The sequence below is a fragment of the Rhinolophus hipposideros genome (genome assembly GCF_964194185.1).
Source record: "Rhinolophus hipposideros genome assembly, chromosome: 14".
NCBI classification, from domain to species: domain Eukaryota; kingdom Metazoa; phylum Chordata; class Mammalia; order Chiroptera; family Rhinolophidae; genus Rhinolophus; species Rhinolophus hipposideros.
This window is the reverse complement of record NC_138060.1, coordinates 55,105,877-55,166,824: the sequence shown is the minus strand read 5'-3', so window position 1 is coordinate 55,166,824 and position 60,948 is coordinate 55,105,877. Positions and strand designations below refer to the sequence as shown.

At 43.7% G+C, this 60,948-nt stretch overlaps 4 protein-coding genes across 5 annotated transcripts; all 4 read right to left on the bottom strand.

Annotated features, from left to right (window-relative positions):
• Positions 1–5,586: 5,586 nt before the first annotated feature.
• RPSA (ribosomal protein SA) lies at positions 5,587–11,365 on the bottom strand. The gene is made up of 7 exons (XM_081071878.1): positions 11,316–11,365; positions 10,290–10,454; positions 9,296–9,414; positions 7,793–8,038; positions 6,856–6,984; positions 6,581–6,746; positions 5,587–6,341 (listed from the first exon to the last, which is right to left on the bottom strand). Exons 2-7 carry the CDS (start codon positions 10,420–10,422, stop codon positions 6,247–6,249), a joined length of 888 nt encoding a protein of 295 aa, XP_080928004.1. The 5' UTR covers positions 10,423–10,454; positions 11,316–11,365; the 3' UTR covers positions 5,587–6,246.
• A 2,469-nt stretch (positions 11,366–13,834) lies between these two features.
• LOC308507316 (caspase-14-like) lies at positions 13,835–33,747 on the bottom strand. Its single transcript, XM_081072176.1, has 7 exons — positions 33,196–33,747; positions 31,077–31,129; positions 29,607–29,756; positions 26,169–26,394; positions 25,585–25,701; positions 18,007–18,116; positions 13,835–15,851 (listed from the first exon to the last, which is right to left on the bottom strand). The coding sequence occupies exons 1-7, from the start codon at positions 33,473–33,475 to the stop codon at positions 15,750–15,752; spliced, it is 1,038 nt and encodes a 345-aa protein (XP_080928302.1). The 5' UTR covers positions 33,476–33,747; the 3' UTR covers positions 13,835–15,749.
• Positions 33,748–36,906: 3,159 nt separating this feature from the next.
• SLC25A38 (solute carrier family 25 member 38) lies at positions 36,907–49,954 on the bottom strand. 2 transcript variants are annotated; one of them, XM_081072460.1, is made up of 7 exons: positions 48,759–49,954; positions 42,663–42,784; positions 41,959–42,043; positions 41,071–41,250; positions 40,633–40,801; positions 39,008–39,174; positions 36,907–37,702 (listed from the first exon to the last, which is right to left on the bottom strand). In XM_081072460.1, the coding sequence occupies exons 1-7, from the start codon at positions 48,825–48,827 to the stop codon at positions 37,580–37,582; spliced, it is 915 nt and encodes a 304-aa protein (XP_080928586.1). In that variant the 5' UTR covers positions 48,828–49,954; the 3' UTR covers positions 36,907–37,579. The 2 variants fall into 2 exon arrangements, with proteins under 2 accessions (XP_080928586.1, XP_080928587.1); XM_081072461.1 differs by lacking the exon at positions 39,008–39,174 and having other exon boundaries at positions 37,482–37,702.
• Positions 49,955–58,937: 8,983 nt separating this feature from the next.
• CCR8 (C-C motif chemokine receptor 8) lies at positions 58,938–60,040 on the bottom strand (the record flags this gene model as incomplete). Its single annotated transcript, XM_081072365.1, is given in 2 exon segments — positions 58,938–60,016; positions 60,019–60,040. Coding segments are annotated over 2 exon segments (1,101 nt in total).
• Positions 60,041–60,948: the final 908 nt, after the last annotated feature.

Genomic DNA, 60,948 nt, shown 5'->3' with positions numbered 1-60,948 from the left:
TTTACCCATTGTGTTTTCAATTATGATGATCACACTTTTCATTTCTAAGTTGCAAGAGCACAGAGTATTGATAGACATTGTTTGGAAAAAAACAATTTACTTAACAGCATTATATCTAAATGAAATGATATACACTACTACCAAAAAAAAATCCTCTATCAAGGATTTTGAAACAGATGTCAAACCAGCCGATTCTTCCTTCAGACTCGACAGCCCGTGAGGCCCCTGTGCAGAGTCCTGTGCAGGCCATGATGACCTGGGGGAGTGTTTTCCCGGGATGAAGGCTGTAACTGTCTCTTGCAAATCCTACATGGAGGATACATACCCCTTGGGGTGGGATAGGGTAGTGGATGGACGGGAAGTAGAGGTCAGTAGCTGTGAATGGAGGACCTTCCAGGGAACGTGATGATGGACACATCTGGTACCACGGGGTGTCCTTTGCCTTCTGAACCAGCCACCCATGGAGAGGGGAGAGTGCTCCTTGGGCCACAGTCTTTCAGCAAGGGTACAGCAGGGGGCAGAACTGGGGTAAATATCTGTGTAGTTAGCTTTGTTTCTGGTCCCCAACTCATTTCCAGAAATATCTAAAGGAGAGGACATCAAAAACTGAGGTACGTTCAACAACAAACAAACAAACAAAAAAAAAAAACACAAAAACTGAGGTACGTTGGACAAAGAAGGTCTACACCTTTCACACAGACTGGGGTCCAAGAGACTCCATGGCTTCCGGTAAAGGCCCCCCACCCCACCCCCGCTCCCCACAAGGGCAGAACCTCTCTCAGCTCCACTTGGTGAGTCTGAGTTGAGAGTCCTCCTTCCAGAGGGGTTTCTTGGGCTCTCTTTTGAGTCTCCTCAATGACTCTCTCCATTTGTCTCTCTTTTCTACAGCGTGAGGGCTGTGATTCTTGTTTTAGACAAACGTTCATGTTTCCGTCATCCTCACTTCTGTTCCCATGGAAAACAGCTTGTTAATTTGTTAGTTGTCTGCCTCCCCATTCAAAATATAACTGCCACGAGGTCACAGCTTTGTCTTCACTCACTGCTGTATCTCCAGTGCTTAGAATGCGTCTGGTCCAGAGTAAGTGCTTAATAAGTATTTGTTGAATGCTGAATTGTTATTTCCCTTGAGATTCTTTGCAAAGGCAGAATGGGATAATTCTTGGGTTGTTCCTAAGTCAAACCCACTGACCTCAGCATAAGTAGAGGTACAGCAGGTTCTGCTCTGAGTACAGTGTTTGGCCTGTAGGTTTAGAATAGGTTTTTCTTGGATGGAATTTACTTCTGTCATTCCTGATTTGGGCAAAAGGCCTAGAATGCTCAGGCAGGATCAGAAATGCCATGGCAATAGTGACATTTACCACTGGATATCTGTGTTCTTTAGAATAAGGATTGAGCTATTCCAACAGGATCTCTAATAGTAGTTTCTTAGCAATTTAAATGTATTGTACAATTTAAAACATCTTGTGTATCTAGGAATAAACATCAAATAATATGCAAGACTTTTTTGGGAAAATTATAAAATTTAATTGAGGAAGGGACATAAAAATAAGAAACTGGCAAGACACATGGATTTTTTTCATTGACTGAATCAAACCATACTGCTTTAAATTATAAAATGGGGGCCGGCCCGGTGGCTCATGCGGTTAGAGCTCCATGCTCCTAACTCCAAAGGCTGCCGGTTCAATTCCCACATGGGCCAGTGAGCTCTCAACCACAAGGCTGCCAGTTCAATTCCTCGAGTCCCACAAGGGATGGTGGGCTCAGCCCCTGCACAACAAAGATTGAACTCGGCACCTTGAGCTGAGCTGCTGCTGAGCTCCCAGATGGCTCAGTTGGTTGGAGCGCGTCCTCTCAACCACAAGGTTGCTGGTTCGACTCCCACAAGGGATAGTGGGCTGTGCCCCCTGCAACTAGCAAGGCAACTGGACCTGGAGCTGAGCTGCGCCCTCCACAACTGAAACTGAAAGGACAACAACTTGAAGCTGAACAGCACCCTCCACAACTAAGATTGAAAGGACAACAACTTGACTAGGAAAAAAGTCCTGGAAGTACACACTGTTCCCCAATAAAATCCTGTTCCCCTTCCCCAATAAAATCTTTAAAAAAATAAATTTTAAAATGAACGCAATCTCAACTGGCCTTATAGTAGGACTCTACTAGTTGGTTAAAAATATATGAGACAACACAAAAGGTTCAATGCTAGCCAAGATTCTCTTGGAGAAGAGGAAGGCAGGAGAATTGGCCCATCCATTGTCATAGTAGAGTATACAATTCTAGTCAAGAGGAGGGATTGTGGCCTTGGCCCAGGGACAGACTCACAGAACAAGGGGCGTGGGAGGGGAATAGAGAGGCCAGGCTCAGGCCCGGCATGGATGGAACCTGGAATTTTGAGAAGCAGCAGTTTTGACCAGTGAAGAAAGGACTGTGCTTTTCAAAAGAAAGTGCTAAGAGCTGTGGCTGTGTCTTTGTAGGTTTCACATGATGGCGAAACCCTTTGACACTTTCTGGTGAGTCAGAGTGTAAAACCCACAGTTGGGAAATTTCTGTGCACCAGATCTATCAAAAATGTTCAATGTAGCTCTGTTGGTAATGGCCAGATCATGGAAACAACCCAAAGAGCCACTGCCGTACACTGTCGTCATGAATGACTACAGCAGCATGGTAACGGTATTAAAAGCACGAAAATAAGATTGAGGGGAAAAAGCTAGTCACACAAGATAGGATTCCATCTGTAGGAAGCTGGAAAACAAACAGAGAAACTAAACAATTGCTGATTGAAAAGAGCATACTTGCGTAAACCGATCGAGTCAACCAGGGGACTGCAGGAGACAGGCAGTGTGAGCTCACAGAGGGGCAGAGAGGCACAAACGGAGACTTTCTCAGGTCCTGGCACCTTTCTATTTCATAACCTGTGCAATGGTTACAGGGGCTTTAACTTGATTCTTCAAGAACATACGGCTATGCCTGTATGACTATCTGCATGATTGATACATTTACAATAAAATTTTTAAATTATACAGTAACTAAGGACAAAGTGATCTGTAGAATGAGTGTTTGCTATGTCCCCAGACCGAGGCAAATTGCATGGCAATCTCTGAATCACAACCTCATGATTGTCCCCATTTGATGCCGAGGGCACATGGAGACATGGTCTCTTGCCCCGAGACACACTAGGAATGGGCCGAGCAGCACTTTCGTCTAAGGCATTTCCAGTTCCAACACTCCTCTATCGCCCTCATTATTCAACACATGATGTCCCTGGCAATGCAATGGCCAGAGACCCCTCCCAGGCCACCAGGGTGTGAGGGTGTCCTTGGTGCCAGCCATGCCCAGCCCAGACCCAGTCTCACCCACCCACTCACCAGGAGACCACAACCTACCCGATCTGGGGGGAGTGCAGCTCATACTCAAAACACCAGTGGCCAACAGTAGGGGACTGGATTGTAACAGCCCAGTGAAGTTCAAAGCAGATGACACAGCCCCCCCCCCCCCCGTGAGGGGAGCTGTGTGCCCCTGGACACCACACGTCTCAGGCTTGCCAAATGGAATTTACCTCCAGCTCTTTCTCAAATGCTCTTTAAGTCTCTGAAATTTATTCATAACCACTTCCCCTGTTCACTCAGAAAGTACTTACTAACATCTACCAAGTGTCAAATTCTGTGATAGGCTGAACCCAATGGGATGATTCACCTTTGTATTTGGGACTTAATAGGAAAACGTGTCCTATGAAAGCAGCTTAGAAAAATGGGAAGGGAGAACTGAAAAGTTGTACAGTATGGGGATATAGTCAATAATGTTGGAAAGATTATATAGGGTGTCAAATGGGTACTGGACTTATGGGGGGATCACTTCTTAGATTATATAAATGCCTAACCACTGTGCTATACACCTGAAACTAATATAATAGTGAATATCAACTGTAATTAAACATATATAGTCACGGGATGTAAAGGACAGGATAGGGAATACAGTCAATGGTATTGTAATAGCTGTGTACGATGTCAGAGGGGTAATAGACTTATTGGGGTTATCACTTTGTGAGGGGGGTAAATGTCTAATCAGTATGTTGTTTTGTACACCTGAAACTAATTTCTAAAAAGTTCTGCGTGGAGTTCCGTTGCTATTAGCTTAGAAGACAAAGCCCCACGAAGTGTATCAAGAGCTGGAAGCTGTGATAGGAACTAAATCTTAAGCTAGAGGGTAAATCTCATGTTTCCACAAGAAAAGAAAAACACGTCAACTATGTGTTATCCCCCAAGCTGTTTCCAAGCTCAGGCAGGACAAGAAACTGAATGAGCTATTCCCAGGTAAACTGCTTCCCAGCAGACAGACGGAGGGAGGGGTGTTAGGGGAAGGTGGCTCCCTGGGGCCAAACCCAGTGCAGTGCGAGGGCTGGGCAGACGGTGTCCTCAGTGGGGGAGAGCTGCCAGGGGCAGGTTGCGGAGCCAACACCTGGTGATACAAGGGGGCCCCATCACTTAGATGCAGCAGTGCTTCTGGACTGCCCTTTAGGTAGGCACCAGGCTGAGAATACTAGGCTTGCACGGGTTAGTCTGTGCCAGCTCAAGGGCACTGCCTCCACAGCCGTGGGGCACCTATTGAGTCCCAGAGTGGGGTGACCTCAGGTCTGGGCCAGCTGTGGTCCTGGGTTGGGGCAGGGTCTGTAGCAGCTGTTGACATGAACAAGATTTCCTTCTCCAGGAGCCCGAGATGGTGAGGTCCTGGGCCAGCTAAACGCAGGTGAAGGGAGCGGATTAGTTTAGGATCTCAGGGCTTCAACTATGCTCCTCACCTTGCTAGAGGACATTTCACCCCTAAACGTGGATTTCCATGGGGGTGAAGGCTGTTCAGGAAACTCTTGTGGCAATGCCAGAAGGCAGGCACCCCAGCAAGAGGAATACAGCAAGGTCTATAGGTTGGATACTGGGCATTAAGATGCAAGACTCACGGTGGGCTGAGGTACACAACAGGGTGGGCTGGGTAGTCCTGGAGGGCCCAGCTGCACATAGGAGTCAACCTGTGGTGACAGGATGTTGACAGGATTTTCCACAATACAGATGAAAATGGCCAGGAAATACGTTTTCCTATTCCTTGTTACCCAAACAGCCTCCTCCACCCCAGGCCATGCTAACAAATGAGATTTGTATCCCTTCCTCTGTCCTCCTCAGGCTCAACCCCTCATGCCACCCAGCCTCCCCCAGTGCTTTCCTTCAGTACCCCCCACCCCCACCTTCAGCCATCCCAATTCCAGAAATTACTACAGGTGTTGCTGACCACTTGCAGCTGTGGAAGCCACCATGGGTTCAAGATCGATGCACTGGAGCTTCAATGATGGCGCAGATTTGTTTCAACTTGTTTGCATTTACAGAGCCAGGGGCAGATTTGCTGTGAAGGATTGGTGCTCCAGCTGCAGGGTTCCCTCACTGCCTCAGCACCAGTGGTAGGGGCCCTGGGAATGGAGTCACCCGGACACTTATTTTCCAAGGGTATAATGAATGAATCAATGTAAATAATTCAGGCTCCTCAAAACTTGGACCCACGCTATTTTCTTCCTTCTCATTCAAGACTGTTTTTCAATAGGCTTAGCACTGCTGATCAATCCAGTAGAGCCACTTTTAATGGAATTGAAATGCATGGGAAAAGGAAAATATGGAGCATAATGTAATATTACATACAATTTTTATACACTTGTATAATTAACCCTCTACCAGACCCTATAGGTAAGCTGACCAAGTGACAGGAAACAGATGTCTCTCAAAGCTGGGGAAGGCCATGACCCCTCCAGAGGTTCCAGAATTGGAGACTACATTCTACCTTTGCCCAAGGCGTGTCTTTTTAATACCAGATGTTATTCATACATTGGCCACACAGCTGGCAAATAGGGCCGTCAATGAAAACCGAATTACTTTAAAATCTGGACTCTAGAATTTACCAGTAGATGCTAGTAAGTCAAGATTATCAGGATCTTGGAAAAACATTTCTAGGGTTAACACTTATGTATTATTCACATCTCTTTTCAGAACACAGGTGTTCCTTACACAAGAAGGAAGCTGAGAAAAACTCCCAAGCGAAAAACAATATACTTTATCTACAGTGGGCTTTAGAAGTGAAAACGATATCAAGAGACCAAAAGTAATCCCAGCATCCTCATCTGGAATGAAAAACTGAAAGACAGAACTTTTTATAAACTGTTTATTTTCCATCAACCTTATTTCCATTTTGCGTAAGAGTTTGTGGAAGAACAGCTTAGGACCACTCAGTGGTCGTTCCCACCCATTCAGTGGCCTGAGCAGTGGGGGCTGCAGACCAGTCTTCAGTGGCAGGCTGGGCACTCCAGTCTTCTGTTAAGAAAATACCAAAACAGCTATGAGCTCTGTTCTCATGTCACCTCACCCCACCACCATCTGCCTTACATTCCATCAGACACACATTTCAAGCATAGACCAAATCCACACCACTTCAAATGAACCTGAATTCAACATGTCAAGTTATCAACTCTTAACAAAGCCACAGAGATCATCAGACTGAAAACTCGTATGTTCCAAACCACAGCTCGATGAACTTGTATCACGACACATACCAGTAGGAAACTGCTGAATGGGCACAGCGGGCACCTGCACGCCTTCAGACCAGTCTGCGACCTCAGGCTGAGCAGCAGTGAACTCGGGAGCTGGAGCCGTCCATTCGCCCTGAAACTCTTCCTTGGTCACAGCCTTCTCAGCAGCGGCCTGTTCTTCCTTTTCAATCTGGTTTAGAAAGAGAAAAGGCTTATAGGGACTGACAAATTTTACCTCCAAGCAGACCAAGGTGTCCAATTTGCTTATGTGACAGCCATAAGCCTTTGCAGAAACTTACCTCTTCAGGGTCTCTGTAGAAGTAGAGATCAGGCATGACCTCCCACGCATGCTCACGGGAGATGGTGCCACGCATGCGCAGGACTTCCCGGGCCAGCATCCACCACATCAGACCCACGGAGTGAGCTCCCTGCAAGAGTGTCACCTGGTCACAACAGCAAGCACCTCCCCATTCCACCTAACCTGGCTCCACGTCACCTAGGTCCTTGGTACCAGAACAGAGACGTGTCTTAGTTCAAAAGCATAACAAAGAAGATATTCAATAAATAAATCAGTTGGTTCTCAACCCTGATCGCCACTGGAATCATGCAGATTTTAAAAAGCACTATTGTCACGGCTCCACCCTAGGCAACAAAACATCCCCTGGGATCAGCGCCTGAACATTGGTTATTTAAAAAATCTTTGAAGGCTCATAATACCAGCCTGGGCCAGGGAGCTGCATCCTATACAACTAGACTGAGAAACAACGGCTTGAACCGGAGTTGGGGGTACGTGAAAGAAGGGGGAAATCTTTTTGAGCGACTCAACGTGGAATTGGGGTTTTGAGAACCTGAACAAACTTGAACCATATGCAACCCACCTTATAATCTTACAGCAGGATTCATCGGTTGGTCTGAAAACAGAAAGGCCAAGTAATGCCTGAGGCCCAAGACAACAAGAAATATAGAGAAAAACAGAAAACAGACTATTTTCCATCAAAATTCTAATACATCCAAATCACACTTGTAGCAAGGATTACTATCAAACTCCATTCATTGGGCCCGAGACCCTCGTGGTGTTAGCGAAAAACTTGACCTTCATGTAGCACATCACCTACACTTGGGAGTTCATCGGCCAGCCAGTGGCCTCAACTCCAAGCTCTAACAATGTGCAGAGGAATGCCCGACTGTTTCTAGGGTATTCATTCTCGAGCTCTAGTTTACACCAGTCATTATTACCTTGTTGTTGCAAGGGATGGCAATGTCCACATAGCGCAGAGGAGAGTCTGTGTTACACAGAGCGATGGTTGGCAGGTTAACGTAAGACGCCTCTGTGAGAGGCTGGTGATCAGCCCGGGGATCGGTCACCACCAGGAGTCTCGGCTCCCGGAAGGCTGCCTGGATCTGGTTAGTGAAGGTCCCAGGAGTGAAGCGGCCGGCGATAGGAGTGGCTCCGGTGGCAGCAGCAAACTTCAGCACAGCTCGCTTAAAGAATTAACACTAAGAGTTAGCAGTGCTCCAGATGGGTCGTAGCAAACCTCCGAGTGTAAATGTGCCGACAACCAGTTCTATCATCACATGAAGAAGCCTATCTAATCAGAACCCCCAAATAGCCCTTCCTCAAAAATGAAAGCATCAAATCACAGCAATTCTTCTGTCCTCCATGTTACCTGAGAAGTACTTACAAAACCGGAAGCGAGGAAACATGCTGAGCATGTCCCTGTCCCCAGTCCCCCTGCCTGGAATGCTCTCCCCAGTCCTACTCCCCTCAGGTGTCTGAGGCTCACTGGCTTCCTTGCTTCTGGAAGCTCCAGAGCCACACTGCCTGGTGGTATCAAGTCCCAAGCAGGCCGCTTGTTAGAGACTTGGGCAAGTTACTCATGTGCCTCCAAGTTCCTCATAGGGTAAAAATTAAATCAATACATACAACACAGAAGAGTGCCTGGTACCCAGGAAGCACTTCCAGTCTCTGGTACAACTTCCTCACAGCTACCCTACATTAAGCAGAAATACACCCAGCTTTCCTTACCCTGCCCTACTTTTTTCTCCCATAGAGTTTATTTCTTGCTTCCCTCCCCAAAGACAGACTAGCCATTTTCTGGCTATATCCCAAGCACCTAGCAACACTGCCTAGACGAGTCTAAGTGTGTGGTACATTTTTGCTAAGGAGAGCGTGAGTGCTCACTGGGTTTACTCTACAGCAGTAATTAAAGCTGGCTTCTACCATGCACCAAACTATAGGGGCCCAGTCACAAGCCAGCCTCTGGGGAATAAGCCCCTGCAAAATTCATCATAAGTTCATGGGAACTAGTTTTACTGTCAATCTAAACAACAGATACAAAATGATTCTTCCTACATAATTTAAAAAGTTCTGTCCAAATCCAAGTCAAGTATTTAAAAAATCAGAAATGGGGTGAATAAAATCCTTGTTGGAGCTCATATAAATCAATTCTTATAGAATCCATTAATTTTCAACAGAAAAACATCAAAGAATTGCCAGAACAGAAATAGAGCGGCTATTTTAATAAGGGAATTTCTTGATGTTTAGAGGCATAAGAAAATACATGTGATAAATGAAGCTCAACATACCTTCAGATATCGAGTGGTACATTGAAAATGTCCAATATTGGCAATTCAAGATTTGCAAACAGTGAAATTACAGGTTTTTTTATACTTTTATAAGCTAAAATGTCTATAAGCTTTATTTCATACGATAAAAACCAAGCATATTGTTCCACAAACCTGGCCAGTATTTCTGGACGATATGACACTGACATCAGCCGGGTTTTCAATGGCAACAATGGCACGAGCTGCCAGCAGAAGCTTCTCCCAGGTTCTCTTCAGATTTATGATGTAGATGCCTAGTTAACAGAAGGCTTTAAACACCTGAGCTCGTTTTGCAAATGGACAATCTTCTAAAAGTTGAATGTGGCAGAAAGTACTATCAAACTCCAGTCAGAGGCAAGCTCTACTGGTGTCAGCGAAAATCCTGCCATTAATATAGCACACTTCCGACACTCAGAAGTTCACTGGCCAAAACTGACCTCCACCCTGAGCTTTAATAGTGTGCAGCCTTGATTCGATAGACCAAGTACATCTCTCCCTGTAGTAATTCTCCACCAGGCCCCAGTTGGATTTCTACAGGGTTCTTGCCTACTTCCTGACTTACCATTCTTTCTTATCTGCCTTGATCTTAAATTCCACCTAAAGTTCATTTACAGTATACCACTCTCAGGCTTAAATTTTTCAGTGGTTCTATCTTGAAGCTTAGTAACTGCCTTACCCATCCTAATGTCTTCCATACTCATGTGGCAACCTACGTTCCCTTTGCTAATACCTCCCAAGCCAAAACGTTTATCCCCATCTCATGCTCTTTCCTCACAATTCAGTTGAACCTGTATCAGTACCTATGAAATATAAGGCACTATGTGAGAATTTATTAGGAACTCGGCTAATAAGGTTTCTCATCTTCACATCTCACACCTCCTTCATGACAAGTCCCATAACCTAGCATATGCCATACTCTTCCACTGGAGCCCAGAAACCTTTCTTTCTCAAAACAGCCAGGACACTTTGAATTTGAAAGCCCATTTCCAATGTAGGGATCTGATTTCATTTATCATTTAGTAGAGAGCCAAGGAAAATTCACAAATTATTTCACCGCACTACCGATCAGAAGAGCAGGGTCAAAATTTGTCTTAAAGCTGGAATAGCTAGAAAGTTGTTAACGACTGACCATCACTTTTCCGTTTGTAGATGTACTGTTCCATCTGGAAGTCGAGGTTGGTGCCACCTAAGTGGGTTCCTGCTGCAAGGAATTTGAGGACATCCTCCTCCTTCATTTGCAGGACATCAAGGGCTCCGGACATTGTGAAAGATTCCCTTTAAGTTACGCGGGAACCTGAAAAACAACAGGTTGAGAATCAAGTCCTTTTCATTCCAGTGACTTGAGTGGGGGGAGGGGGAATAGGTGAATGCAACTCCTTGAGTCAAGCAACTTCCTATTTAAATGCAACTAGTAACACAGCTAGTGTCAGGCGGAGCTCCGCCGGGTGGGACGAAACACAACAGGACAGACATGTTACAGGCAGAACTGCAGCAAATCTTGCCGAGGAAACCGCGGTGTGGCGATGGGCAAACTTGGTCCTTCAATGCAAAGAGCGAACTGAGACTTTTAACACTTCTCCAGGAACCCGGGAGCTAAGCAGGAGTTACAGAGGAGCAGGGAGAACCACCAGATGTAAGAAAAGCACCCATGTTGGGGAACAAGTTGAGCAACGCTAGTGGCGACGTGAACCGGTTTGTCTTCAAACAGATCGTGCACAGGTGGGCGCGCTGGAATTCCTCTTCCCTGCGGTCACAACCGACTTTCTCAAAACGCTGTCAAGGACCTTAACGCCGACAGGGAAACCCGACGCGCCCAAGCAGCTGCTGTACCGCGGCGCGCAGGCCTCTGGCTTCGCCGCCGAGCGTCGGGGTCGGGTCCCAGGCGCACGCTGCGCCGGACGCCGGACGGGCTTCCTGAACCCCCGCGCGCTGCCTGCGGCCCAGCGGCCTGACCTCTCCGGGGGCACCGTGGGACCCCGCGGGCCCAGCCCGGCCACGTGCGGGCCCGAGGCGGACTGCACCGGGCCGAGAGGCGCCCGTTCCGTCTCCTGGCTCTCATCTCCAGCCCTCGCACCCCTCATCGGAGCAGGACGGTCGCACTGGTGGCCCGCATTGACGCAGGGGACCTCGCAGGGGACCTCAGCGAGGAACTCACCGAGTACAACGCCGTGTGGATCCCTCTCTGGGTAGCGCGGAAAGGACAGGCGGGCGGAAATGACGTAGTTATATACTCCGCCTCCAGCCAATGGCAACGAAAGCCGGGCGGAAGGAGGGCGGAGCCGGAGGGGCGCTTGGGTGGGCGGGCCTTCTCTTTCCGGAAGGCGGCCTGGTCGCTCCGCCCCGGGTTCTGGATAAATGGCGGGTAGGGGTTCCCTGGGTCGAGCCCGACAGTGTGCGATTTTGGGGACCTACCCTCGGCGCGGCAGCCAGCCAGGATTCGAGCTCTTCCTCAGCCTTTTGTATCTGCCAAGAACTTGAGCGGGTCCCTCACCTAAACTGCAGTTTCCTAACGTGGGAAGAGGAGTGTTGACCCCAACAAGCCTAAGGCTTAGATGAACAAAAGCTGCAGAAATTATTTTCATTTTTTTGGAGGACAAGTTAGCAAGTTCCCTTACGGGACATTTTCCTGACAAAATAAAGAGGACAAGACTGCACAGATGCGTGCGAATTTTTATTAGTATAAGAAAAATTACAATATCCAATAGATTCGTTAGTAGGAATGGAGTCCATCGATACAATACTATACAGGTTATTAAAAAATAAAATTCTATGGTACAAAAAAGAGTTACAGGATGAGAGGGCGATTATTTTAAAAAAAGGAAGAAAAAGCCCTATGCGTTAAAGATGATTGCAAATAAGTAGCCAAATTATTCATGACTGGACAATAGGTTTCAACGCCAGCTGCACGTAGACTCGGTTGCAGAGCTTTCAAACACGCCCAATCGCAAACCAAGAAGATCTGAGTATTAACAAATAGCTCCCTAAAAGATGATATAGGAGCATTTGTGACAACATGGATGGATCTCGAGAGAATAATGCTAAGCAAAATAAGTCAGAAAAAGCAGAGAACCCTATGATTTCACTGATATGTGGTATATAAACCAAAAAGAACAAGACAAACAAATGAGAAACAAAAACTCATAGACACAGACAATAATTTAGTGGTTACCAGAGGGTAAGGGGGTGGGGGGAGGGAGATGAGGGTAAAGGGGATCAAATATATGGTGATGGAAGGAGAACTGACTCTGGGTGGTGAACACACAATGGGATTTATAGACGATGTAATACAGAATTGTACACCTGAAATCTATGTAACTTTACTAGCAATTGTCACCCCAATAAATTTAATTTAAAAAAAAAATAGCTCCCTAGATAGTTTTAATGTGCAGCCAGGATGAGAACCACTGTGACACACACGTACAGAAAACGGTGGGTTTTTCCCCTCATTTTTCAGTAGTTCTGAAATATCCTGTAAGGACCACAGGTTGTTTTTAAAAATTGACAAAACGAAGAGCTGACATGGAAAAAAAGTGAACTTAGTCCTGGCTTTCTGCATCTTTGCTGAAAATACCTGGATGCATTTTGGCTCTCAAAAAAAAAGGAAGACTTCAAAATAGCTAATATGGAGACTGAATGGCTGGCTTTTATGGACAGTTTTCTGTCACTGCAGGACTTCTCTGGAGGGCCTTCTAGAACAATACCAAACCATATCAGCAGCTTCCTCCCCTAGGCACCAGAGTTTCAAGAATATTTCCATTCGGACCATCAGGACATCCCCATAATTATGTTTAGATGTTTGTTTCTCCACAAGACCTTTTCCTACGAAATAACTTTGTCCTTAAGAACTGATCTGCATGATGAAAATTCCTGGTGAAGAAATGAGTTGAGAAAAGTCCAAAGATGAAAAACGTACCGTAGTGACAGTAAGCTACGGTGAGAGCCTTTGGCCTAACAGGTGCTTGTCAAAGAATGGCTGTAGCTCCCAGCCTGCTGTCCTCCTCCTCCCCATCTCGCAGCCTCCTGGTCTTCTGCACAATTTCTCCACCATTTTTTATTCATGCCCACTTTTGATGAACAAAAATCTCAGAGCCTTCCTTTTGGAAACTTTGGTTTCTGGGGTTTGTATTTAAAAACTGAGCTTAAAAATTTTTTTTCAAATATAAAATTGTGCTAGGGGCTCTAGTTTTTTTGGACTACACTTCACGTGGGTGGTTAAGAGAGCCCTGTTCTGATTTGAAGCTGAGAGTAGCCCCAGACATCGAGTTCATCTTGGGTATCTTCCCACCTCCCTATCTGACCAGACTTCTTGTTCCTCTTCACCTGTTTGCCTGGTATCCAGTTATTCCACAGTCCTCCGTAGTGGCCTAAGCAATGTTCCAAAATCACTTTTCCCTCCTTTGTCCCAAAGTTCTCATTTCTTCAGTTAAGTGGCATGGTCCCTTCTGTCCACTGAAAGCATTCTGTCTTACAACTTTCTCTGTCACTTGGTACTTTGTTCATATATTCGTTCATGCACTAGAATCCCAGCTAACTGTGACTGTGAACACGTCACTTCACCTCTCCCAGGAAATAAGAGCTGTTGATGTTTCAGCTGATGCCATCCCCCTGAAACGAGCCCTTGTACCTGGAAATCCTACAGATGCAAGTGAATGGAGAAGGCTCACCTGATATTTTATGAACAAAGGAGACATTTTAATGCTCTATAAAAAAAAAGTTACATATAAAATATCAGAACTTAAAGGCTTAAAAATTAAATCACATATACTTAAGAAATAACATTAACTAAAAAAAGGACACAATTATCCCTGAAATGGAGACAGGCCTGGAGATTCTGTGTTATTTCAGTCAATGTGGCCCTCAATCTTCAGAGTGTTCTCACCAAACACCTGTATCCTCACACAGGCCCAAGAGTCTTACGCAGCTGCTAGCTCGAATCCTGACGTTGAAGGAATAGCCACATCTGCAGAATGTCCATAAGAAGTCAGAGTTCACAGGTCCAGCGGGATGAGTTCTCAGTCAGCTGAGCCAAATCTCCTTTTAAACAGATGGGGAAACCGTGGTCCACATAGAGTCCAAAGTTACAGAAAAAGTTAGAGCATAATTATAATTACAATTAAAATTCATGCTCAGTCCACAGCTTGTTTCTCTAAAAACACTGGTCTACATACAGGTTTTCTTTATAGTGGGATGGAACCCAACTTGCATCTTGAAGAATTCAGGGTATAGAAGCACACAGTGAGAACAAAGGGCATTTCAGGCAGAGAGTGAACTATGACGTGATAACATATCCAAATATTCAGCCAACATTCATTAATCCACAAGCCCAATTCTGTGAGAGGGGATTCCAGACAGAAGGGCAAATCACCTGGTATGGCCAAGACCCAAACAGTACACAGGTACCTCAGATTAAAGCCTGACAGAGAAGGACTTGGAATATTCTCCTAAGGGAATCGAGAATATTCTGCAGGCAGTGGGAAGTCAAAGGATTATTAACAATGGTATGGGTTTTATACAGAGATTTAGGGGAAACAGGTTAACTTCCAACTTGTTCCATTAAAATGTCCATGGGACAGGCAAGCAGGTGGGGTTGACTCGCACGTGGCTCGATATGCACCGAGGTCATGAGGCGAGGTCCGAGGAATGGATGAAATAATGAAAAGACAGGGATTTGCTAAACATTTATGACAGGGCTTCTCTGTGTCTTAAGGCACGGGTGGAAGCTGGGATACACTAATAAATAACACACATGGCCGGTGCCTCTCGGAGCTTACAACTGAAGTGGAGAGAGATTAAACAGCCACTACATGGTCATTTAAGTACAGTAGTGCTAAATGCTACAGAAGATAAGTATAGGGTCTCTGAACACTTAGAAAGAGCTGACCTAGCATGAGGGGTTGGGGAAAGCTTTCCTGTGCAGGTGAAGCTTGAACCAAACTGTGAAGGATGGAAAGGACTTATCTACCTGGGGTGGAACAGAGTGTTCCAGACAGTGAAACCTGCAGTTCAAAGGTACTGAGGCAGCAAGGAGGAAGCTGGGGAATGGATGGGGGTGAAAACATGAAGGCATCACGGGCACAAAGTACAAGCAAAGACACCTAGATAAGACTTGAGGATGACATACAGAGTGGAAAAGGAGATCAGTCTGGCTGCAGAAAACAATACAGGGGAAGTAAGGCAACCTAGAGGACAAGACCACATGGAGATAGTTCTTGAATACTAAGCCAAGAAAATGAGGCTTCGCACCAGCACCAGATCGAGATGGGAATGGAAGGGGGGTAATAACAAGAGACGCACAGGATAAAAATAGTACACACAGAGAGCTGGACTTCCATGTTTTGATAACAGTTTAGGAAAAAAAAAATTTCAGTAAACAGTGATCTTTAAAAAAAAGTCAAATTATTTACAAATTCCAAACAAGTAGTTAAATCTTAGAAAGACATATGTATATATGTATATGAAACAAATTGGAGAAATATAACTCGTGACAGAAATAATGCAAAGTGATAAGCATTAGCACTATGCTACAAAGCCTCGCAGTTCTTTACAAAGTCTACTATGAAGCAGTCCTTATTTTTAAATCTTCCCGATATCAAAAGTACACGGATCTAGTTAGAGTCGATTCCATTACAAGTGACACTTTTATTGGTTCTTCATGTAGATAAAATTCAGTGTGCACCACTTTGTTATTCACCTGCAAGAGAAAAGCACAAACTGTCCAAAAGAATGTAACAGCCCTGAGCCAAAGCCTTTTAGTAAACCCCACAGGATGAGGCGGCAAAATTCTGACCCCACCAGGAAAACAACGCAAACATTATAATAAGGAGATATCCCAACATCACTGTGGGATGGAAAAGCAGTGTATTCAAGAGTCCACAGACATCTGGACTCAGTCTCAAGCTTGCCCTGGGTAATATTAAACCAGGTATTAACCCTTCCTGAGCCGTGGTAACTTGTGGTAAGATGAAAGGGTTGGATTATATTATATCCAAAGTATCCAACAGCTCTACAATTCCAGGATTAATTATAAGCACATGTCATCTGCTATCTTAGCGCGACTTGAATGCAAAGGCCACCTCATGCACATCTCCAGACTTTTTCTCACCAGTGTCTGCTCAACAAGTGCTTTAACACTGAAGAGTGTTCAATCAAGACTTAATGGACATTAGTCAGAACAATTTTTCAGTTAGCATTAACTGAATGGATTTCTATTTACAGTCGCTTAAATCTTTATTGTTGTTACACATTCCTGAGATGCTGACAAGAAATCTCCATTTTCTTAAAGAGAGAAATTGAGCAATATGAGACATTTGGGGAAATGGTTGGAATGACTGTCAAAATTGTCCCTTTAACATTTTTCCCAACAGCTTACCTAAATCATGTAAAAAAAGTTTTGAAAGCTGTTAAGCATCATATGTGAAGTATTAACATTAATTTTTTTTTAAGAAATAAAAATAGTTACCATCCATTGGAGAGAGGTGAGGAGTAATTACCATATTTTGCCGTGTATAATGCACACTTTTTTGCCCAAATTTGTGAGGGAAAAATAAGGATGAACATTATACATGGGTAGTACTAATTCCATATCTATATAAATGTTTTAAATTCTTTTATTTATGCTTATGAGTTAAAAGTGTAACTCTAGAAATCAATAACTATATCCTATACAAAATAATACCCTGGAATATGATAATTGCTTTTGCTGAATTTAGGACAAACTTGCAATGACAAAGAGTTCTTGGTTTTATATGATGCGTAAGTGTCATAAATTTGGTATCGGTACATAAAATTTCTTATACTTTGTATCTGTTCTTGTGTTTTGTAATTATTTGTTACATAAAATTTCTTGTACCATATGTTAAAAATAAATCCTAAAATTCCTTTATAATAATAGCTAAAATGCTAATAATTCCTTTACAAAAAACAAGTACCTAAATGTAAATAAATAAAAATTTGAATTAAAAAATTAAAACGAAAGATTTCTTTCTTCCTGAAAGTTTGAGCCAAAAACATGGGTGCACATTATACACGGCAGCACATGATACACGGCAAAATATGGTAATACTTAATTGTGATTAGGGCATGAACTCTAGTATTCTGTCTGGCCTGGAATGTTAACTCCTCCACTTACTAGCTCTCCATCGGTGATAGTGGATGTAAATCCCAGTACCTACCTGTGAGGTTGTTGGGGGGTGCTAAATGGATTAATATCTGTAAAGCAGAGAGAACAGGAACTGGCACAGTGAGCCATGCCACAGATGTTAGTATTGCTGTTACTGTGTTCATTTATAGCTTTTTCTAAGTAGCTCTCTTTGAGGGTAAAAATCCCAGATTAAGAAGTAAATTACTCTTCAATCCTGTTATAATAAACCACTATAATCAGGCCATTCTCCAAACTACAGGTTTGTGTATAAATCTGCTACAATTCCTGGCCACTCATTCATCCCGTGAACACTGACCACAGGCTACAAAGTGGGGAGACACATGCGAGCCAGTGTCAGCCCTTAAGGAAGCCCTCAGTCCTCCCCTCTCCCAGTTGAGTCAGGCCGAAGCCAACGGCAATGACAGAACTATAGAGCAGGTAGGAACTACAAAGCTCATCCAACAGGCCACTCACACATATTACCAACGAACAGAAAGCGTCACTGTCAGTTTTCCTCGGTATCTGGCTCAACTGTGTCTTCTGAACAATGCAGCCACAGTCCTCTAAACTCATGATCAGCCCACAGTTTTCAAGCAACTTTTCAGTATCTTTCATGTTTTCATGGCTAACGTCGGTCTCCTCAGGAAAATGCTGTCATCAAGTGCATTAGCTTCAGAGTGAACGTGGTCACTTGGAATTTACTTACTTTGGTGAAAAAGTCAACGATGTGCCACTTATTTCCATACTGTTTAAAGACTTCAGTCATTGCTGCTATCATCACAGAGCCACTGCGGGAGTGCCGTAAAGCAACATGATCTACAAAGAACAACAAGAACATCGCGTCCATTTTCCTCCTCTACTTGCAGCTCAATTGTTCTTTTCCCCACAGTTAAAATCTAGAAAATGGCTTTGAACTGAGAGTACAAAAATACTCTTGCATTAGCAGGAGTGTGTCTGGGGCCATAAGAGACACGGGCACAAACAGAGGAAGCACCCAAGTATCACAAGGGACTCGTGTGACAAAAACCTATCAATAGAACATTCTTTTTAACATGGATTTTTTAAACAAAAGTTTTCAAATATACACAAAAATAGAAAGCAAAATTTAACAAGCCCTCATACAGTCATCCTTCCGATTCAAGTTATCATTTTGCCATTTGCTTCATTGTAGCCTTCTATATTTTTATGCTTTTACCATAGTATTTTAAGCTAAATATTCCATATGGAATTTATTTTAGGGTCCTCAAAAGTTTAATTATTGAAATTACTTTATTATTAGAATAAAAAACATAAAACATGTCTGTTTAATGTGGAAATTCAATAGGAATATCGAAATTGCACCCCTCAATATAAATCTGGGTTGGAAATGAAAAAATATAGGACATCTTTGCAACTTCAGTGTAGACAAAGGTTTCTTAGAACACAAAAAACCATAACAAAAAATTTTGATAAATTGGACTTAATCAACATTTAGAACTTTTGATTTATGAAAGACATTGTTAAGAAAAATGGAAAACAAGCCACAGACTGGGAAAAAATATTTGTAACACATACCAGAGAAATGACTTGTATCCAGAATATGTAAAGAACTCTTACAACTTAACACACAAAAAATATAAAATTGGGGAAAAGAATGGCCAAAAGGCACATGAATCATCATCATTATTAGTCTTTCAGGAAATGCAAATTAAAACCACAAGGTGATACTATTATACACCCATTAGATTGTCTAAAAATTTAAAAAAACAGATCATATCAAGTGTGAATGAGGATATGGAGCAACTGAAACTCTCGGACACTGATGATGGGAGTATAAAATGGTGCAACCACTTTGGAAAATAATTTGGCAGTTTCTTTAAAAGTTAAACATGTACCTACTATGTGAACCAGCCATTCCACTTCTTGGTATTTACGTAAGGAAAACAAAAACATATGCCCCCAAGATTTGTACACGTTTGTTCATAGCAGCTTTATTTGTAATGACTGAAAACTAGAAACAACTCAAATGTTATACAAGTGAAAGGATAAACACATTGTTATATCCATACAACTGAATACTACTCAAGAATAAAAGGAATGAACTACTGATATATAAAACAACACGGGTGAATCACAAAACCATTATGCTGTGTGGAAGAAGACAGGCCAAAAACAAACAAACAAACCCAAACATACTGTGTAATTCTGGTTCTATAAAATTCCCAGAAAAAAAATGTAATCTGATCGGTGGTAAGAGAGCGGATATGTGGTGACCTAGAGATGGGAATGGACTAGAACACGAGGAAATATTTGCTTATCTTGGGGGTGATGGAAATATTTGCTTGTTTTGATCATCATGATGATGTCACGAGGGTATATTTATTTCTCTTCAAATTGTTTACCTGAAATATATACAACTTATATTTTAATTATACCTCTGTAGTGTTGTAAAAGAATCCACAGAATATATCTGTGTATGGAAATTTCAGTATTACCCCTCTTAGAGTAAATCTGAGTTAAAAACACCGTATCACAAAACTTGACCCTCCATCTACGCATATAACTGCAGTTTCAACCTCTCCCAGTCTGGAATTTTAATCAACCAGTCTGGAATTTTCTGGTCAAGCACCAATGAGGTAATCTGTCACGTGGGCCCTCTCCATCCCCTTGGAAAGAAGCAATCTGCATGATAAAAATCCCTTCCCATTCTCTTCCCCTCTCCCACAAAAGATATCCCAGCCCCAAAGTAATCTTTTTTTAAATTTGTTAATAACTCCCTTGCCCCACCCTTCTTCCTATAAAAAATCTTCCATTTTGTACAAACCCTCAGACTGCCCTTCTAGTCACTAGATAGGTTGCTGCCCAATTCATGACTCACATAATAAAGCCAATTAGATCTTCAAATTTACTTAGTTGAATTTTGTTCCTTAGTATTACATTTAAAACTTCCCCATGATGATTCTTTCCAACTGCTGCACGGTTCTACTGTATGAATAGTCATGTGCCACATAACAAGTTTCAGTCAACGACAGGCCACATATACAACGGTGGTCCCATAAGATTATAATGGAGCTGAAAAGGTCCTATTGCCTAGTGACATCATAGCCATCGTAAGGTCCTGGTACAACATATTACACAAATACTTACCACTGTGTTACAATTGCCTACAGTATTCAATACAATAACATGCTCTACAGTCTAGGAGCTGTGTGGGAACAGAATATGTCTGTTTGGCATAGGATTATTTTAGGCTGGTTAGTTTTAAGAAGCAGCAGAAACATGGGAGAAGCTCTGAAAACCAAGCAGAAGTTACCCTTTGTAAGACATTCACATTTGTAAGGGAAATCTCCATTTATAAGGGTGTCTCCCTCTTTGTAGTAGAAAGAGAAGAATGACCCTAAATCTCTAGAAACTCTTATCAGAGGAGAAGGCAATGACTTGAATCTGCATAACAGTTTTACCCTTGTTTACTGTGCTTTTCCTCGCAACCTCCCATCACTGACTCCCCCCAGCACCAACATCTTCTGTCTTCAGCTGAAAATGGTATTTAAGGTGGTGGCTTCAGCCATTTTGGTGAATTATTCAGTTTTCCTGGGTCTCTCCCATGCATACAAAAGGTATACATGCTATGAAACTTTTGTTTTTCCTTGTTAATCTGTGTTTGATTAGAGGGCTGTCTCAACCAAGAATCCAGAAGGGTCAAGGGAAATTATTTTTCTTTCCCAACAGAGCAATAGGCTGTAGCTACCATATAGCTTACGTGTGTAGTAGGTTATATCACCTATGTTTGTGCACTCTATGATGGTCAACGTCATCGCCTAGTGATGCATGTCACAGAAAGTGTGCCCGGTCCTTAAGCAGCCCGTAACTGTATACCATTCCCAGTGACTGTTAGCTCCTCCTCCACTTCAGTTCTCCCTCCTGTAAACTTTCAAAGGAGCACCCACGTTAGAGTGACCAACTCGTCCAGCTTTGCCCACTCGCTCAGTTTTAGCATTGAAAAGTTCAGTATCCCAGGAAACCCCTCAATCTCTGGCAAACTGGGACAGTTGGTCACCCTATCCCAGGTATACACGTACTGAAAGGCGGAGGTTCCAAGACTTTCTCAGTTCACGGTAGCCTTAGCGTCTCAGTAACTTTTGCACAGTGCTCCTAGGCCAAGAAAAAGAGTTCCATTTAAAAAAGTAGTTAGGATATAAATGCTAAGTTTAAAGCTAATAATCTATTGGCTACTTGGGTACAAAAATAAAATAACTGTGCATGAAATGTTGAAAGATGGAATCACAAGAAGGAACAAGCAAAGATATTGTCAAATAGCCAGATTTGGGTATAAAATGAATTTACCACCTATAAATCTTCCTTAAATTACTAAAGGATATACTTCAGGAAAAAAGAAAACAACCCCAGAAAAATGGTCTGAGATTCAGGAAGTAATAGAGAACAACAACAAAAAAAAGGTAAACACAAATACAGACGGCGTTAAATATTACAATAATGTTCTAATTTGTGAAGTTTTAAAATAGGAATAGGCATTACCTAGAATAGTGCTTGCCACCCTAGTGTATGCCAACATATTTGATAAAAATGTGTTAATGTTTTAATTCAGAAGAAAATCAGGGGGAAGGAGAATTAAGTAAATCCACCATGATAATGTGACATATTAATTAAAACACAACCTCAATTACTGGCAGGTCAAGCAGACAAATTTAGTAGAGACATAAAACATTTGAACAACAAACACAATTAAGCTTAACAGAAATGCATACACCCTGCACTCAATAAGCAGAGACCACATATTCTTAAACTTACATAGAATATTTATAGCACACATAAATTAGATATCAATAACAAGAGGATTAATTTTAAAATTGCAACACCAGAAATTTAGAGGCATATTTCTAAATAACTAATTAATAGGTAAAAAAAAATATTGGAAAGTTAAGAATTCTTAGAATTGAAAGATAAAAATGTTACACCTTAAAATGCAAGTAATATAGTAAAAGCACTACTTAGAGCAGAATTGTAGCTTTAAAATTTCTTGTATTTTTGAAAAGATATAAAATAATGAGTCAAATACCTAAGTGAAATAGTTGGAAAGAATAGAATAAACCCCCCCAAAAAATGGAGAAAAAATGGAAATATGAGCCAAAAATTAATGAAATAAAAAACAAACATAACACTAGAGAGGATTAACAAAACAAAAGTGGGATATTAAATAAATAAATAAACCACTGGTAAAACTCATCAAGAATTAAAGAAGCCACAAATATTAGAAATAAAAAAGGCAAAATAACTATAGATTAGAGCTTTCACATGATTAAAGATACAATGAACTGTGCCAAAACAAATTTGCAAATAAATTTTTTTGCCCCCATTGAGAAGCAAACCTCCCCACCCCCCGCCCTGAACAATTTATTGAATGGTCCATTCTTTTACTATTGATTAGTAATGGCTTCCTTGTTGTGTATCTACCTTTCCTGTACATTTGGTTCTACCTCTCAGTTCTCTATTCCATCCCAATGGTCTATTTGTCTGTACCTAGGCTGGTAGAATTTTTGTTATTCCTTTATACCTAGTACTCATATTTTACAAGACACATTCTCTCAAATATCTGCACAGCTCACTCTCATGTCTTTCAAGTTTCTATACAAGAATCAACTTCTTGTATAGATACTTTTCATTTGATTCTTCTCAGGAACCTCTCTATACATCTCATTTTAAAACTGCAATCTCCACTCCTACCCCTCAACACTCTCTATCCCATTCCTGCATTATTTTTCTCTGTAGCACTTACCAACATCTAACATATTTTATTTTATTTTTGGTAAACTTTTCACTGAAGGGTACCCATCATACAGAAAAGTGTGCAAAGCCTAAGAGCATATAATAGCTGAATACATTTTCATAAAGCAGACACACCCACATAACTGGCACTCTCATCAGTAAACAAGATGGTACCAGCACTCCAGAAGTCCCCACTTGCCCGCTCTGATCATTACCACTCCAAACACTCTGCAATATGCTGACTTCCAACACCACAGATTAGTTTTGCTTATTTCTGAACTGCATACAAATGGAATCATAAAGGAACACAATATCTATTTTCTCTATGTGTTTATTGTCTGCCTCCCCCCCACCTAGAACATAAAACTCAGTGGAGACAGAGATTTTTTTTAATCTTTCAATCATTACTGAATCTCTAGCCCTCAAACATATATAGGCTAAGATGTAGTTGTAAAATTCATTCATTCAGCAATATTGGAGCACGAGATTCTTTGTCTTCACTCTTAATTATTCCATAATAATTTTTGATTAGTTTGTCACCTTCCATGAAAAAAGAAAAAAACACTTTGGAATTCAATTTATAAATTAATTTGGAAAAACTGACATTTCTATGATATTGAAGTTTCCCATCCATGAGCATGGTATTTCTCATCATTTATTCAGGTATTGTTATTTTCTCTAATAAAGTTCTTGCTCATCTTTTATCAGTCATTCCTAGGCATGATTCACTAAAGCAAGAGAAATAATGTGGTATCTTTTTCTTTTCTATTATATGTTCTAATTTATCATTGCTACTGTATACAAATTATTAATTTCTAGAATACTGATCCTTAACACCTCTTTCTCTTACGTTAATGCATTAGCTAGGGCCACCCATGCCATGCTAGATAGGAGTGGTGACAGTGGGCATGCTTGTCTCACACCTAACTTTTAAAAAAATCTTACAGCTTTTTTAAAGTATAATTGATAACTGGCAATCATCTATATGTATACTTTAAGTGTACAATTTAATAAGTTTTGACATGTGTCAACTTCCGTGAAACTATCACCACAGTAAAGATAAGGAACTTTCTAATCAGCTTCCCAGTATCCTTTGTCCTTTTGTAATCCTTTCCTCCCACTCCATCCTCCATCCCTTATACCACTGATTTGCTTGTCACTATGTATAGATTGGTTTGCATTTTCTATTATTTTATATACATAGAATCCCACAGTACGTACTTTATCTGGTTTCTTTCAGTCAGCAAACTATTCTGAGCTTCCTCTATGTTGTCGCTTAAAGCAAGAGCTCATTTCTTATTACCGAGTATGATATACCATGATTTGCTTATTCATACACCTGTTGATTTGGGTTGTTTCGAATTTTTGACTATTTCAGATAAAGCAATGTGCAAGCATCTACGAGGATGATGCTTTCATCTCTCTTGGGTAAATAACCAAGGAGTGGAATCTTTTTTTTTTTTTTTAATTTTTATAAGAGCTTATCTGAGCCAAACTGACAACATATGCTGGGAAGCAAGATCTCAAAAGCTTCTCAAGGACTGGAATTTTACATCTAACTTTTAATGGAGAATTTTCGTTTTCTTTTTAAAGAGGGCGCATCTCACAGTGACCCATGCGGGGATCAAACCGGCAACATTGGTGTTATTAGCACCACACTCTAACCAACTGAGCTAACCAGCCACCACAAATGGGGGAATTTTTCATGTCTCACCATTAAGCATATTTCATTACTGCCCTTATTTTCCTTTGGTTCCAGTTTTTCACTAACATTTTATCTTGCGTTGTGTGTGTGTGTGTGTGTGTGTGTGTGTGTGTGTGTGTGTATTTGTAAACTACCTTAATCCTTCTTGAAGAAGGTCAAGGGAAAACCAATTAAATATATGTCCTTGACCATTTACTACTATCTTCTCTACATTTTCCTGTTTCCCCTCATGAGCGAATCAAGTCCATCCAGCACACAAGATTGTTTTAGACTTTAACTTATTAGTAGTAATAGTATTAGTAATAACAATGTTGTTTGCATAATGTTAATAATAGTAGTAGCTAATTTTTTGGGTATTTATTACCACGTTACTATGATAAGTACAATATCTGCATTATATAATTTATATAACATCCTAATGACATAAGTAAAATTTATCATTCTCATTTTACATGAAGAAACTGATATCTCTAGAGGATAAAAACTATTGAAGTTCTCAAAGATAGCAAGTGGAAGAGCTAGCATTTGGGCCAACACCTTTTTCACATGAGAGCCAATGATCTTATTTACCATGTGATACTTTGCTAAGCGGTTCGTATCTTCGTGGAAGAAATGCACAGTTAAGATGCCAAGCTGCCATTCTGAAAGTGGGAACATTTTCTGAAGGGAGATGGAGGGGTTAATGAAAATTTCTCCTTATAAACGTCAATTTGGAAAGCACAGATCCCTTTTTTTAAAGATTTAAAAATCATGAGCAATAACCAAAACCCTCTGGCACAAGCTGCATTTCACAGTCATCTACCCTCACTGTCTTACCTGGCTGGGTGGGATAGACGATGAAATAGTCGCTGAATGTGGGCAGCCTACTCCTCTCTGATATGTCATCCGACTCCATGGGTTCATCATCCGTTTCAATACCATTATCTTTTTTCTCTATTTTTGAGGAATGAAAATGCAAACTACAATAATACATCACTGACACCAGGAGCCCTTCATGAAAGTCACGACAAGCTTGTATCTCCACAAGAGAGAGAAATACCCACAAAAGCTACATAAGTCAGATGTCAGTCCCACAAGCCACCTGGAATCCCATGGATGGCAAGATGTCTCTTGGAAACTGCACATGCCTGTCTCAGAATTTGAGGCTCTCAGACCCACCTCACGAAGGACCATCCCTCAGCCTAAGTTAGCTATTCTAACCCAAGTAAGTTTTCTGTCCATCCCTTCCTCCCAGCTCAAAGTCCCCAGTATACTACATAACTGAAGTTATATCAGCTAAGGGTCCTCTAATTTAAAATATAATATTTACATATATATTTTTTTAAACTTACTTTCTTTCCTTAAGCATCAATATGAGAATTCCCTAGAACCATGGCTATTACAAAGCACTCTTTACTTACCTCCTCGGCAGGCCTGAATTATAAAGATCTTTGGTTTCTCATGAAGTGCTGGACAATTTTTATTGTTAAACATTTCAAAAACATCTTCCAAGCTGACTTTGTCACCATCTTTCATTTTAATAAAGCCTTTTTCTCCATGGGACATAAGAGTAACAAGGCAACAGGCAATTTCATCTTTAATTTCATTTAATCCATCACGAAATACTGTTAGTGTGTCAATTAATCCCTGTAACATAGGATAATATATTATAAAGAACTGAAGGTGGGAAAAAATCAGAAATGCTAGAGGTGTCCCCTTTACTACTAGGTGATCTAGATGATAAATATGAAAATAACTGCATCTCTAACAGAATTAGTATGAGGTAAATATTAGTTTCTTGACTTGTCACTTCCTTTTGGTTGCTCTCAGAATTCATCTGACTTCTTCTTGTGTTCCTGGTTCTTATTTGACAAAATTAGGGCATTTCTGATTCTCTACCACAAAATACAACAGAATTATAGTTCCCCAAAGGGTTAATGTATTTAAATTTTATATTATTAACTTATTTTAATATATAAAAATATGACTTTATAAAATTAATATTCTCAATAGGTAGAAATGGAAGGGAATGGGGAAGTCCATCCAATAGTATACACCTGCCAGGATCTATCAGATGTCATCAAAATCCATCACATTAAAAGAGAAGGCAGGAATGGCTGCTATCACTACTCCCATACATGTAATAAAGATCCTACCCATCTCAATGTAGTAAAGTAAAAATTAAATGAAATTTAAATATTGGAAACAAAAAGCCAAAACTCATTATTTACAGCTAATACGACTATCGAGAAATATAAAATAAGTCAACTAAAAAACTATTAGAACTAGAGATCAGCAAGTTGACTAGATATAAAATTAATTTACAGAGATCTATATTTCCCCAATTGTCCAGCAATAATCATTTAAGCCACATAACGGAAAAAAGGATCCCATTTGTGGTCATAATAAAACTAAAATACCTAGGAATAAACCTAACAAGGAATACACATTACCTAAATAAAGAAAACTATAAAATAAACTTCAGTGAAGAGGCAATATAAACAAACCATGATATGTCAATGTTTCTGACTGCGATACCGCAATACTATTAATGTGCTATTATAATTCACTCCAAATTCATCTCAGTTCAATGTCATGTCAACCAAAATCCCAAAGGATTTCCACAAAACTTAACCAGATGAATCTCAAGGTCATAGATGAAAGATAATGCTCAAGAATAGCCAAGAATTTAGAAGGAAAACTAATGATAATAATAATAATAATAATAATTGGGGGACAGGTCCTATCAGATATCAAATTGTACTATAAAATCATGGTGAAGAAAAGCAGTGCTATACTGACATAAATATAAACAAATATATGAATGGAATATTTTAGAATCCAGAAATTAATCCAAGTACTATACACAGGAATTTAGTCCATGATAAAGGTGGAATTTTAAACATGTGGGTGAAGGACATATCATTCAACACATGTTGAGACCACCGACTATCCATCTGGAAATAAAGTTAGACCTCCTATACCACATTGTTCCAAAAATAAAATTCCAGAGAGTAGAAGGTAAACCTTAAACTATAAAAATATCACACAAAAACTAATTTTAAAATTTCCAAGTTGGGAAGGCACTGGGGTTTAATCAAGACACAAAACCAAGAAGCTGACAAACAGATTGAAAAGTTTACTTACAAAACTTCCATATGACTTAAGACAACAAGTCAAAAGGCAACTAACACGGTAGGAGAAAAATATTTGCACAATATTCTGCAAATGAATAACATTCAAGGAAATAACTATAAGATAAAAGAAAGAAAATCCAGTAGGAAAAAGTCCAAAGGATACAAACAGGTAATTTACAGAAGGAAAAAAAATGGTCAAAAGATGCCCAACTGGGAAAATGAAACTTTATAACCTGGAAAAATGGAATATGAAACTTAAAACAGGGAAATACTTTTGCTAGTAAATATTACTACATATTTATAAATAAATGTTGACAGGATGTAGAGAAAGAGACCACTTTTGGACCTTTGAGAGAATAAAAACCAAAAGAACATTGCCAATGTCTGACATCTGAATGGAAGGGGCTTGATTAAATATCATGTACAGTAGAAGAAATTCTGGTACAATCTTTGGGGAAAATGAAGAAGTGTGTTTTTAGCTTTGAAATAATAAAATCAAAATTGAGCAGTTACTATAAGTCAGCTACTATTCTGAGAAATTTCACACATAGACCCTCATTTCATCCTCACAACAACCCTACATGATAATTTCCTATCATCAGTGCGCCCCACCCCCTTGTAGAGATAAGAAAGCAGTCAATTAATTTAAGGCAGGGTTTCTAACACTGTTGTACTGTTGACATTTGGGGCCAGATAATTCTTTGCTATGGGGGCTGTCCTGGGCATTGTAGGATGTATAGCAACATCACTGTCTTCTACCCACTGGATTCCAGTTTTGACAACCAAAAATGTCTCCAGACATTGTCAAATGCCGTCTGGGGGTGGGGGGTGGGGGCACAAAATCACTCTCAGTTGAGAAGGTAACACAACTAGTAAGAGACAGGATTCCAACTCTGGCAGTCCACATTGCATTCACAGCCCTTTGCTATGCTTTCCTTGATGTTCATTAGTAGTGACTTCTGGAAACTTGAAGGGCTTTCCTATGTCATTATCACAAAATACGGGAAGGTCTAGGCCATGATTGAGCTAGGGTCAGAGAGCTCAAAATGGAATCCACCCACCACCACTATTCTTCAATCTTATTTTTTCTGTGTCATCCAGTTAGGTCACAATGCAATTCTGCCCAGGACTCTCCGAGTGCCCCTCTCCCCTAACCCCTTATGTGGTTCCAAGTCAGTCCCACAAGGACTTTTCAAAGCCCATGGGCTCTGATGCTGCTGTAATCCCTCTGGCCTACCCTCCTGATGACCTCTCAAAGCTGTTTCGTTGGTCTTCCCTGCTCCCAAATGCCCTGGACCTTACCCAGTCTGGACTCATAGCTTCGCCTTGGGCCTCCTTGCCCACCTTGCCTAGACACCTTCTTGGGTTTCCTTTCCCTCTTCAACTGCCCTAGACACCTTCTTGGGTTTCCTTTCCCTCTTCAACTGCACAGCCCTAGCTCAGACTAAAACCCAACAGGTCCTGCTTGACTGGAAGGAGAGCTGGGGTATCACACACTTAAGATTATAAAAGTATTATGAAATTTCATCAGGATATACATGTCACTGCTCAGATCTTGGTTCTTGCCAGGTAGTAAAAGCCCATTTAAAAAAGGAAGGAAGGAAGGAAGGAAGGAAGGAAGGAAGGAAGGAAGGAAGGAAGGAAGGAAGGAAGGAAGGAAGGAAGGAAGGAAGGAAGGACATAATCCAAGCTACAATTTTTCATTGGTTTTTAATTTGTTACCTTTTTGTCAGGATCGATGCACAATGTCCTTTCAAACTGGCACTGGCCAAGCCAGTCCTCCATTCGTTGGATGTCCTGGTGAGACCCTGGCCTGTCCTTTTTTACACACATGAGGAAAGCCTTCCGCTTGCCACTCAGGTCATAATGGTCCTGTTTTCCAGCAAAGCCAAGAAATGATATTTAAACCAAACCACATTCAGAAAACCAAACACACCACATACTGGTGACCCTTGAACCACCCGGGGCTTAGGGGCACCGACCTGAGCAGTCAGCCCTCAGCATTGACATTTACGGATTCCCAACCACCAGCTGACCCTTCAACAACATGGGTAGGAACTGTGTGGGTCAATCCTGATATAAGTGGACCTGTGCAATTCAAACCCATGTTGTTCATGGGTCACCTGTATAGGAAATGATGAGTTTCTTCTGGGATTAATGGGGAGGTTTCCCAGTTAGGATCAGGGCACAACACTGATTGCCTCTCTTACCAGTTGTGGGGGAGGAGGGAAGGAGGCGTGACTTGGTTTATAATTCTTTCAAATACCTTTCTCAGACTTGGACTACTAGGGTAATCTCATTAAATTCATATATACATATATATATATATATATATATCCATAACTACCAGATTAAGGAAATAGAGCTGATACAGGAAAATGATTAATAACAGCGCAAGGCTGCAGTCATCAGAATCCAGAATGTGGGACATTCTACAGGACAAATAACCTGGTGTCTTCAACAAATAACTGGAAAAGGTTGAAAAGGGGAGAAGTATCATAAATTAAGAGACTTAAGAGACAAACCAATCAAGTTTAATTGTGTAGACGTTGTTTGAATCAGAACTCTGATTCAAACAAACCACTAGCCAACTGTGAAAGATATAGGAACCAGTTAAGGAAACGTGAATGCTGAGTGCATCTTTGTCAAGAATAAGGACTTTGTTTTCGTTTTTGATTTTTGAGGTAGAATAAGGATATCACGGTTTTGTTTTGAAAAAAGTCTTTCTCAGAGATACATACTAAAGTTTATGTAGATGAAAGTGATACGATATCTGGATTTGCTTGCTTTACAAGAATTAGGAGCGGGGAGCAGATGAAACAAGACTGGCCAGTATATTCCTAATTGTTGAAGCAGCATGATAAATATGGTGGGCTGAAGTCTAGAAGATTCATTTTTCTCCTCTCTCTATTTTAGCATATGTTTAAAATATCCATAGTAAAACTTAAAAAAAAAACAAAAAAAAACAACCCTGCAGCCAGCAATTTATGTAGTTGCCTAAGGCCAAGCAACCTATTCTTTTATCTCCAGTGTCTCACTTTCTTTGATGGGTAAAATGGAGATAATAACAGTGCCTAGTTCTTCCGGTTGGTTAATCCATGCACAGTAGTTGTAACTGGCTGTTTCACTTTTATGCTATAACAGAAAGCAGGGAGATCTGACCACTTCAGACAACCACAGAGGTAGGCTTACCAATTCATTTTCCACAGAGTCAAAACTTCTCTTCAGAATTTTTCTTGGGATCACTGAATAAAGGTTCATGAAAAGAGAACAGAAAAAGAGCATTATTTTTTTTTTTTAATTTTTCAATCAAGATCTGTTGTCCCTGTTAACAGAAAGCTCTCCGAAGACACTCAATTATCTCTTATGTTCAGGCCCAGCAGGCTTCAATAGACCTCATTTTAGAACAGGTTCCTTGGATTAGGAACACCCCCTCCCAAACTCATGAGTCCAGAAACCTCAAACAGATCTCTCTCAGAACCCCCCAACAAATTCAGGGGCAGAAAGACCCAAGCCAGAGACTGAAAGGACAGGGACTAAGTGACATTACTGCACAGGCACTTCCTGAAGAGTAAACCACGACATCAGTAAAGGGAAAGATGAATTAAAGGCACTAGACCCTATTTTATTTTCTTATTTATCGTATCTTAGTATTGAATTCAAATACTTACTGGGTGCCTACAGTGTGTCGCCATGACATTGTATAGTTTGGATGATTCTGAGAAAGAAAAAACCCACTTTGCTAACAGCAAGTGACTCACAGTCTAAGCTGGGGATAAAAATGTGATACATAAATAACTGACCTGGGAGGGGGAACGTAAGTCCTGTACCGGTGCAGTAAAGGAACGGAGAAGCAAAGGCTCAATGGGGTCAGTAGCCTGCCTACAGGACACGTTTGTGGGCAACTACAGTTCTCATTCATTACAAATCGACAAAAATCAGCAACAACTACATGACTCAAAACTCAACGAGATCATAAGCAGGCTGACAGCACAGACCATCAAGAGTATATTTTAATGTCTACCTCAGTGCTTCTCTCCATGAACAAATATTACCGTATTTTTGCCGTATTACCGTATAATGCACACTTTTTGGCCCAAATTTGTGAGGGGGGGAAAATAAGGATGTGCACTGTACGTGGATAGTACTAATTCCGCATCTACATAAATGTTTTGAATTCTTTTATTTACGCTTCTGAGTTTAAAGTGTAACTAGAAATCAACACCAATATCTGTGTGCAAAATAAAACTCTGGAATATGATAACCGCTTTTGTTGCACTTACTACCAACTTGCAACAACGAAGATGCCTTCTGTGATGGGTAAATTTCGTAAATTTGGTACCGGTACATAAAATTTCTGGTACCTTGTATCTGTTCTTGTGCTTCGTAATTGTTTGTTACATAAAATTTCTTGTATCATAATGTGTTAAAAAAAAATAAATGCTGAAATTCCTTTATGATACAAAAAACAAATACCTCAATGTAAACAAATAATTATTTGAATTAAAAAATTAAAATGAAAGGTTTTTTCCCCCTGAAAGTTTGGGTCAAAAATGTGGGTTCGTTTGGGGAGAGGGGGGTTCACAGTGTGAGGGATATAAATGATGAACCTTGTCTTGTACACCTGAAACTAATAAAAAAAAATAAAAAATAAAAATGTGGGTTCGCATTGTACATGACAGCGCATTATACACGGCAAAATACGGTATACACACAGACACTTACTAAATTGAGGGTAGGAGAAGCCCTGTTACACACGGCATTTCTCCACATCTCCAGTGAGTGTCTTTTTTGGGGGGGAGAAGAGGACCCCCCCCAAAAAAACACACTCACTGGAGATGTGGCAGAGGGCATTCCCACACTGGGTTTCTCTGCATCATCTAAAAATCTCCCATATCACAATCACTTGGAGATACTTGTCAAAAATGCATCTCAGGCCTGCTGAGTCAATCTGATTTCGGAGCCCACCCCAAAACGAACTATTATTAGTAGACCCTGGTGGCTACTCTTCCACTGGACACTGGGATCCGAGCCCGGGAACGGCGACTCTCCTGCCAGCGTACTCCCGGGCTCCCACCTCCCGCCGCCGCTCCACTTGGTCCCTCAACGCCCGCATCCTCCTTGCTCTGAGTACCCCTCCCCTCCCCGCGCCGCTCACCTGGGCTTCCAGCGCCCCCTCGGGACCCGCCCGGGAATCCCCGAGGCGGCGGGACCAAGCCCCACGCCCCCCCAGGACCCCCGCTTTTGCACCCGCCCTGCCCCCCGCCCCAGCCCAGGGCTCGCTGGGCCGCGGGGTCGTCTCCGCGCTCACCCTGGCTGTAGGCTGTGGGGTCGCTCTGCCAGCGCGGCAGCAGGTCGGCGCGGGGCAGTTGCTTCAGCACCTTGGTGAGGACGCGCGGCGCCGCCTGCAGGTAGTAGTGCTTGGCGAGGAGACCCGCCAGCCCCGATGCCGTGCGGCCCTCCAGCTCCAGCTGCACCGGACTCACGCGAGGCTCCTCGTCCACCTTCTTGAGGATGGCGCGGAAGTTGCTCAGCTCCTGCGGGGACAGCACGTCCAGGGTCTCCCGCAGGCGCCTCTGCAGCTCCTCCATGGCCCGTGCGACCTTCGGAGGTGCCCAGGTGACCGCGAGCGTCGGCCGCTCCTGGGGCTTCCCCTCCGTGGTCGCCCAACCTGGCCGAAGCTCCCAGGCCGAAGGGACCAATCCGAGGAGGCCCCAGCACAGCGCGCCTCACACGCCACCCGCTTCTCCTCTTTGTTTTGAAAAAAGGAGGCGTTTCCGCTAGACTGCAGCGGCTGGGTCCGCGGGCCTCGGCGGCCGGGCAGCTCCCGCCTTCCCTCCGCTGGGCCCCGCCCACGCCCGGAGCCACGCCCCTCACCTAGGCCGTCTCTTCCTCCCTCGCGTTTGCGCAGGGGCTCTGCTTCCAGCGCCACCCCAAAGAACCCTTCCTTAATTAACCCTTGGAGCTCGGGTTGAGGGAGCTGAGGGGTGAATCCGGCCCTGTAGGGGTTCCTCCGTGGTTCTCTGCCTTGGCTGAGCGTTAAGGACCTCTTGGGGAACTTTTAAAACTCCTTGTGCCCAGGCCAGTGTAGGCTGATTACATTAGAATCTCGGGGTGGCAGACCCCAGCATCGGTTGTTTTTAAAGCTCTCCAGATGATTCCAATATGCAGCCAACTTTCAGAACCACTGATCTTGGACTCCAGAGTGTTTATCAGCTATTTAAGCCAGTTCCCAAGGAGCGATAACTCAGAAGCTGACATAACACCTAGAGGGTGTTGCATTGAACCAGCTCAACTTTTTGAGAGGGCGTGGTGACAAGGGCTGAGTTTTGAGACTTTGATGTCAGCAAGAAGCTAGAAATGCACACTGCTCAGCCCGGGGAGCGTGTAGGGGGTGTTAGCTTCAAAACCCCCCATAGGCATTGCTAGGTTCCCAGACTTGATTAGGCCCTCATAAATCATGGTTTGCCCACAAACTACTTACCCTTTTGAATATCTGAATCTCAAAACCTGTTTGAATCCTGATTGAAATAAACCCAACTGTACACATGTTTGAGACAATCAGGGAAATGTGAATATGGGCTGGGTATTGGATATGCAAAAAAATTAACTTTCTCCAAGTGGGATAACCTTGCAGTTATGTAAGAAAGATGTCCATAGTTTTTAGAGATGTGTAATAAAGTATGGAAAGGTGAAAGGTGTGATGTCTGGGGGTCTGCCTTTAAAAGCTTCACAAAGGAAACGAGTGGGGGAAGACTGGAAATAACAAGCAAGAGCGGCAAAGTCCTGATAACTGTTCCATCTGGGTGACGTGGATGAAAGGCAGGTACCATTGGCTCCCCTCTTCTGATTATTTGAAAAATTTCACAATATATTTTGCAAACTGAGTATAATGGCAGCTTGAAAGCTTTGCTTCTGTCCTTTTGTCTCTGCCTTACTAAGCCATCTCTCTCTAGTTGCCAGATGACTGTTTCCTCCAACAAAGCCCTGCCTCTAAATAATCTACTTAAAAGCCTGAGGCAGCCAAGAATCAATAATGAGGAAAAAAAAAAGGGCACTGAGCCATGTTTACAAAGCTGGCTGAAGCTCACTAGCCACTTCCTTTCTGAACTTTAATACCCGTGGCAGACTGCAAGAGAAGAAAAAACAAATTATTGTGGACTGAGATATGCAGATCTCAGGGCCACTTACTTGCCTCTGGCATCAATGTTCACAAAGGGCAATTTCAGTTTTACCCCATTTAGAGAAAATAAGACTATTTCTCCAAATCTAATGATTATTTAGCCTAAAAAGAACAAAGGAGGAGCACAGAAGGGGTCTCTGGTATACGGTGAGCTTTATCTGCACTTGGAGGAAGCCCACACCTCTCTGCCCTTCTCCTCCCAGGGTCCCCTGGCAGGACCCTCAATGGCATTAGGCCTGCAAGGCCCAAGATGAGGTGTCAAAGGAGACTGAACAGGCCCTGAACACCCTGCACCAGAGTGTAAGCTCAAAGGAGGCAGCACTCCATCATTTGTTAACCTGCCTTCCCTTCAGTCCTGTCCCAGCATTCCATCTCCAGTCCTAAGCGCTCCCCTGCTTTGCCCAGCACAAGACCTCACACACAGGACACCGAGCACCGTGGCTTGGGTACCACTATGAGTATCCTACTTCATTCTAGCCTATGTTCCTCCCCATATCATTTTTTTGAATGAGGCGTTTCAACCTAAAACCTAAAGTATAAACTTAAATTTATAAATCATTGAACTGAATGTGTTACGGGTTGACTCGTGTCCCTCAAAAAGATATGTTGGAGTCCTAATCCCCAGTTCTTATGAATGTGACCTTATTTGGAAATAGGGTCTTTGCAGGTGTAACCAGGTTAAGATGAGGTCATTGTGGAGTAGGTGGGCCCTAATCCAATGACTGGTGTCCTTAAAAGATGGAAATTTGGACACAGAGAAACACACAGGGGAGAAGGCATTGTGAAAAGAGGCAGAGATTGGAGTGACAAATGCCAAGAACTGCCAGTGACCATTAGAAGCTGGAAGAGACAAGGAACTACCCTCCCCTAGAGATTTCAGAGTATGGCTCTGCAGACACCTTGATTTCAGACTTGGAGGATCCCAAACTGTGAGAATAAATTTCTGTTGTTTAGAAGCCACCCAGTTTGTAGCAATTAGTTGTGGCAGCTCTAGGAAACCAATACAATGTGCAGAAACATTTGCTCATTAACCCTCACCATGACACTAGGAGGGAAGACATATTACTATCCCCATTTCCTAGACACAATTTCAAGTGTGTCTGTGTAAGTGGAGAGCTAGGCTTTCACCCTGGGCCCACTAGAATGGCTACATTAAATAAAACAGACAAGTGTTGAGGAGGATGAGGGGAAATCAGAACCCCCATCATACACTGCTGCAAGGAAGGTAAAATGGCATAGCCACTTTGGAAAAGTCTGGTAGTTTCTCGAATGACTAAGCATAGTTGCCACATGATCCAGCAATTACATTCCTAGGCATACACGCAAGAGAAATGAAACCGTAGGTCCACACCAGCACTTGTATGTGAATATTCATAGTGGCATTATTCCTGAGAGCCAAAAAGTGGGAATTCAAATATTAGTCAATTGATGAATGGATAAATAACATACGGCATAGGCATACAATAGGGTGTTATTCAGCCATAAAAAGAGGCCAGTGTGAATATCCCATATGGTGGGTAAACCACAAAAACAGTGAATAGACAAGGCAGATTTATAGACCGAAGGCAGGTCAGTGGCTGCCTGGAACGAGGGCTTGGAATGAGGACTAATTGTAAATGAGATCTAACCAGGGGGTAAATGTGTTCTAAAACTGATTTATGGGGATGGTTGCACCACTCAGTCACGTTTCTAAAGGGGAATTGTATATTTGAAATGCATGAATTGCTAAGTAAAATAAAGCCGTTTAAACTTTTTTTTTAGGTTTTAGGACCTATATAGCTCAAATGCCAGCCACCTTAGACTATTCTGTCATTTTAAAACAGAGATATGACACTATTTAGCTTTTCCAAACAGTTTTCAATGATACAGTGTTTTATTTATCTGAACTTCAGTTGAGAAAAATGCCAAAACAACTTAAGAGTTCACACAGTGCTAGGGCCAAGACCAAAACCTTTTATTTGGACACTCAGAGGAGAGGAAACCACTGTCCTCCCTTCTCCAGAGCCTCGGAGATGCTGATTAGGAACTGACTGAATAATGACATCTTTTCTTCCTTATCCTGGCATGACTACCATCTCAGATGCAGAATTCAGCCTGGTGACAGTGACGCCTCACTCCACAGACCCAACCTCCCCAGCTGGAGCTCCTCAGCCACAGCTTCCATGGCTTCACGATCCCTTGCCCAAGAACAGGTGTCCCGCGGGGTACTGTGGTGTAGGTGGGTGGCCGGAGCCACTGACAGCTCCCTCCCAGGAAATGCTTTCAGGTAGCCTTGCAGGGTATGCAAACCGTTTCCCAACTCCCCAGTGTGCTGTATGTATCAGTGACTCTCCTTTAGAGATTCTGAAGCCTTGAGTCAGGCTCATCTATTGTCTACTTCAACTGGGTAACAAGGTGACACATCTGCCTGGCTTTCCAAATAGGACTTCATCGTACTCTAGGATACGATGAAGCAGCCCTGGCAGAAACCAGGCAGGGCAACAGATCCCATCCTTTGTCAGTGCCCTCTCGGTCAGGATTTCAGTCCCATCTTGGCCATCATCTCTTCATAGACTGTCCACGCCATGGCTGCCATCAGAGTCCTGCGGAGGGCCCGGGGCACACCGCCTTGGAAGAAGCCACGCAGCCCATAGTCCTATGAGGAAAATGAACGTCGAAACTCAGTTCATTAGCAAGGCAATTATACAACTGGCATGACAGTGAGGATCTCTCTGGGGTCTCTGAAACTAAGACCCCATTTCTGAGACTTAGTTTTTAGACTTTTATAAATAATGTCAAAACTATGACTAATGGGTCCAAGGAGACAATGGTCTTAAACATTTTTTTGAACAGTTGCTAAGCTTTATGTTTTTTAGGCTTGCTCCATCCAGGGGAATTTATTTCTTAGCCGAAAGTCTTCATACAGGGTGGCTGTGTACAGCTGTACAGCTTGAGCACAGAAACACCAGGCCCCGAGTGGGAGCTGACATCCAGCCAAGGTCAAATCGCCGAGCCCTGGGCCCTGGCTCCAGACTGACGGGAAGGTGCCTTTTGACAATTTGCCTAGAGGGAGCATTTTTTTTTTTTTTGTAATTCACTATATGTGTTTGGTGGCCCTATATAAGAATTAAAGACAGAACACCTCTTACTTTTCCCTCATAATCTGGATTGATTTAGTCATTCCTATTGTTATACTCTGCCATTTTCTTATGTACTAAAGAATATTTTCAAACCTTATGATCTGAGGTATGGAGGAAAAACAGGCAAACTAAGCAATTGAGGAACGTGATCAGATTCAGAAACATTTGCTTCTATCTCGGTGAGACGATACTTGGTGCATATGCTAACATGTTTCCTCTGCTACAGAGAAAAAATGAGACGTACAGAAAAATCTAAAGATGTAGGTGATAAATTTACCATGACTAGACTATCTGGTGGGTGATAACAGTACCCAATCCAATTCAGTGGCTTTTAAATAGTACTTCAGTGCATTTTACAACTACTGTACTTTTTATCTTCAGTATTACCATGTGTATGAGAGCAAACTCCTAGAAACAAAATAATGTGTGATTTTTTTCTGACTATTATTTCCTCCTGGGTCCTTGATGAAATTAGTAGGCCCTCCCAGATGGCCTGATTCAGTAAGTGTGGTGGAGAGCCCAGCAATCTGCATGCTGATCACAGGTTGTCCTAAGGTAGGGGCCCCACCCAAAGAAAACCAACCATAGGTCTTTGGCAGCGATTCTCAACCTTGGTGACACACTGGAAACACTGAAGAAATTAGAATACTGATACTTGGGCTTCCCCCAACAGAGGTTCTGACATAATCAGCCCAGGTTGTGACCTGAGAAGGGATGTCTAAAAAGCTTCTCAGGTGATTCTATTTTGTAAAGACCTACTGCTCTAGGGAGGGAGAGAGCCTTAACCACACTAAGAACAAATATTTAATCTATAGCCTTACTTTGAAGATGATTGTCACTGTCTGACCAATCCACTGAAATTTCATTGGGGAGAGCTGCATATGAGTTTTGATAACATCTGCAGGTTGAGTTACCAGTGAGGCCAGAATACCAGCAAATATCCCACAGCTGAAATTTACAACGGGAATGAGGGCTGTATCCAACTGGTCTGAAATAAGACAGAGGCAATATTCAGTTATAAACAAATCTCACATTCATCAGATAAATATCAATGCCAAGCTGCCCACTAATTCTTCCCAACAGCCAGAAGGTCTGGATTCAAACAAGGTTAAGAATTAAAAATGTAAAGGTATGACTAATAAATGTAAATGGAATAATGAAGTTAAAAATTCACTTTTTTACAATTATCATCATCGATTCAGGCAAGAATCAACGACTAATACTAAAACATGGATGAAAGGAACAGGATATTTTATATCGATTTATACAGATTCAAAGTATCTTCCTATAGAGATACTTACAAATTACAAAAGAAAAAAAATAACTGTGTTTTCAGTGAAGACGCTATCTTATCCAAGCGATAAGCATCATGTCTGCAACTTACCCTTAAATGATTTGGAAAAAACAATTAAACACATAAAAAGGAAACAAGAAAGGGCTATGAAGTTCTTCGTATTATTCTTGTGGCTTTTTTATAAGTTTAAAATGATTTCTAAATACCAAATTAAAGAAAACTTGTAAAGATGGATTGAGAAGTTAAAAATGTACATCCAAGTTCCCTGATTGCCTTAGCTTTCTTTCTACTCCAAAATAAGGGTGTGACCTGCAGTGTCACACCTCCTGGAGCCTGGGGACAAGCAGCAAATCTCCCAAAGCCCAAAGCCCCCCAACTGCAGCTGATCACCACTGTTATGGTGCTGGCATTCCAGCTCTCCCAGTTGTTCCATGACCTCAGTAGCAATTCTTGGCTCAGATCATCCAGATGCCTTATCGAATGCAGGTTCATTCTACAGGATGTATAGTTAGCAATACCTGGCTCACTTGGGTGGATTTTACTACCCTTTCATTTTTGTCCCGGTCTTGCCCAACATGAGCTCACTGGTAGGGTGGGCCTGCCAGAATGCACCTTTCTTTCCACCCAAATGGAGGGCTCAAACCCACGTTAACTGGGCACACAGCAAGGGAGGCGAAAATCAAATTTTTCTTCCAGCGCCTAATCCATTGGCAGATCCCCAGCTTGTCTGACAAGAATCACATCAAGTGCTTCTTGAGAAATAGACTCCCAGGCCTTAATCCAAAGCTTCTGATTTCGGAGGCCTGCGGTGGGGCCCAGAAATCTTAAGATCAGGCAAATGTGGGAAGTATTGTTACAGGACCTATGAAAAGTGCTTCGTGCCAGCCCCACCCCCGACTCAACAATCCCAGCAGCCTCAGTACTCTGCCTTAACAGTCTCTGAACTTGGAAGGCAGGGACCACGTCTGGCCTGTCCACCACTGCACCCCAGCACCAGCCCATGGCTGCCACAAGGCTCAGGCTCAGTTCCTCCCACTCTGCTAAGAATCTGGAACTGCTAAGAGCAACAGGTAGTCTCATATCACAGAGAAAGTGGTGAGAACATTTGTCTTGGGGATATCACCTCTCCACTACACCTGCCTCTATCCATACCGTGGGGCACGATGTTTTTGGTCTGGTTGTAAAACATTAGGTAGATTCCAGAAAAGGGTGCATCACGAAGGAGTGTCGCTGTCAGGCCACTGAAGAGGCCGCGGTGCCCCTCGCTGCGATAGATGCTCCTCAGGGCTGCGTAGACGCTCTCATAGCCATACCTCCCGCTCTGCAAAGGAAGCACAGAACCAGTGATGGGCCGGGCGGCCAATGGTTCAAGCACTAAACCAAGCCAGCTTCAGAGTAGGTGGCATTAGCAGGGCGCCTCATGGGGGGTCTGGCTCACACGTGGCTTGGCCTGCCCACACAAATGGGTTCTCTGACCACATCAGCCTCGATGTTAGATTATCAATCAGGAGTTGACATCAGTGGCTACTTGACTCAAGAGCCCAGTGCTTCTGCTTAGCCACCCCGAGGGCCTAAAGCCGTCAAACTCACCTCGTAACGTGTCTTGATCACAGTGATGGGCAACATACAGACCCCTGCAATTGAGCGAGAGCCCACCCCCAGTATGACCGACTGCATGGCAGTGGGGGGATGGCCTCGCAGGAAGTACTGCTTCAGAGAGTAGAGCGTGCCAAAGTAGATTCCAACGCCAGGGACACACCGCACGATGGACTGCGGAAAGAGTCAGAGGAGGAAAGGAGACCCACACTGTAAGCGATGATCTTAGCTGGGTTTTCCCAAAAGACCCAGGATTGGCATGCAAGTAGTTGATTTAAGGTGTGGGGCACAGCAACGGGAGAGTGGGAAGTAAGGTGGGAGGGATGGCAGTCAACAAAGGGTGTGCTATCTAACCAGGTACTGCCATGGGTGAACTAATCCCTTTGGGGAACCCCGGGCATCAGTGTAGGACATGCGCCGAGCAATCCCTCTACCCGGGGGAGGGCAGTGAGGTCTAAACATCACCTCTCACCTTTCATTGGTTAGGGGCTGCTGTGGGGTTGGGATGAGCATTAATGCCCTGGCACTTCCAAAGTGATTTCCTAAGGCCAGAAAAACCCTTCGGGCCACGGAGGCCTCAGCCCGCTTGCACTGAAGAGGGAAGAGCAAGGTCATGCTGAGGGTGGGGTACCAGCTGCGTCTGCTCTAAAGACTGTGTGCTGACTGACTAATAGCTCACTCTGAGGGCGCACATCTGTAACATCCCCGCCCCCCGCCCTCAAACAGAAGTTAGCAGCAGTACAAGGCGGGCAGGAAGACCACGAAGGGCCTCCCACCACTTCCAACTCTCACGTTTGCTTAAAGGAAAGGACACTTGAGGTAGAGGAGAAATGGCTAGGTATTAAAGGAGAGAGTGCAAGAGAAGATCAAATGGCAGCTTACAGGGGACATCCCTTTCCAAAGGCCCAAAAAACTCTCCGTGCGGACCACCTGCTGCAGCAGAGCCAACATCCCAATACGTCTGGATCTGAGCGGAGACAAAATAAGGCAGGGGAGGAAAATCTCAGACCACAGCGTCGTAAACGAACTCGCCACTCAAAGACGTCTCTGTTTGGACTCTTTTCTAGGGCCCTTAAGAATCTCTATAGTGTTTCTCGGAATCCTGGATTTCCTATGTGTTCAGGATTTGACACTTACGTGTTCATCCGTCTGTTCAAAGCAATGGGATAACCTTCGATTTCATATCCTTCCATTTTATATTTATTTTATATACTTCCCACAATGCTGACCCCAGTATGGGGGCACAAAAGGGACAATACGTACGTTATTTCTAGACAACCACCTCCTATTCGTACCAGGCAGCATAGTTATGACATTACAGGCTAGCACAATAAATGCAGATGTCACTGAGGCAGATTCCAGAAAGCTGCTCAGGGAAGGTCCCCATTTAATGAACCAGAAATGTCAAATATAAAAAATATTCACAGAAAACAATATACACAAAACCCAGGAGTATTGGGCACGGCCCGCTTCTCTTGGAGCACCCAACAGAATGGAAGTTGGCTCAACACAGTAAAGATCCTCCTGTGTCTGAGAGAAGCTGCTGAAACCAGTTCCTCAGTGCAATGGGGGGGAGCAGGCCTTACCCCTGGGCGGAGGGCTGCAGAGTCTGCAGGCGCGTTTTGAGGAGATCCAGGGGCTGGAAAAGGAGGGTGGAGCACGTCCCACTGATGGAGCCACACAGGAAAGCTTTGATCACCGGATGTAACTGCAGGACAAGGGAACACGGTATCAGCAGCTATGCCACAGCAAGTCTCATCTCTTAGAAACTCACCCAGCACCACCTTCAGCTTCAGAGAAGAGAAAGGCGTAGCCAGGACTGAACAGTACAGGGAGGCGGAGAACTCCTCACACTGCAAGACGGAGCTCTCTGGTCTTAGCAGTCACCATACCTCTGCTCCTACTGAGCAACATGTCTATTTCCATCTGAATCATGCCACCAACCACACTTCCCCGTGTCCCGAAAACAAAAGTTATTGGCCACCTGTCTTCACAAAAGCAAAATCAATTGAACATGGTGTTTTAACTCTGAACTGCTGGTTTCCAAGCTCCCTTGGCTACAGAACCTGTAAATACTTACAGGAGCAAGATAAAGGAAATGAAACCTTAAGCTCAGCCGCAAAACATATGTACCACTTCCTGTAAAACCTATGGATTTCCTTACTTTAAAACTTTCCCTTTCTCTTACACCCGCCCAGCTTTCTGGGACCTAAGCTGCCCACAGAGGGCGCCATGGACCAGTGGCCACTCCTGGGTTTGCTGGCTCTCCTTTAAGGCAGGACAGACACATACAGGGGAGAACCCTGAGGCAGCCCGGAAGGGCAGGGCTCCCTCAAAGCCTAAATGTACTTCCCCCAGGCCCACTCAGTGCCCCCACCGCATGCCCCAGGATCCAGCCTTAATCACACAGGGTTGTGAAAAGGCACTCTTAAAATCTAATCAGGAAAGACAGTCCTCTTTGCCAAAGGAGATACACCAAGCTCCATCCAAAAAGATCTCTCCCCTCATTATTTCTAGGTAAATGGCATACTATTGCCCTAAAACACTATCAGATGAATATGAAGTTGCCTGTAAGACACATCACGTAACCAAAATGTTTGTAATCTGTGTGGTATGGTTCCCAGAGAAGAGACATTGCTCCACATTCCACCAAATGAGCAAGTCTCAAGTTATAACTGGAATTATTTAAAGGACTGTTGGGGAAAGGACTAGATAAGTTCTGAAAATAAATACCATGTCTCCCTGAAAATAAGACCAGATCTTATATTAAGTTTTGCTCCAAAAGACACATTGGGGCTTATTTTCAGGGGATGTCTTATTAAAAATCATGCTAAGGCTTATTTTCCAGTTAGGTTTTATTTTCAGGGAAACGCGGTCCTGGAGCTTATAACCACATTCAAGTAGTTTGTAGCAGTATCAAAGGGTGGTAGAATTGCTAAGACAACAAGTGACACCAAGCAAAATGTGTACATTCAGTTGACAGTTCTCCACCCACTTGTGTCATCTCTCATCCACACTTCTGCTAACCCATACTCCCATGAGGTTTGTTTCTCGGTCTCATCCTTGACTTCGTGACCTCCACGAGCCATTCTTCCCCCTTCCAGTGCCATCTTCTCCGCTGCCTGGAAACAAGCTTAAAGGGCCCCCTATCTTTCCAGCGGCCTGGAAGGGCATCTCCTCTCCATTTGCTAGTCACTCCTCAGGCCCCTACCATTTGCCATCCAGCTATAATAACACCTCTGCGCTGAAGCCGCCCTGCGTGCTCATCAAGGACGTGCCACACCCCAGGACCCCTTTCCACACTTATCCTTCTCTCTCTCTCTCTCTCTCTCTCTCTCTCTCTCTCTCTCTCTCTCTCTCTCTCTCTTACTATTAGTTTCAGGTGTACAAAACAACACAGTGATTAGACATTTACCCCCCTCACAAAGTGATAACCCCAACAAGTCCACTCCCCCTCTGACATCATACACAGCTATTAAAGTACCACCGACCGTATTCCCTATGCTGTGCTTTATACCCTGTGATGATATGTATATATATAATTATAGTTGGCATTCATTATTATTTCATCTTAGTTTTAAGTACACCGTGCAGCGGTGAGGCATTTATATAATCTATGAAGTGATCCCCCTGATAAGCCCAGTACCCATTTGACACCATTCGTAGCTTGTACAACATTGTTGACTATATTTTCCATACTGTATTTCACAAATTTGTACTTCCTAATCCTTTCACCTTTCTCACCCATCCTCCCAACCCCCCTACCACTGACCAACCATCAAAATGTCCTCTGTATCTCCTTCTGCTTCTCTTACTTGGCCTCTCTGGTGCATTCCAAGCAGCTGACCGCCTCGCCGCTCAGTTTTGGGGTTCTCTCTCCTCTTCCGGCTGCCCTTCTAGGCCTCCTTTTCCTCTGCCTGCTTGTAGATATTGCTGTTCCTCTTATCTCCGGGGGCTTCATACAGCCTCTGGGGGCAAGCTCACCCCACCCCCACCACACCCACATGCTGACAACACCCCTATCGTCATCCCATGCAGTTTCTCTCCAGACTCTGCTATTCCCACGCCTCTTCCACCTCCCACGAGCACCCAGGCATCTCAAACTCAGCATTCCACAGTGGGAATTCAGTCCACAGTACTGCACACACTTGTCTCTTCTCCAATTCACACTGAGATATTCCACTAGGAAATAGGGGAGACACATAACTCTTCAATCTGCTGAGTGCTTCATGACCACGTCCTGCTGATGACCCTCGTCTTCCCAGAGCCTGCCCCCCACCAATCCATCTTAGTGGCCTCTTTGGCAGCACCAGGGGAGGCATCTATATCCACAACCTCCAAATCTCCTAATACTCTGAAGAGCTAGGTATTTAAACCCATTTTATAGATGACAAGAGCTCACAGAGGTTACAAATGGTTTGAAGCCATTGGCCAGGACTCAAAGCTAATGCTCTTTTTCCACCACACCCCCAGTGTGAAGTGGAAACTCAGGGCACTTCACAGCCGCTCAGCAGCGATCCCTGGTTGACGCAACTGGCTCCTTCTTGAGATGCTCCCTTCTTCGGGCTTCAAGGATTCCCTCCCGCTTCCCTGGCCTCTCCTGTAAGTGGAAACCCCTTTTCTCTCCCTGAACAATGCTCCCACGCTCCTTCACCCACTCCTATGGCTCCAATCTCCTCCTTCTACCCACACTTGCAACCTCTCACCAGAGCTTCAGACCCACATAAGCACTTACTCAGGCTCTGGGAAGGCGAGGGTCATCAGCAGGACGTGGTCATGAAGCACTCAGCAGATGTCCCAACGGTACCTCAGACATTTCCAAACCTGAACTCATCTCTCTCTCACCCCCAATCTGCTCCTCTCCAGGGTGCTCCATCCCAGCGACTACCCTGCCATTTATCTATTCAGGTGCCCCAGCCAGAAACCTGGGCAGCACCCTTGACTCATTTTCTAATGCACTTGCTCATTCTACCTCCTAAAAGTTCTCAAATTCACGGGTCATCCCAGCTCAGACCCAATCATCCTCGGCGACTGCCATCAGCTCTTCACTCAACTCATCTCTTTGCTCCCTCTTATCCATTCTCTACCCTGCAGCCACAGCCATCTTTTCAAACTACAAATCTGACCCACAGCTTCCAGGTGCAAACACGTTCCGTGAGAGACTTGAACTAAACATTTAAAACAATATCCTTTAATTGTTTCAGATTCCAATCAGGATAAAGTCCAAACTGCTGGCTTGCAAGGCTTTTCATGAATCACCATGATGCAGTCTTTGTGGTCTGTGCTCTCGGCCTCCTCCCTCTTATACACTCTGCAGATATAATGGAGTCTCTGCCTTCCTCACCTCTGAAAACCCTGCCCTAGCTCCTCCCAGGTCCAATTAATCCCCGAGGGCCTCTGCTTAGACCTTACCTGCTCTGGAAAAGCCCCCTCTCAGTGCTTCCATTGCACCTGAGCCCATCTCCCTTACAACAGAGGGTCCAGAACAAGAGAGGCCATTCACTCCTGGTTTGCAGTTCACGGTGGTACCTCCAGTACTGACCAGAGCTTGGTGCACAGTAGGTGCTCAACTGTCAAGAATGAACGAATCAGCTACCAGGAAACCCGCACATGGCTTTCCCTTGAGCATAGTCCCACAGGATAACATCCCCTGGCTCCCTCTAGCCCTTTGCTCCAGCAAGGCTGCAGGAATGACCTGTAGTTACAGCTTCCGAGCAGCTCTCCTAGGGGCTGCTTCCCCAATGCTTTCACAGGTATTGCATGAAATTTGTTTTAAGGCTGCTGTCACACACACACACACACACCCTCCCCCATTGCAGGAACTATCTTCTTTATGTCTTTATTTTCACAGCACAGTGCTTGGACACAGTGTTGGCTCCATAAGTATTTGCTGAATAAATGAGAAGAGCCCACAACTTTTTTAACTTTATAATTTTCCCGGTCTACTAGCATGCAGCAGATGCCAAATATACACTACATCCATGTAAGAACGTCCAGACCTATAGAGAATTTTTATAAGAATTTGAGCCAAACGGACAATTGTTGGGAAACAAGATCTGAAATGCTCCAGAGAATAACAGTTTTGCAATTTATTTTACCGTGTTTCCCCGAAAATAAGACCTAACTGGAAAATAAGCCCTAGCATAATTTTTCAGGATGACATCCTCTGAACATAAGCCCTAATGCATCTTTTGGAGCAAAAATTAATATAAGACCCGGTCTTATTTTCAGGGAAACACGGTATGCATTTGGAATTAAGGAGGGAAGTAAAGATTACATGAAGGTAGGAGAAAGCAGGGCGGGAACTGGATTACAGGATAGTTAACAGGATTATGTGCTCTCTTGAGGATGGTTGTTTCAAGGGTGGGCTAACCTTGATGCACAGAAACAATGGACAGGGCTTGCTTAAGGCAAAGATAAACCTTCTACTAAAAAAGTTTATATGCCTGGTGCATGACTACCCAACATCACCTGCCCAGTTAGGAATTTATGATCAGATCACCCTGTGAGGTTACTTTCCATAGAACTCCTTTTTCATCCACAACTAGTGGTAAGGATTAGCCTCTGTTTAAAAAAAAAAAATTAGTTTTCATTTTGAATAGTCTTAAAATATTGTCAATGGCACATCCTTGAAGGGCATATTTGATTTTTTTCTAAATAGTCCAAAGTTATTCAAGTTGAAAAAAATGAGTAATCCAGTTTTGTTTTGTTTTTTTTTCCGAGGGGTGGGTAGGGCAAAAACAACCAAACAGTATTACACAGGTACACAAAGGCAATACATAGCAGTTTGCAAACATTCCCCAAGCAATTTCTACATCCCTTTAAAAAAATAAATTGTATATCCAATTCAGATAGGACGTACAACCGAGGCCAGAGCTAGAGGGCCCAGAAAGAGAAATCATGTTTTCAAATATGTAAATGTACATCTGCAGCCGCCTTTCTTTAAGGATTAAAAAAAAAATCCGCACCCCCAACCCGGGCGAAAGCGGCGCCGAATGACGAGGGAAAGCTGCTGCAGGGCCAAGGCCGACCCAGCCCAACGCCTGGCTGTACTCTCGCCTCCACCCACGACCAGCAGCAACTCAGCCCCAGCGTCCGCGTGGAAAGTACCAGCCTAGCCCCACCTCCGCCTCCACCAATGGCGGCCCGGCGGCCCGACCACGGCAGCCAATCCAGACGCCTGGGGGCGTGGCCTAGCAGCGCTGTGGACCTTACCTAGTCCGGCCCGGCTGGGGGATGGAGATGCAAAGGTGCCCCCTCTCCCCGCCCACAGTGACCCTAGCTTCTCGGGCTTGGCGCTCTTACTGGGCCTTGAGATGGTCCAAATATCTGCCCGGGTGTTCTCCCACCTGTCACCCCAGGCATCCAACTGTAAGCAACGTCCCGTCGCGTCCGCCCCTCTTGAGGCGCCTGTCAGGCACATCCCCCGAAAGCCCCCGAGGCCCCGGCAATCCCTCCCGCCTCCACTCTGACACCAGTGCAGCGGCGCCACCCTCGCTCTCCTCTCCCAAGCGACGGGTGCAGCCTCGCCTTCCTCCCTCCCCGCCATCTCTCCCGCCAAGCCCCCAACTCCGCGCGCACACGGAGGAGCGCGGAAAAGTCTCGCCCCGGACCGCTGCCCCTTGGCAACCTGCCCGAGCCGGCGGTCCTGGAAGCCCGGCCTCGCCTTCCCCGCTGTGTACCATAAGCGTTTCCACCCTGTCTCCGACATCTTGAGGTTGCAGCAGCGCCGGGCATGACTTCTGAATCATTGGAGGAGGCTTGCGAGTGCACGGGGAGCTCAGGTCCGGCCCTGGACACCTTGGAGAAGACAACGTGATGGAGGTGGCCCGGGCGACGCGTTCTAAGGCCGGGCTCTCTACCGTTTGTCGGGTCAGGGACCTGCGCGTCCGGGGGCTCCGCGCCCACTACCCACGCGTGGCTCCAGGGTGCCCAACAGTCCTGCACCCGGGAACTACTTGCGGCTCTTCACTTGCTCGACAGACACCGCGGCTATGTTCTCCGACACATCCTGCGGGCTCGGAGACCTCGGGGCCTGCGGTGAATTGGCTGAGTCTCCGGGAGGGGGGGGGGTGGAGAAAGCCGGAAGAACTAGACAGAACAATGGGATTTAGCTTCCGGGTCGGTAGCTCGCCCCGCGGTGGTGACAGTGTGCTCTTTAGTGCCATCTGGTGAGGAATTCCGGAACTGCAGGATCCACAGTTTTCCCCTGAAACCCGAGCTTAATTGGCACTTCTGCGGGGAATTTTGTTTTGGGGGGCAACGTCTGAATGTATTTACGTCGAGACAGGTAGCCAGCAGCTACCAGATTTGTGGCTAGTAAGCACTTGAAATGCGGCTATTATGACTGAAGAACTGAATTTTTAATTTAATTTTAATTAGTTTATATTTAAAAACAAGTTGTGTGGACTATTTTTCTGTTAAACACATCTTTATTGTTTGGCAGACCTATGTTTCCCTTTAAACGCCGAAAAGTTAGCTTCGGAATTGACATGTAATTTTAAGTTAATGTGGATGAAAAAAGGGGCCACACACTAACACCTTGACAAGCTCAGGGGAGACCTGCATGGCAAGCCCTACAAATTCAGACACATAGGATGGCGTGAACATAAAAATTCCTAACTAAAAGCGTGGCTGGTCGTCACATCCTTGGCCTGTAGCTTCCTTGACAAAGGTCAACCTTTACCTTAAGGGAGTCTGTCTATTGTCTTTTTGCATCTACCATACATACCCTTGGAATGTCCGAGGAATCCCCCTTTTCCATGATCTCTAAGGGCATAACCAGCCACACCAGAGCAAGAGACCCCAGAATCCCTCATTGCTATTCTTGTCCTCTGATTACCATCTCTATGTGCTGTAAAATGCTAACTATAACTACCCTGTACCCACCAATGTAAAAGAAGTATCTGTTTCTCAAATTTACTTTTTATCTAATCCCAGAGATCCCCCCCTTTGCTTTCTCCCACCCCCTTAGTCTACCACTAATGGATTTTATGTAACCTTCCTGTTTTGATTCTAATGTATAAAATAAGTTGCAAAACGGCCATTTTCCAGAGCATTTTCTTAATCTGCTGAGATTTTGCTTCAGGGCAATTGTCACCAGTTTGGCTCAAACTCATGAGCTTTCTCTTAGACTGGATGTTTTTTTTGTCGACATTAGTTGTCCACACACCGGAATTCTAAGACTTGTATTAGGAAGGCAAAATATCTCTAATAATTTTTATATTATTACATGTTGAAATGATATTTTGGATTTTAGAGTTAGGTAACATATATTAAAACTAATTTTACCTCTTTCTTTTTACTTTTTTAATATGACTCCTAGAACACTTAACATTGTTGATAGATATACGTAGCTATTGCCATTTTGTTATTCATAATTTTTATTTTAATTTAATTTTTTTTGTTTTAAAGAAGTCCCTCTAACACTCCTTGTAATACGGGTTTGGTGGTAATGAACTTCTTTAGCTTTTTCTTGTCTGGGAAGTTCTTTATTTGTCCTTCAATTTTAAATCATACCCTTGCTAGGTAGAGTATTCTTGATTGTAGGTCCTTGCTTTTCATCACATTGAATATTTTGTGCCAATCCCTCTGGCCTGCAAAGTTTCTGTTAACAAATCATTTGACAGTCTTATGGGAGCTCCCTTGTAAGTTACTAATTGCCTTTCTCTTGCTGCTTTTAGGATTCCCTCTTTGTCTTTAACCTTTGCCATTTTAATTATAATATGTCTTGGTGTGGACCTGTTTCGGTTCATCCCACACTTCCTAGATTTGTATGTCTATTTCCTTCACCAGGTTAGGAATGGTTTCAATCACTATTTCTTCAAATAGGTTCTCAACCACTTGTTTTCTCTCTTCTCCTTCTGATACCCATGTGACGCAAATGTTGTCATGCTGGATGTTGTCCCAGAGGTTTCTTACACTATACTCATTTCTCTGGATTTTTTTTTCTTTTTGTTTTTTGATTGGGTGTGTTCTGCTACCTTGTTTTCCAAATTGCTGATTCAGTCCTCTGCTTCATTGAGCCTGCTAGTGATTTCTTCTAGTGCATTCTTTATTTCATTTATTCTATTCTTCACTTCTGACTAGTTCTTTTTTATGGTTTCTATGTCCTTTTTATGCTTGCTCTCTCTTTGCTGAAGTTCTCACTAAGTTCCTTGAGCATTCTTATAACCATTGTTTTGAATTCTGTACCTGGTAGGTTGCTTGACTCCATTTTGTTTAGTTCTTTTTCTGGATTTTTCTCCTGTTCTTTCACTGGGGATACATTTCTTTGCTTCCTCATTTTGGCTGCCTCTCTGTGTTTGTTTTTATGTATTAAGTAGATCTGCTATATCTCCCAGTCTTTGTTGGGTGGCCTTTTATAGTAAGTGTCCTGTGGGGCCCAGTGGCACAGTCTCCCTGGTCACCTGAGCCGGGTGCTCCAGGAGTGTCCCTTGTATGGGTTGTGTGTACTCTCCTGTTGTAGTTGATCCTTGATTGCTATTGGCACATCAGTGAATGGAATTGACCCTTAGGCTAACTGACTGTGGGGTTTGACCACATCCACAACTTATGAGCTGCTGTGTGGGAGGCTTACCCCACTGAGTAAGATTCATCCCCACAGGCTCTGGTGCCTGCTAGAGTGCTCTCTGTATGTGCCACTTTTGGGGCTAATTGGGCAGTGCTCTGCTGTGGTCCAAACCAACCTCCAAGTATGTTGGCTCTGGGACCTATTGAGAGGAACTCTGGTGCAGTCCTGGGTCAGGCACTGACTTTTTGGGGGCTACCTGGTAGAAGCTACAAAGTGATCCTCAGTTGTTCACTGCCTGTGCTGGACCTGGAGGCCCGTGGGAGAGGCCATGCTGCAAACCGAGGATGTCTGCCACCAGTACCATGCCGGGGGTAACTCCTAAAAAGCCAGTACACCTGGAGGCCTACTGCCACCTGCCAGCTACCTTAAGATTCAGCCATGATAAAACCTCCTGCCATTCACAAATTGGGTGAACAGGGTATCAGGATGTCACTAGAGTGGGAAGAATTGTGGTCACCAGGTTAATGTAAATTCTGGTTCCCTGCCAGTGCTGAGCCTGGAGTTACTCAGCAAAAGTCTCAGAGTACACCGAGGTCAGTGGCCACCCACCTGGATCCTGCTGGACTCTGACAGTTTTTCAAGAAAGAGTGCAATGTGGGTAGGGTTAGCTGCTTTGGGAGATAGTGCTGAGTGAGTTGTGTGAGGTGGGTGGGGCAGAGTCCCAGCTGAGTCAACAGGGTGGAGCAGCAGAGCTCAGGAGGCCAATCAGATTCAGATTTGGCTTGTAGGAGGCGGGCTCAACACAGGCAAGAGGGCGCCGGCCTGCCAGCTGCACCGGAGAAAGACTCCTCACAGGGAAAATACCAACTATCCTCCAGTCCTCCCCTTGCAACCACACACCTCAGTCTGACCCCAGTATGCCTCTGAGGCTTCCTCGGTTACCGTCCCTCCGCTGGAGCCCAAGATAAGTGCATGTGAGCGAGTGAGTCTGTGCATGGGCCGCAGGCCATTTAAGAGGATGTCTGGGTTTCCCTCAGTCTTCCATCCCACTGGAACAGTTGGCATCTCCACTGTTTTACACAGCTAGATGTTGTGGGGGCTCCTGTTCCCAGCACCAGTACTCTGGGCTTGGGAGCCTGGTGTGGGGCTGGGGTCCCTCGCTCCTGTGGATAGAACCCCTGCAGCCAGGATATTCCTCCTGATTCTCAACCACTACACACAGGTGTGGGGCTGGTTCTGCGTTTCTGCCCCTCCTACCAGTCTTGACGTTGTTTCTTCTTTAAATTTTTAGTTATAGGACTTTTCTTTGCCTAGATTTCAGATGGTTCTCCGGGTTGACTGTTTTATAATTTAGTTGTGATTTTTATGTGTTCACGGAAGGACATGGACACAGTGTTTATCTGCTCTGCCATCTTGGATCACAGTGCCAGGTCTTGAGAGCACTAGCTCACCTGTGTCTCTGGACTTGGAGCCATTTCCTTAAACTTCTACTTTCTCTCCTGAAAACACCTGTTCATGTCTCATTGGGTTTTGATGTGCGCAAGCAAGTGAACCTCCTTGGGTTTGGTAACAATAACCTCACAACACCTTACTCCTAACTTGAATCCAGGTAAGGAAATAGACCTCTTGAAGGTGATGGCCATGGTCACTGTAAAGACCACTTTGGCAGTACAGTATGCCATCATGAAAAATGTGGTGTCTATCATGGTTCCCAGGGCATCTCTGTCGGCCAGATGAGGGGAGAAAGGGAGAGAAATAGTGTTCTGGGACTCTATTCCACAGGGCCAGGATCTCAGTTCAAACTGACCAGTAGAGGGAGCATACGTCCTGTTACCAACAGGTTCTGGCTCCTGGCCTCAGGTGTGTCAGCAAGATACCTGACTGCAGCCCACTGGTAGTGTCGCTGACCTACCAGCCTTAAGTGTACCAAGGTGAAGGCACTGACACTTAATCCCAAGCACTGCCCCTTCCCAGTTCTTCATTCATATTACAGCTGTCTGGTCTATAGGAGAATGTGGGTGGGCAGGTATAAGGAGATGCCAGGTAAGACTAGAGACAGAGGTGGAGACAGAGCACTGAACCCGGAGTCAGGAGTTCCTGATTCTCGTCCAGGCTCTGCCAAAAACTAACTGTGTCACCTCTCTAGGCCTCAGTTTTCTCACTTATACAATTGATACTGGAGGCTCCCAGGGATGTCCCAAAGTGGGCTCAACCCAGAGCAGAACCAGGTTCTTGTCTTTGTGAGAGAAGGAATTCAAGAGTGAGACAGATGCAAGAAAGCGCAGGGAGTTTATTAAAGAAAAGAACACACCGAAGAAGGAATTGCAGGTGAACTTGGAGATCCAGTGACGTGGAGAAGGTCTTGATTAGGGATTTTATCTCTTGGGGGCAAGAATTTAGGGACATCACCCTGTCTCCTCCTCTATAGGGGTAAGATCTCTGTTTTCCTCTTTTTCGTCCCTATTTAGTTCCTCCAAAACTGTCATGGCATCAGGTACATGATGGGAGTCAAGGTAACCACAGTGTAAATAATGCTATTAAAATCAGCTAAAGGTCATGCCCAGGTCATGGATACTGGTCCTGCTAGAAGAAAACAGTTCTTGTTAATGTGTAGCTGGAGGTGTCAGTTGCGATTCCTTGTTTGTCTTCCTTGATGGGAGGTGCCTCATTAGGTATTCCGGAGGGTGTTGATACCCTAGATTATGTATCCTGCCTCATAAATCCCTCCTGAGAGATTTTTCAGAGCCATAATCATATGGGTTGTTGAGGGACTAGAGGTTGGTTTTCTGAGCTGCTTCAGGCTGAGGCGGGCATTGACCCTTCCTAGCCAGGGACTGAAAATCTCTGTCTGTCTGATCTAGGGTGTCCAGACCTCCCTCCAGAGTGGTTTCTGTTGAAGCCACCAATGAAATCCCTGGAGGAGCATCATTTTTATTTGGAACTGCTGTAACCTGGAGGAGACAAATTTGACAAGGAGGTTGAAAAGACAGGGTCCAAACAAAAATAGCAGTTGGAAAGGACCGGCCCGGTGGCTCAGGCAGTTAGAGCTCCATGCTCCTAACTCCGAAGGCTGCTGGTTCGATTCCCACATGGGCCAGTGGGCTCTCAACCACAAGGTTGCCGGTTCAATTCCTTGAGTCCCGCAAGGGATGGTGGGCTCTGCTCCCTGCAACTAAGATTGAACACGGCACCTTGAGCTGAGCTGCCGCTGAGCTCCCAGATGGCTCAGTTGGTTGGAGTGTGTCCTCTCAACCACAAGGTTGCCAGTTCAATTCCTCGACTCCCACAAGGGATGGTGGGCTGAGCCCCCTGCAACTAGAAACGGCAACTGGACCTGGAGTTGAGCTGCGCCCTCCACAACTAAGACTAAAAGGACAACAACTTGAAGCTGAACGGCACCTTCCACAACTAAAATTGAAAGGACAACAACTTGACTTGGAAAAAAGTCCTGGAAGTACACATTGTTCCCCAATAAAGTCCTGTTCCCCTTTCCCAGTAAAATCTTTTTTAAAAAAATAGCAGTTGGAGATCAAGGGTCCTAGCAGGGGCAGAGAGCAAAACATCCTTTAGAGCCTGCCAGACTGAGTCAGTGGTAGGATTTCCCTTTGTGAAATCATAAAGCCATTTAGCTTGATCATATATAGTTTTTTGTTAAATTAAAGTTTATTGGGGTGACAATTGTTAGTGAAATTACATAATTTCAGGTGTATAATTCTGTAATACATTATCTATAAATCCCATTGTGTGTTCACCACCCAGAGTCAGTTCTCCTTCCTTCACCATATATTTGATCCCCTTTACCCTCATCTACCACCCCCTTCCCCCCTTACCCTCTGGTAACCGATCATATATCTTTTTAACACCTTCTATCTGCCCGGTAGTGTTAATACAGGTGCAGTAAGTTTTGTTAACACTGCGCATACACCCCCTTATTTGGCCACACCAGAGATGTGGGAGGTGGGCTGGGGCACAGAGCACCTTGAAGAGAATGCAAGGGACAAGCAAAGCTTTGCCAGTACTTCCGCTTTGTTCAGAACCCCATCCAGCCCAGGTTAAGTCCCGATGTAGGAGTTTGGATTTACCAGGGAAAGCTTTAGCAATCCTAGTGAGGTCTGCCTCTTTAAATAACTACATAGAGCTCCAATATCCTGGAAGTCGTATCCATAACCCTTCCAGTCTTCTCCATGAGTTCATCATACAGCCCCACTTCGACGGGGTTCCAGCTGGCATTGGGGACAGAATAATCCTTTATAGAGGTCTGGAGGTGGCTGCTTAAGACCTGAAAAGTCTAAAAGAGGTGACAGATTATGCCTGAGACAAGTCCAATTTGGTTCATTAACTCTTGCATTTATGTAACAGATGGGCCTGTTTTCATCAGGCAGAGCAGATACCAATGCCCAGAAGTGAGAAAGAGCATGCCAGGTTCCCTGAACTGTATGAGTGGTAATATCTAATGGGAAGGAAAGGAGGCAAGGGAGGATGCCAGAGAGAAAATTGGGGGCCTGAGCCACCATGTTAGAGAATTTGAGCTGTATTTGGAAGAGTTATGAGCAGGAGGATGAAATGGTTAGATTTGTGTGTTACAAGGCCCCCTACTTGCACATGGGAACTTGTAGTCTGGTCAAGCCTCACTGACTTTGAGGAATCTGGCAATTCAAGGACAGTCTTTTTCCTGCCTCTTCCGTCTGCTGTTCCCCAATGCCCTCCAGGCTCTACTCCCATTCACCTTGGTTGACTCTTTGGTGTATTATGCCTACTTTCTGTTACATTACAACTGGTGGCTCAACCAGAGACTCCCTTTTCTGGCAGACAGAGAAGACCGAGTCCAGGTGGCCAGCCCTCCTCCCAGGAACTTTGGGTAATCCATCAGATGGCAACACCTTCTTGTACTTTCTACCTGGTTGTTGTTCGTATTCACTGGTACCAATCAGTCCTTGTTTTTGTAGTTCCTCATGGGGCTTACATCCTAGTAGGTAATAACGGGTCGTTGTGCTTTCTATATCCCAGGCACTGTTCTAAGTGTATCTCTGTTTTCTCTCTTCCAATACTTATCTTAACACTCACCTCATCTCATAGATAATCCAAATTCATATTTTACCAATTGTACCAAGCCCAGTCTTCCTAGTATTCCCTCCCTCAACCAGAATCCAGCTTAGGATCATATATTTTAGTTAGTTGTCAGGTCTCTTTAGTCTCCTTTAATCCGCAGCAGTTCTTCAGCCTTTCCATGACAGACATGTTGTTAACACATTGCACTCACACACCCAGACATATGCAGGAATGAGCTCCAATTCGTTCTATCCTCTCTGTAGGTGACTATTGTTACTGCTGGTTAGTGAAAGATAGGTGGCGTCAGAAGACAGCTTCATAACCTTGTATAACCCTCTCACGTGAATCAGAGTTATGCATTTCACATATAAGAAAACCGAAGCACAGAACAGTTAAAGTATGTTGCCCAAAGTTACACAGCTAGGACATGGCTATATACTGTGTATTTTTAGTACAGTAATAATTATCCACATTTTATGAGTCCAAAGAGGTTTACAGGTTACAGACTGGACATCAGGCAGTTCTGTGGAGCAGGAAGGATAGATCATCCTTCATCATCCTTATCTTATAGACAACTTTCTTCATGCTCAGAGAGGTCAGTGTAGGCCAGCTTGTAAGTGCAGGAACAGGGCCCAGGATGGGACTTCTGAGGTGTCCTTTGCATGGGACAACTCATGATTCAAAGAAGTATTCACAATGGAAAATAATGTAATGGAAAATTAATAAAAACTCTTTATGACAAATGTATAGGATACAGCCAAAGCAGTGCTTAGAGGGAATTTTATAGCTTTAAAGGTGTTAGGCACGGCTGGAAGAACGAGTGGCAGGAGACCAAGATTGGTCTATTAGAATTCATTTGGTGTGTTTGAGCTGTGGGAGGTCAGGCTAGAGTAGAGGGAAAAGATCGTAACCTCTCCGAGCAAACAAGGGTGTGGAGTTTTATAGCAGGGGGAAACGAGGCTTGTTCCCCCGTCAATGCTTCAGGGGGTTTTCATCGACAAAGGGTTTCAGGGCATGTCCAAGCCCTCCAGCTCCACACCCTGGCTCCAGGTTGCCATCAGACTACCAAGGCCCACTGATCACAGGCCCCTAGGAGATAAAGCAAGACAGGATCAAGTCAAGATGGCTTTTAAGATAAGGTTTCTGCTCTTGGCCTAAATATGGCTTAACAAAAGGCATCTTTCAGAAATGAACAAAGGTTGACAATCAATAAGATTCCATTTCAAGAAGCTAGAATAAAACAGTAAATTAAAGCCAAAGGAAACAGGTAAGATAAAAATAAGAGCAGAAATTAATGAAAAGACAAAAACAAAATCAAGAAAGCCAAAAGCTGGTTCTTTGAAAACATTAGTAAAATTGATAAACCCCATCAGGGGGAAAAAAAAGAGAAAAAACATAAATGACCAATATTAGCAATGAAAAGGGACATTACTTTATATCCTCCTGCATTGAAAAGACTATGAGAAGATATTAGGGAAAACTTTATGATAATACATTTGACAACTTAGATGAAGTGGGAAAATTCCTTAAAAATCACAACTTCCAAAAGTGAGACGAGGAAAAATAGAAAATCTGAATAATGTCTATCTGCCAAAAAAACTGAATGTGTAATTTGAATTCTTCCCACAGAGAAACCCTGGATGGCTTTACTAATTAATTTCACCAAATACTTAAGGGAGAAATAACACCAAATTTTGTACACAAACTCTTTCAGAGAGTAGTGGAAAAAGGAGTGCTTCCCAATACATTTTTTTCATGTCAAACATGATCAGGATATTGTAAGAAGGGAAATTATAAGACAAAATCTCTTATAAACACAGATACAAAAATACTAAGAGAATCCAATTATTTATTAAAATGATCATGTTTCCCCTAGGGAAAATACAGGTTGATTACCATAGAAAACCAATCAATGCAGTTCACCACATTAACAGAATAACGCAAGAAAGTTATGTGATCACCTCAATAGATAAGGAAAAAGCACTTGATAAAATTTAAGTTCATATATGACAAAGACACTTAGAAAACTAAAAAATCCAAAAACAAAAAAAACTTACAACCAACATTTTACTTAATAGCGTAATACATAGACTATTTCCAGAAGATAGTAACAACGTCTTTGAAAGTTGAGATTCACTTGCAGTAGGTAGGTATTCATTTAATCTGAAATGTAGCTTGTGTCCGTAACCAAATTTCCAAGAGTATCATTTCATGGCACCTCAGACTCCAATATAAATCATGTTTGTCTTTTGAAGGAAGAGTGGTGGTGAAAGCAGAAGCTCACCCTGAGACGTCCTCCTCACAAAATGTAGTCTGTGGTGGAGGAACGGAAGGAGTACTGAAAGGAGGATGATCTCTCCCAGCCTTCTCTGGGGACTTGTCTCCCTACGTAGAGGGAGATGTGGTTGGCAATTTTCTGAAATATTTCTGAGAGGTGTTTCTTGAACTTCTCACCCATGAAAGCATAGATAATAGGGTTCACACAGCAGTGAATGAAGGAAATGGTTTCTGTGATATGAGTGGCATAAATCAGCCTCTGGCTCATGACACATCCATCCAAGATGTGCATGTTAAGCAGGGAAGTGAGGAAGAGGACCACATTGAATGGGACCCAGAAGAGTAAAGAGGCGATGACCACAAGAAGCACCAACTTGATGGCCTTGGTCTTGTTGTGGTTTTGGCAACTCCGCAGATGGTGCAGGATGCGAATGTAGCAGAACATAAGTATAGTGAACGGGATCAACAGGCCTAAGATATTCATTTCAAAGTGGATGAACAACTTCCACTTCAAAGTCTGATGGTTGTAAGACGAGTAACACTGTAGGATGCCATCATCATAGGCCACTTGGTAAAATACCAGCAGTGGGCTGGTGGCCGTGATGGCGGTCAGCCATACTGCCAGGCTCAGGGCTGTGCCCACTCTGGCTGTCCTCACTTTCATGGCATACACCGCGTGGACAATTGCCAGGTACCTGTCCATGCTCATGAGGGTGATAAACAACATGCTGCTGAAGAAGCCAATGTAATAAAAGCCAGACACCACCTTGCACATTACAGCCCCAAACACCCACTGGTAGAGCTGATAGTGAGTCTGAAAGGGGACGGAGAAGACAAAAAGCAGGTCAGACAGGGCCAGGTTCAAGAGGAACACATCTGTGATGCTCCTCAGCTTCTTGCACATGACAAGGACCAGAATGACCAGGCTGTTACCCAGAAGACCGGAGACAAACAGGACGCAGTAAAAGACGACGAGAAGCAACTTGCTCCCTTTCTGGATGAGTTCCCCATCACAGGGGCTTGAGAGGACATCAGGATAGTAGTAGTCGGTTATTGTCACGTTGGGCTCGAGTGTATAATCCATCAAGGCAGGAGGACCTGGTCACAGAGACACCTAAGAGACATTCATTCCTTAAAAATGGTTTCATTTAAAAATATGGACTGAATGTGTCCCTCCCCCCAATTCATATGTTGGAGTCCTGAAGCCCTGTTATGGAGTACATGTTGGTGCCCCATCCCTAAATTCAAAATGAATGATAGCTCAAGTCTCATCCTTCCCTGATTTAGATGATATGTAGATGAGACTTTTGACTGGGAATTGATGCTGAAATGGGTTAAGACTCTGGGGGAGGTTGGGATGAAGTGAAGGTATTTTGTATGTGAAAAGGACATGAGTTTTGGGAGGCCAGAGGGCATAATGTTATGGACTGAATAGTGTCCCCCCAAAATTCAGATATTGAAGCCCTAATTCCCAGTGTGATGGTATTTGGAGAGAAGGCTTTAGGGACATAATTAAGTTTAAATGAGATCATAAGGGTGGGCCCCTGATCTGATTGGAACTGTGTCCTTATAAGAAGAGGACAAGAGACTAGAGACCTCTCTCTCTCTCTCTTTGCACATGTGCAGAGAAAAGGTCATGCAAGGACAAAGTGAGAAAAGACACTTACCAGGAACCCAATCTGTCAGCACCTTGATGTTCTTGGACTTCTGGCTTCCAGAACTATGAAAAAAAATTTCTGTCATTTAAGCTACCCAGCTTGTGATATTATGTCATGACAGCCTAAACAGATAGACTCAAAGGATATATAGGAACTCGCAGTTTCTACCCAATTTTTTTTTAAAAGATTTTATTGGGGAAGGGGAACAGGACTTTATTGGGGAACAGTGTGTACTTCCAGAACTTTTATTTTTCCAAGTCAAGTTGTTGGCCTTTCAATCTTAGTTGTGAAGGGTGCCGTTCAGCTTCAAGTTATTGTCCTCTCAGTCTTAGCTGTGGAGGGCACAGCTCAGCTCCAGGTCCAGTTGCTGTTGCT

What these genes read in the sequence shown, in the direction of transcription:
- RPSA (XM_081071878.1), bottom strand. Translation starts at nt 10,422, where the DNA reads ATGTCCGGAGCCCTTGATGTCCTGCAAATGAAGGAGGAGGATGTCCTC. An exon ending in CTACAAACGGAAAAGTGATG is followed by an intron (nt 9,415 to 10,289) that starts GTCAGTCGTTAA and finishes TCTGTTAACTAG; the next exon opens with GCATCTACATCATAAATCTG. An exon ending in CATTCAGCAGTTTCCTACTG is followed by an intron (nt 6,342 to 6,580) that starts GTATGTGTCGTG and finishes TTTTCTTAACAG; the next exon opens with AAGACTGGAGTGCCCAGCCT.
- LOC308507316 (XM_081072176.1), bottom strand. Translation starts at nt 33,475, where the DNA reads ATGGAGGAGCTGCAGAGGCGCCTGCGGGAGACCCTGGACGTGCTGTCC. An exon ending in AATTCAGGCCTGCCGAGGAG is followed by an intron (nt 25,702 to 26,168) that starts GTAAGTAAAGAG and finishes CCTCAAAAATAG; the next exon opens with AGAAAAAAGATAATGGTATT. An exon ending in TCGTTGACTTTTTCACCAAA is followed by an intron (nt 15,852 to 18,006) that starts GTAAGTAAATTC and finishes TTTCTCTTGCAG; the next exon opens with GTGAATAACAAAGTGGTGCA.
- SLC25A38 (XM_081072460.1), bottom strand. Translation starts at nt 48,827, where the DNA reads ATGATTCAGAAGTCATGCCCGGCGCTGCTGCAACCTCAAGATGTCGGA. An exon ending in CAAAAACATCGTGCCCCACG is followed by an intron (nt 39,175 to 40,632) that starts GTATGGATAGAG and finishes GTCTTATTTCAG; the next exon opens with ACCAGTTGGATACAGCCCTC. An exon ending in CAGTGACAATCATCTTCAAA is followed by an intron (nt 37,703 to 39,007) that starts GTAAGGCTATAG and finishes TTTTCCTCATAG; the next exon opens with GACTATGGGCTGCGTGGCTT.